Source organism: Lytechinus pictus, chromosome 14, assembly GCF_037042905.1.
Source record: "Lytechinus pictus isolate F3 Inbred chromosome 14, Lp3.0, whole genome shotgun sequence".
Classification (NCBI taxonomy): Eukaryota; Metazoa; Echinodermata; class Echinoidea; order Temnopleuroida; family Toxopneustidae; genus Lytechinus; species Lytechinus pictus.
This window is the reverse complement of record NC_087258.1, coordinates 19,180,663-19,252,751: the sequence shown is the minus strand read 5'-3', so window position 1 is coordinate 19,252,751 and position 72,089 is coordinate 19,180,663. Positions and strand designations below refer to the sequence as shown.

Sequence of the window (72,089 nt, the reverse complement as noted above, 5' to 3'; positions counted from 1 at the left end):
CTGCCTCAGAATAGTTTGACAGATAGATTGTGCATTATAAATGCTGTGTTTATCCATGGTTTATTATTTTTATAAAAAAGACATGGAAAAGCAAGTGGTGGAGGAGGGTTGGTTTGAGGGAGGAGGATGGTCAAAGGGGGAGGGGGCGACCGAAGAAGACATGGAAGAAGCAAGTGGTAGAGGAGAGTGGGAGGGTTGGGTTGAGGGAGGAGGATAGTCAAAGGGGAAGGGGGCAACCAAAGAAGACATGGAAGAATTAAGTGGAGGGTACAAGGGTTGGGCTGAGGAAGGAGGGTGGTCAAAGGGGAAGGGGGTGACCAAAGAAGACATGGAAGAAGCAAGTGGTGGAGGAGAGTAGAAGGGTTGGTTTGAGGGAGGAGGATGCACCGAATAGAGTAAAAGTGGAGGAAAGGGGTGAGAGTGATCTCTGTGAGTGTGAGTTGAATTCCGCCATTCCCGTAATCAGGGACTAAACTGATTTAAAGCCGGGATGACTGACGTTATTACAGTAAAAAAAATTGTTAAATGTCTAAAATCTGCTAAAATACATGTATAAGGCCTGATCGACTGAACATAATAAAAATACAAACATTATAGTGAAATGATAAGATAATTTTGATTGGCGCATATATGGTTTATTGAATGGGAGCACCATTGATAAAAACCAATCAACAACATTAACAACAATATTTTAACCATCCATGGACATGTATACTATAGTAGAAGTCTGATTATAATATTCACAGACATACAAAAAGAAATAGGATAGATAGCGCTTGGCAAATCTAATATTAGCTTATTACAATACAGAGCTGGTCTGTCACTCATACCCACCCATGTAATTGAACGACTTGTGTACGACACAGGCTGTACGTGTTTGCATTGTCTGAAGCTGTAATGACATTACGAATGCATCCACTAATTAAAAATATCGCATAAAAAGCAACCCCCTCCTACATGCACATGTACATGGCACCAACGTGAAACAAAACCCACACACGTACACCACTGACATCTGTCGATGATACAAAAGATGTAAGCTGATCTGTTCAATATTTCACAATTTGATCAAATCAATTTGCGTCACGCGACCATCAGACGTCACTCTTCAACGCCTCCAGACATGGATGTTACAGCACAGGCCAGTCAAAAACAGGTAGGCCCTACTGTAGGTGTGACCATGTGAACCGCAGTGATTGGGAAAAGCCCGTAGGCCTATCTACCAATATCTGCATGTATATGTATTAAACTGGTCGATAGGACATCTCGGGACAACATTTTTATACAGTGATGAGCAAAATGGGAGATGCTCTACATACATTATCTAAACCCATCCAATAGTCATTTGATAAATGCCTTTTTTTCATGTCGGTTTCAAAGCGCTGCGCACACACTACTCCATATTTGTGTACCGTAAAAACAATTTCAACACCCAGATAATCACGAAGAGACAATATCATCCATTGCGTAAAAAATGCCACAGGGATAAGAAATGATTAATGAATTGGCGCAACAAGAGATTTTGTCCAAACATGTACGAACTCACCACTAGGCGGTTTCAAACCGCCTCGATCACAAGAATCGCCGTTAAATTACGAGAACATTTTTAGGCTAAAAAATACCCATTAATTATTCCTGCATTCACACCGCCCCGAAACATACCCTTCGGGATAAATTCCTGAAGTTAGGAGCATGCGCAGTATGGTCTAATAAGCAGGCAAGGCGCGAGATTCAAAACCACTAGCCCAGCAGCCACCCACGGCGCCCGCGCCCAACAACACGCTGGGCTAACATTGCCAAAATACCTGCGACCTTGGAAAAATCCCCGCGAAAGTTCTCGTAATTTCGCCAAGTACCTACTATTTAGCGGGTATTTTCTTTCGGGGAAATTACGCGTAGTTTGCTTTCACATTACCAAAATACCTGGTATTTTCTGATCGGGGTAAATTTCCCGATCAGAGAATACCTGGAACTGACGAACTTCGAGGCGGTCTGAAACCACCTATTGATTTCTTGTTGCCACTTTCATATCCGGAATCCAAGCTTTAGATAGCTTGCTATTGCAAGGAAAGACAATTCTTGCCACAGACATTGCTTCATAATAATTTAGAAAGGTATTCATATACAGCAGACAATCCTATTCTTTTTCTCAGGAATCTTTTTTTCACAATTATTTTTCACTAATCAGCATTACTAATAATTTTGTGATTTGATAATTCATAATTCATAATTTTGGTTTTGGGTTTGGGGTTTTGAGCACTTGTAAGCAGCAACAAGACTTTACAAATGGGAGAAAAATAGAAAATAGACTTGGAATTTTAAAAAATAGCGTTCAGTATGTTTGCTTTAAGATTGAACAAAATAAAATCAACAAACACAAACTCTTTCTTTCCTTCACTCCTCTTATCAAGCATTTTCTGTGATGAGATTCATTCAGGAAAAATAAAGAAAATTAGCTATATATAGCCTACACTGCAAAAACACCAGTGTTGATTTAACACCAGCCTGGTACATGTATCTATATCGGTCCACACCAGAGAAGCGTTGAAACAACACGAGGTAATAATCAAACCGATATTGGTTTAACACTAATTGGTGTTGCTTAAATGCCAATGTTTCAACACCTCTCTAGTGTGGACCGATATAGATACCAAGCTGGTGTTAAATTAACACCGGCGTTTTTGCAGTGTATGATGACTTTAAGTACCTTTTTACAATCTCTGTTTATATTTTTCTTGTCCTCTCTCTTTCCCTTCTCTTTCCATCTCCCTCTTTATCTTTCCTTCTCTCTCTCTCTCTCTCTTTCTCTCTCTCCCTCTATCTTCTTATCTCCCAATCTGTTCTCCTTCCCAATTCCATTTTAAAGATCGTCTATCTCCCCCATCTATCTCCAGCACTCTCAACACCTTCATCTCCATCAAGAGTCCTCGGAGAAAGGGCAAAAGAGAAGAATCTTTGAATTGCGAAGCTTTTCTTCATTTCCGTGGGCTCCCATACTAGACCTCCTTGACTGATCGAATCAATATCAGAAATGTCATGTGATAGCTCTGTGTAGTGTCCACCCCAGCACGGCGCATCCTCAAGCCAGGGCCGGCCCGCGCATTTTGATGAGAAAATTACGACGTGAGGACAGTACAGGAGGAAGCAACGTCGTCATCATCATCGGGAGGGAGTGGTATTCTGAGGTGTTTGTGTTTTCTCCACAAGTCGAACGTGCCGTGCTGCTACAATGCTTCCCATCGTCTCATCCTCTTTCATCTTCCATTGCTCCATCCCTGCTGTACATGTATGTGTTCCATCATAGACCAATACAGACATGTGCATGAATATTTCATCTCGGAATACAAATCGGTTTCAATTAACAACCGCAAAGAGAAAAGTATCGCTATCTGGGTGAGGAATTATTGATGAAGTATCCAACACTCTGTAGGACTCGAAATGCCGGCCATTCTTCACTTGATATTCCATTGAATGTGATTAAAAATACATAGAATAGCCACCTCCATGATGCACTAAAAGCCATGAAATTTATGAGAGGATACAGATACAACTCTGTTTGTTCTTATGGTTCTTTTCGTCAGTTTTACATGAATAACAAGTAAACTGGTGCTCACATAGCGGTTTATTTTCATTTGGTCCATTGCCAATTCGTCCAATTGCCAACTCGTCTACTATCATTTGGTCTACCATCAGTTCGTCCACTCACCAAATGGTCTAATTGCCATTTCATCCGTGACTCACCATTTCGTCTAATAACCAGTTGGTCCAATAGCCTTTTAGTCCGTACCATTTGGTCTAATTAGACTAAGTGTTAATTGGGCAGAATAAATTAAAATGAAACGAGTATTAGACCAACTGGTTATAACACCAAATGGTCAAAGACCAACTGGTGGTTTGACAAAGTGATGATTGGACCAAATGGTTATTGGACCAAATGCTTGTTAGACAAAATGTTGATGAACGGAATGGCATTCATAGACTAAATGAAGGTAGACCATGTGGTGAGTGGACGAGTTGGCAGTGGATGAATTGGCAATTTACCAACACAGCCATAGGGCATAATCAATTAAACTACTTTACAAATAAATCACATACACAGCTCTCCAATTTTCCGTTTCAACGAAAGTAACTGGGCCAAATGCTTCAGTATCAGTACCATTTATTGTTCCACTGAACTACTTTGGCTACACTTGGTGATGGAAGTCAAATGTCAGAAATTGTTGTTAAATTATAATTCCCCAGAAAAGGGGTGATTTTTATTCCTGTGTATGTTTTTACATGTTGTAAAAGATAACATTCTAGTAGCAGTAGCAGTAGTAATAGTACATTTGTCAGTACAAGCAGTAGGAGTAGTAGTAGTAATAGTAGTAGAAGTAGTAGTAGTAGTAGTAGTAGTAGTGGTAGTGGTAGTGGTAGTGGTAGTGGTAGTAGTAGTAGTAGTAGTAGTAGTAGTAGTAGTAGTAGTAGTAGTAGTAGTAGTAGTAGTAGTAGTAGTAGTAGTAGTAGTAGTAGTAGTAGTAGTAGTATAGTAGTGGTAGTGGTAGTGGTAGTGGTAGTGGTAGTGGTAGTAGTAGTAGTAGTAGTAGTAGTAGTAGTAGAACAATGTTCATTATTGTTATTATCATTTCCATCTTTATCATCATCACTGATGCTTGTAGTTTACAAATACATTAAACTCAGGTACAACTACATGTACATAGTACATCAAGATGAAATGTTCATTATCAATATCATTATTATTATTAGGCTATAATGATATTGATAATAATGATGATTTGTTGTCAGTCAATCAATTTCTTCTTCATCATCCTCTGCGATTTTTGTGTCATCTTCCATTCAATATCCTAAAAAAATACATGTATTCATACTCTTCAGGATAATATAGGCCAAGAAAGGCATATTGAAACACCCCAATCTCCATCTTCTTGAACACCCGTCCCCTCCCCCCTGGGGGGGGGGCACTTCCATTGACAAGTGGATACCATGCGTGACCATGGGGTCTCGAAAAGCACCTTAAACAAGTATTTTCCATGTTCTGAAAATGCACCCCTTACAAATATTGGAGTGTGAAATCTTACCCTTTACAAGTATCAAAAACAAAACGGTACCCTAAGTATTCCCTTACTTTGACCCGCTGAAAAAGTAGATCTATACAGCGATAATTTAACAGCCCTAGCATTAGCAGCAATATTTTTTCTAGTATGTGTATGGACATTTGAGTTACAATACCAGAAAAGCATACAGACAAATCGGTTAACGTACATCAGCGTGAAAGTAGTACCACCCCATCTCCCGCAGGACCCTAAACATGTAGTGTTGGTGCAAAAAAGTACATCCTTTATTATTTTAATCTGTTATACCCTTGCAAATTGGACCGTAAAACACATAGCTTTCCTAGCGAAATAGATACTCTTTTTCATTATTTTAGTTTTTTGACACCCTTATTACGTTATGTACGTAACGTGCCCTACATGTATCTTGAAAAAAAGATCCTTTCTTTGTGTTTTTTGGTCGCGCATGGTATCCACTCGTCGATGGAAGTGCCCCCGCGGACCTCCCCCCCCCCCCCCTTCAGTCTTCATAATCCTCCATTGTTAGACCAAAGTAAAACAATAAAAGATTGGATATTCTAATTATTTTATCACCATAGCAACAACAAAAACATGCGCAACACCCTTATGAAATAGAAACCATACAAGAAACTATATTTCAATTTAGGAAACTGACATTTGTCCACTACACTGTACAATACTATGAAGAGCCAAGCGAATGCAATGGATACCAAGTACTGTCAAAGTACGCAATAATTACTGTATTTGAGCCTACAGTAGTATGCACTAATGAGATTTAGCTGCACATATAATTTCTTTTTACAAGTTGAAAGGTGCTTTTAAATACCGAATTTCAATAGAATTTCAACCCCGTAAAATGACTTCAAGCTTCATTTGGGAGTGGTCACCTTTTCAAAAGTTTTATTGCTTGTCATTTTTTTTACAATTAGATATTAGGCTAGAACCCCCTTCAAAAAAAATCTGGATCAGCAGGCAGGTGATGAACATCTATTCAGAGGAATTTTTTTTTTTTTTACTTTTGACAATAATTACTGAAAGGAAAATATGAAACAAAGTAAAAGAGGTTTCTTTCAGTATAAACATCATACAAAGTTCTATTTCATTTTTTCAAGAAAAAAAAATGCCATTCATTGACATTGTTCACAAACTAAATATTGATTGATTGCAATCTATCTATTATTTTGCATAAATTTGTGAATGATAGGGCTACATGAGTCATAAAGGCCTATCTATAGTATAGGACATTTTAAAATAATTTTGCTGTTAAAAAAGTCAAATTTTCGCTAACAAAAAAGTTACACAGCCCTCATACATGAATTAGAGCTCGTACGTAGTACATCGCCTCCGAGCGATAAGCCATCGCCCTGCCACGGGAGACTTACGGCTTGGACACCGGTAAACAACCATCACCACCACACGCGTTCCTACCTTTAACGTCATCTGCTGGGAAATCTGAACGAAACTCGGCCTGTTCCTCCCTTCCTCCGACGCTGAAATATATCACTTTGGTCGTCATTGTGGCCCCTCACGACCGGGGATCTCCTCCGATCTCAAGTTTCTCGTATAAAATCCAATAATTAGTCTCAAAACTGGAATCAGCCGAAACAATCCCTGATTTGTTCCAAACAAGATTTGTTTTCCACCAAATGCACCTGTAGAGTAGGACTGTTTTACCCACGAGCGTTACCCATTTTTGCGCAGCTGAGATCGAGGAGAGATGAAGACGAGCGACACAAAATGCAAAACATATGGGTCAGATTCGTCCATTAATAAAACGGGGGTGTCCGGAGTTAACAGATGATAAACCCGAAGTTTCGAGCTCAGTGATTTGTTTTTTTATTTCCGCAATTTTTCTTTTCTCATTTTTTTTTGCCAATAAAGCACATCAATGCCTCTATTAAAGTAATGAATTTCAATTCTTATAAATTATTTTTATTCACCATCACAATTATCAGGACTATTGTAGAATTATTATATGTTCCAAGGGGTCATTTGGCTTATTGATTGGCCGCTCTCCTACCCCCAACATTCGAACACTTTTACTTCTAAAGATCGGGAAAATCCCAATGAAACAAGTAAATTTGTGGGGGGTCGGGAAGGTATGGGTAGGCTTATAAACGAATGTCCATTGAATCATGTTTTGTAAGCAAATTAATAATAGTTTGATATCAAAACACGATGAAAATAAGAAAATAAATTGCAATTTTAAATTCTTTGTAATGTTATTATTTTTATTAGTCCAATCCTTTATACACCTCATTATGTGGTGGTTAGCAAACTATACATATTCTACGACTGTCACCAAATCCCTTTTAGTAAATTAAATAGCCCTTACTTTGCAAAACATAATTAGTTATCACCTTTTTGGAGTAATTGTATATATTTTAACTTCAGAATTGCTAGCGCTATACTCCTTTGATTCTCCTTTTTTTCAAATCAAAGTAGGCACTATTTGCAAATTGTAATTATTATATAACTTTCAGGTGTAGGCCTTAACTCCCGTTTTCATGCAAACTACCATGAAAAAATAGAAGAAAGAAGAAGATGATGAAGAAGAAGAAGAAAAGAGAAGATGATGATGATGATGATGATGATGAAGAAGAAGAAGAAAAAGAAGAGAAGAAGAAGAAGAAAAAGGAGGAGGAGGAGGAGAGGAAGAAGAAAAATGAGAACAAAGAAGCGAAGGAGGAGACAGATGAGAATGGGGAAGAGGATGAAAGAGAAGAATAAACAGAAAGAGAGGATCAGATGAAGAGTTAAAGGATGACTAGATATATAGGAAAGCATTCAACTTGCTACTAATTTAGGCTATAGTCTTCTGTTCGTTTGTTTGACAACGTACGTAAAAACACCAACACCACCGACCCCCATTGCTCTGCATCCATTGGTGCAAAATTTCACTTCAATAAATATAGCACCGTTATCACCTATAAATAGATGAAAAATTGAACGAGTATATAGCGTCATATTACGAAATAGTGCAAACAAATCTAATATTCTCATTTTTACTCAAGCTTTAGATGTTGTTCGGTATCAGTTGTCAAAAATCTATTCCCCCTATACCGTATCGGATGGCGTGGGTTTTTTCCTTTATCATAAAATTTGAATTGAATTATCATCATTGACATGCTTTCGCGGAGAGCGACACTACCCGTTGTCATGGTTATTAGTAACTAATTGAGTAGGCTTGGGGCAGTCACGTGGGCTTTTATGGCTGGTAGAATTATGACGTCACATATTATATCGTATACACGGGATCATATACCGTTATTTACGCAGTAGTGTTACCTCATCGGCGGTTGATATGACGGTGTGACGATCGAAAAAGAATAACAATTCTCAATTATTCTAGAGTAACGTTTTTGGTTTTTATTTTATTCTTTTTTGTAAAATGTAAAGTTTGAAATGGAAGTTTATAAGATCTAAATTCCAAGGATTTTAGATAAATCCAGATCGGCTGTGAATAGTGACCAGCCAAATATAAGATTTAAACCATTAGGATTTAAACATAAAGCTAAATGATTTGAATTTGAATATTTTGAAATTTAAAAGTTAATCATAAAGATTAAAAATAAATCGAAAATCTTTTTTTCTCTCTCTCTCTTTACCTTTATTTTTTTCATTTTTCTTCCTTTCTCGTATTCTTTCAATTGATTTTTAGTCGGGTCATTATATCCCTTTTGATTGCTTCATCACTTCTCTCTTTTCTCTTTCATTTTTTGTTACCTTTCATTCTTTCACTTACTCTGTGTCTATTTATCCTTCGTTCTTTCATTCGACTGTTCTTTCTTTCCCCTTTTCATGCTTACTTCCTTCCTTCCTCCTTCCTTCAGCGGCGTAACAGGGGTCGGTGGCCAGGGGGGGCAAGAGCCAAACATTTCCCGGTCATATCATGGAACAGGCAATGGCGTCATAAGGCAAAAATTTTGAGGGGGCGATATGGCGTATCGGGCAAATATATATATAAATATAAGCGAGCGAGCGAAGCGAGCGAGCAAAATTTTTTGACATTTTTATTGCAAAAATCAAATTCAGTGTGATAGATTTTGACATAATGTTAAAAAGATGATATCATATTTCACCCTCCTCTCCTTTTTTCTCTCTTTTTAGTACGCCACCGTGAACAGGATTTTTGTTATGATTGTGAGCATCAGGGCGAAGCTCTATATGCTCGAGGGGGCCGAGTATGGCGCTTCTGGCAAGAAGTAGCATAATATAGGTCCCGAGCGAGCGAAGCGAGTGAGATAAAAAATCACCTTTTCATGAGAATCTAACATGACGATAGATTTAAACATGATATGCAGAAAAATATAATACACTTTCCTTTCTTTCCTCATTTTTTTGTTTGGTTGTAGAACTTTTGGGGGCCATGGTCCAAACTCATCCATATAACAGTGCTTTATGGGTGGGGTCCAGGGCAGAGCCCCGGAACCTCTTGATATCAAAGCCATTTTAAACCTTACAGATGGCCACTTATTTTAATCAAATTGCGTGTATATTTATATAGCTTTAACACAACACATAAATTCAATACAGTTGTGTATCGTAATCATCCAAATATTGTGAGGGGCACACCATAGCAAATGTGGGAAAATTTGTAAAAAGTCGCCAGCGAGCGAAGCGAGCCAGAAAAAAAAATGGCCTGTTAAAATGAAATTCTAATTATGTGATAGATTTTTACATCATTATAGCAAATATCATGTCATATATTTTTTGTCATTCATCTCATTTCGCTGCCTCCTTTATTTTCTTTTATTTCCCCTTGGCTGTGGAACCACCCCGCGGTACGCCAGTGCTTCAACGTAAAGCTTAATGCAGGAAGGGTCCATATAGGGGCCCGTTATAGAACCCATTAAAGGTTACAGATGAAGAGCCGCGGTCTTGACTCTTGGACAGAGCCTTTGGAGATTTAGCAAGTTTATGATAGACTTTAATACGACATTATGCTATATACCATCCATTTTTCTTCCCGCTCGTTATCTCAATCCTCGGCAGCCCGGTAGCTAGTGTACGTTATCTTGTCCCTATTCTTTATTTTCCAATTTAGATTTTGGATAATTCCATTCTGCCTTTATTTCCCGCTTTTGTTTGGCTTTTTTTCATCTTTAATTTATTTCCCTGTCTTATTAATCATGCTAATGTATTTGAATATCGGGGCGAATTGTTCTTTCTCACTTGTTCTTTTTTCCTTCCTTTTCCGTTATCTTTCCGTTTTCCCTTTTTTATGTTTTTTCTTAGTTTTCTTTTCCCTTTTCCTTTCCCTTTCCCATTTTTTCTTTCCTTTCCCTTTCCCTTCCCTCCCCCCTTTTTTTTCTTTTTCCCTTTTTTTTTTTATTTTCCCGGTGAGCTCCGCCAGGGGGGGCAGCTTGCCCCCCCTGCCCCCCCGCCTGTTACGCCACTGCCTTCCTTCGATCTTTCCTTCTTTCTCTTTCCTTCCTTCCTCCCTCCCTTCCTTTTTTCCTTCCTTCTTTCAAGTTCCTTCCCTCCCTCCCTCCTTCCTTTCTTTCTTCATTCCTTCCTTCCTTCTTGTTCCTTACTTCTTCCTTCCGCTTCTTTTCCCTTCTCCTTTTCTTCTGACTTTTTTCCCCATCCTTGTTTGTTCTGGAGCGTTGTGGCCCAGTGGATAAGTCTTCAGACTTTGAAACAGAGGGTCATGGGTTCGAATCCCAGCCATGGCGTAATTTCCTTCAGCAAGAAATTTATCCACATTGTGCTGCATTCAACCCAGGTGAGGTGAATGGGTACCCGGCAGGATTAATTCCTTGAATGCATGAGCGCTGAAAATCAGCTCGAGCTAAAGCCGGGGTAATAATAATAATAACAACCTGCCTCGGAATAGAGTATTTCTAGATACATGGCGCTATATAAATGCCTATTATTATTTTTTATTTCCTCATTATTTTTTTCATTTTTTTTTCTTCTTCCCTTCCTGCTCACCATCACCAATCATTATTTTAGCCTATTCCATTTCTAACTTATCTGCTACTATTCCGTATTCTGAACTCGGGTTTCATTCAAACTCTGGTCTGAAGTTTGTGGTTTAACTATGGATAGCCAATTGTGACAAAAATCTCTATGTGCCCTATTCTGAACTCGGGTTTCATTCAAACTCTGGTCTGAAGTTGTGGTTTAACTATGGATAGCCAACTGTGACAAAAATCTCTATGTGCCCTATTCTGAACTCGAGCTTAATTTAAATTCTAGTCTGAAGTTGTGGTTTAACTATGGATAGCCAATTGTGACACAAATCTCTATGCGCCCTATTCTGAACTCGAGCTTAATTTAAACTCTGGTCTGAAGTTGTGGTTATGGATACCCAAATGAACTCTAAGTATTAGTTGAACTTATCCGCTTATTTTCCACTCTAATTATTCACAACTGATGTGTGAGAAGAGTAACTAATTTAATTTCTTTACCACTAATAAGGTATGGGGAATGAATGTAATAAACATAAGAAATATGCAATGTAAACAAAATCATGACATTTTTAGCATCTCATAAATTTAGCACAGACTTAGGGTGTGTTGCAAGAAAATATTTGCGATCAATCGCAAATATTCTGTTGCAATTTTACAACTGATACATCAACGTTAGCTGTAGCAAATCAGATTAAACTTCTTGTTTCAAGGAACAAATTAGCAATCAATCACTAATTTGCAATTAACTGCAAGACATATGATTGATTAAAGGAACAAAAAATTGACTTGCAATTGATCGCAAGTTTCTTGCAACACCCCATTAGACTATGGTCCAAATCAAACCTGACTTCAGAGTTCAGAATACGGGCCAAAGTGGCTCTACAACAGTATTGTAAACAAAAAGATAATGTTGCACCATCGGCCTAATTCTGGTGAGATGGCGCTGTTCAACTGAGACATCCAGTGCTGGATTGTGCAACATTAAAGTGATTAGCGCTGTTGGCATAATACACATCTTTCAATGTATCTTGGTCCAAAAATCTATCATCAGTAGCAATGGTAAGATTTTTAATTTTCATGAATGCGAGAATCTATCCTGAAACGAAGGTTATACTTTGTTTGCTAAACAATGGTATATTGACTGTGTGATGACATAATAATCAGTATCAGTCATCACCTATGACCCAAATGGTGTGGGGGGAAATATGATAATTTTGATCTATATCACCATCATCATCACAATCATCATAGTCAATATCATCATTATCAGCAACACCATTAGCAGAAGCAGCAGCATCATCCCCATCATCACTACTACTGCCACCACCACCACTACTACCCCAATCAGGGGCCGCGGAACTGGGGGGGGGGGGGGCTTCAGCCCCCCCCACTTTTTTCCAAAACCGTGTACAAAAACGTAAAAATTACCATGTTTGTGATTTTTAGCATGGTCAGCCCCCCCACTTTGAAAACCGTTCCGCGGCCCCTGCCAATCACAATCACCAGCATCATCATTCTTATTGTCATCATAATCATCACCACCACCATCATCATCACCATATTAATCAGCATAATCTTCTTTATCATTATCATCTTCACAAGCATCATCACCACCACCACCACTACCTCCACCACCACCATCATCATATTCGTCATGATCATCAACGTTACCACCACCACACCACTACTTCCTATCTCCATCATCTTCATCACCACCATCACCCTCATCATCATCACCATCATCATTATCACCATTATCTTCATCACCACCACCACCAACACCATCATCGTCATCCACATCTTCATCATGATCATCATCATCGCCATTATCTTCATCGCCATGACCATCATGACCATCATGCCATTAATAATAAAACACAAAAAAATAAAGATCGGATAAAAAACAAAGTTTTAAATATTATCGAGAAGATCCCAGTATACCAATATATTTCATAATTAATACGTGATACAGTAATTCATCTAGCATATCTTATATACAATATGAAAACATGATACTTCTATTTGAATGTTACTGTAGCAAATACATTTCAAGCACAACATTAAAGTACTGAGAAAATATAATATAATGTGACATAAGAATGTGATTGACATGAATTTTGTTTTTTTTACAGCAGATGTATTATATATATACACTAAATTCTACATCTAAAATGGGAGACAAATGAAAATAATAAATCATTTCATAACAAAAGATGACACAGGTTTAAATAGTTCATCTATTTCAATCAACCTCATCTTTAATAGATTCTAGTTTCATAATATCTGCTAACTTTATGAAGCTTCACTTCACAAGTAAAACATTTTTTCTGAAGTCAAATTCTAACCTACACGAGGTTATACAACTGAGAAATATAGTTCAACTAATAAATGTGACCTCAGAAACTGCCAGTTTAATCAAATCTCGTATTGATTTTTTTTTGTTTCCAATCAAAAATCAATTCAAAATGATAGGTTGATGTGCAAGGCTAACAATGGAATTAATCATAAATATTGCATAATATTTATCATAAATACACAGCGATAACTAATTCATAAATCATCTTCATACTTGAGATTATTCTAATAATTTCACATATTTATTTATAAAATTAAATTAATATTACAATCAATACTGTATCATCATTATGAAAATTCATCAAGTTAAGATTAATCTTTGATTCAAAGCAGCAAATTTTCAAAAATTTCAGCTAAAGATTTTGGTATTTGATATCAGTACTATCTCTTAAAACTGACATTTTTAGTACTTACGCTTTATTTCCTGACAAATAGAATCCTTAGGCCTGTATTCTGAAGTCGGGTTTAATCTATTTAAAGTTGTGATTTAACTATGGAAAGCCAATTGTGACATGGCAATAAAGGTTCAAAGTATCAGCTGATTTAACTCTTAAATCATTCTCAACTGTATGGAAAAGATTAATAAGATAATTGTCTTCACCTTAAAAGAATTAAGGAAGAGCAAAGTAAACACAAGAAATATGCAATGTAAACACATTCTTGAAATTTTTGGCTTCCCGTAATTTTAGCACAAAGTTAGACCATGGTCTAAGTTAAACCCTGACTTTACAGTACGGACCTTAGTGACAATCATTCCATCATGTCCATCATTTACACTATTCCAATGATTTTCTAACAAATCCAGTTATTTCAAATTTTCTGTCATAGAAATGTGTTCTAACAAGGGAATAACAATATTTTTCACAAATTTGCAGTATTTTGGACAAACAGAACACAGTGAAAATATGTTTACAGAAACAGTTGGCATTATTGTAATCATTCTTAAATCTCAAGAAAGGTTGTGACATTTAATGAACAGAAATGAACTTTCCGAAACCACATAGGAGTGAAAGTTGACACTTAACATCAACTGCACTTATTATAGATAAGGAAGGTAGAAATAATGGTTATAGTATGCTAATCAATTTGCTATGGGAACCAGAGTCCCGTATTAAAAAAAAAAAGATTTGTGATTAATGGAGCCAAACTTAACTATGAAAAGCTCGTAAAACGGTCACTTCATTTCAGTTCTAAGCCTGAACAAGAAATAGTTCATTACATGTAGCATAGATTGAGACCTTGAGAGTCCCGACAATAAATATTACATTATCTAAAACAAAAAAACTATAACAAAAAATTCAAAGGAATTGTCTCATTTTGATGAACATTCACACATGAGTCACTATTTTGAATCAGCATACATATCTTAATCAAATATATCAGGCTTTGAGAAAGTATAGTGGGAATTATTTATCCGAGGTTAGACTGGCAATTACTATTTTTATTCAAAAATAGATATATTGCCAGTGCAACCAATACATCTACAGTAATACATTTAAAATTATGACACTGAAGGCTTTCCATAGTTAATAGTGATTGGACCAATTGCAACTCTGGGCTAGGCAAGTTCCGATGATGATCCCTTTATAAAACATTTCTGGTAGGAAACATTAAGTAGTACACAGATTAATTTCATGACTTTAAAAAATTCACTTAATTCAATCATAATTTACTTATCCTAGCCAATCATCTTACCCTTTTCAGAACACTACATGTAACTTGAATACTGATCTGTTTCTGCTGAAAAAAACACACACACAACGGAATCTATTCTTCTTATAAACTGGCAAACCCTGTTATTAATGCATATTTTTAAGTAGATCAGGCATGAAATATGCCTTGAAATGGAAGTAAAGATGGAAAATGAAATGAAAAGATTACAAATAACATTCATTTAGGCTTGATATGCACTGTACAGTCTAATACACAAAGCAAACTCTATTGAATACTCATAATAGGGCCAACTCTTTGAATATTCATATAAAGCAAATCTATGAATATTCAAATTGTCTTCCAATACATTGGCATGTTAACATAAAGATGTGATTTCCATTATACTACATGTATAATATTTATTCAATGCATAAAGCAAATTATACACAAGCTATTTATTTTGTTTTTTAAATGGTTACACTACTATTCTGCTACTATTTCTTCAAATGCTCCAATGTGATTGTCCTTTTGATTTCATATAGGAATACAATAATCAACCAATATTAAGTTTGATACAATGGTAAAATCAAGTGTGCAAATAGGTTAAATAATCCTTATCAGCTAAATCTAGAATGCAAAACATGCATATTACAATGAATTTGATGTTCAGTAACTGTTTTTCAATACTTGTTCTAATTTAAATTTCATGTTTTTCATATACAAAACGTTTGTGAAACAAACAGTTTTCACTTCTTATTTTATATTATCAAGCCTGGCTCACACCTATGCATTTTATGCAAACAATTGCAGCCAAAGCAACAAAACACAATGAATAAAGCTAATACAAGGTCAACTCAATACGCAGACTGCCTTTACGTTCTACCTCGGTGGTAACATCTGCAACTGAACGCAACCAAAATACGTATGAGCAAAGACAAGTGGCAATGAGCAAATGAGAACAAGGATGCGCGATGACGAGCAAAAGTGAGCAACATTGAGCAGCTTTATGTTGGCCAACACAACATCACTGCTCAATTAAGCTAGATTTACCTTGCTTTAGATTGCACTACCTTGTTTTGCTGTGTGCAACTCTTCACGAGCTTGTGCACAAAGGTATGATTGCAACCGAATATCCTGCTGCAAAGTATTATGTGTTGAAGATAAATACCAGTCGTTGTAACGATCTCAAAATGAGTTTGAACAGAATCCAATAGAATTACCACCCAAGTGTTTGTATGTATAAATAACAAAATATGTGCCAAGTGGCTCTCGAAGAAAATGTGTAATTGCTGAAAAATGAGCAAAATAAGCACAGAATTCCATCAAATACTGGGTATTTTTCCAAGCAATATTAATACACTGTCCCATTTATGTATTTCTGTGTTAGTGATCATCAGAATTATCAGTTTTGAGCTAAGATTTCATGATTTCACAAAGAGAAGTTTACATCAATGTAAAAGATCTAGATATATGATAATATGGTGACAATTAACCTTGATTAAAAAGACTTTCTCATGAAATATTGTTTGCTGTAACTACTTTATATTACTTTAAGCTGTGTATTGCTGTTTTCACCTCACGCAGCAGTACGCAGCCTGAAACAAAAAGGTGTGGTCTTGGCTTAAGAAATCAAAAGAATATGTGACCAGCCAACCCCAAACCAACAAAACGTCACCCAAAATGAATTTTGAGATTTTAATTCAGTTTGAAAAAGCACAGCCATAGCTTTAAAATGATACATAAGTTGTCAAAATTTATCAACAATAGCCTACTGAAATACTTGATTGAATGCAGAAAGAACAAAGCGATAGCTTCAGAAAATAAGGAGAAAACAACGTTCGAAGATTGTGTTCACTCAAGCATGAGATGTGCACACTGTGCAATTTCAATTAAATTTCCAAACAGTCCACAAAAAACTAATGGAAAGCAAACTCTTGTATCTTGTCTACTAATCAACTTTACAATTTTGATTTTTTACAGCATAAAGAAGAAATTCTCCTTCAGATAAGCTATTTTTTAAATTATGGCTTTTTGAAGACCAATTTACTATTTTGGCTCTTACAGAGAAAATTCCCTGGCAACTTATTGGTTGTTTTGGGGCGGTTGGTCACTTTGAATTACAGCAGTCATGGAACTGTTGAATACTGATAATATTCTGCATTTGAGATAAAGATTATGTCAACTGAATACACACTCCCAGTTTGAGTTGTACACATATATATAACTAATAATGAAAATAAGAAATAAATATTTCACTTCCGGGGGGGGGGGGGGGGTACAAATTTATAACCAAGAGTTTCATGTTTAAATATTTACAAAACAGCCTCTTCGATTTTCAAAATAATGGTAAAAAAATAATGATAATGTGAATACAGGTAGCAACATATTTTTCAGCTTTATCAGAAAGAATACATTTACAGAAATCTATATTTAGTGAATGAAGGTAGCATGAAAAGAATATCATCTTTACAAATGCTTCAAAATATTATTTGGTATAGCTTATTAAAGTACTATGCATTTACATTTACATGTAATTTTTTTTAAATGTAAATTATGTTTATAAATTCTATATACATGTACAGTATATAAAACAATATTTTGATATACTTTGTTTTACCTGTGTTATTTTTTTCCTCACATTATATAAATGTTTTGTATTAATTGTAGAATTGTTTTAAACGAAATGTTGGCAGATGCCAATGATGTTCTAATAAATTCAATTCTGTCATGGACATAAAGATTATGTAATAATTATTGAATAATGATGTAAATGATCAAATCAAACAAAAGAAGAAAAGGAAGAAATAATAACAACCAAACAGTATTTATAATATTAATCATATTAACAGTGAGATTTTAGTAACATTTGGCTTTTTCCCCATTTCCAAGAGACATCAATCAAATATTTCAATCTTAAACAATTCAGCATTTTAATAAAGATTTAGAAATTAATTAAAATTTGTGTTGTTTTATACGTTTCCTAGTTGTTTGGACAGAGAGTTCTTGAAATACTTTCAGAATAAAAGGAAGACATGGAATTGGCATAGTCAGGCAAATCTATGTACAGTTTAAAAAGACAAAAATATTCATATTTTTATATTTTAGCATGCCAATAAGTTCAGTGTTTGTCAATTCTTGAAATAGGACAGCCATTATATGCATCTTGGTATCCCCACTGCGCCAACGCTACATCCATGCAGTTCTCGCTGCCTAAAAGAAGAATGCCCATGATGCAGTGGGAACTGCTACACCACATTACGAGGGTAGCAACAAGAACTTTCGTAATTACGGCAAGTACTTAGTACTTAGTCTGTATTTTCTTTTGGGAACATCCTGAGTATTTTGCTTTCACATTGGCAAAATACCTGGTATTTCCTGATCGCGGTAGATCTGGGTATATTGACCCGATCAGAGAATAATTGGTATTCTTGAACTTCGAGGCAGTCTGAATATGCCTAACAATTTTTGAAGCTGTCACATCAATGATACAGACTCCAAAGCATCTGATGTGACAAAGGAAACAAATAAATCAGAGAGTTGTGTGTTCGAATCCCAAGGCGTCGATCCACCCTTTGCCACTCTCCACCCAGGTGTTAAATGGGTAGGATGTGAAAGCAGATGTAGTATGCCTAGCAAATTGGGTCTTGGAACTCCTGTTGGAATGCTCCCCAGGGAGTGGAGAATGTCATACATTGTACGCGGGCATGCCAGGATCCGATGACCGGGTTTTAATACATCTGTAAAGCGCTTAGAGATGTCGTTCTGATGTATGAAGCGCTATATAAAAGCGGATTAATATTTAAATAGATTTGGATTGTCTGGAGTTGGTTTTCGTCCCGGTGTGACTTCAAGATATCCAGGGCAATGCATTATTTGTTTTATATTGTTGGGGGCTACTTTTCGTAATACATTGCCAAAAATGCAAATAAAGCTTTAACATAGCAGTGAATGTAGTCTTTTCAGGGCTCTTTTTTGGGAGCCCCATTGACATTTTTTCACTGAATTTATCATTGTATATCCTACTGAAGAATCCGCTAACAGAGTATAATGCCCAGCTTAAACGACTTTAAATAGTTTAAACAAAGGAAATCATTAATGATATAATGCTTCTTACATCATACTATGTACATCCATATATAAAAGAATTCTGCTATTTAGACTTTACACAATGATTACTCACAAGTTGGAATCACACCATTCTAAGACAAAACCAAGCTTTTTGGTGTTGGTCCTTGGTCACTTCAAAGATCAAAAGATGAAAGATACGAACAAAGATAAGATGATACAAGTGACATATGCAATAGTCAAAAGGAAAGATTGTTGTAAAGTCTTGATAGAGTACATGGAGACGTAAACAATAATGCCTCAAGTATAAATCAGGAATGCCAGTCAGTTTTGTCCATGGTTTTACTGACTTGAACTGAAGAGAAGCCGGAACACATTAAAGCCCTACACATGCTGTATGATAAAAAGCCTGGAAAGGCCTTAATGGGTAGATGTCAGGACCTGAAATCAGGCAAAAGCCTCAAGACTGGCAGCTCTGATACATAGACATACCATGCATTGGACTGTGCAACTGGCTACCTTAAAACATTTCCGACTCTTCAATACATGGGACTATGCACTCGGATCTCTTCAGAATATGTCCATTCGGCGGAGGATTTCAAGATTATCTGAAAAACTGTTGGTGGATAAACTTCAAACTCTTTTGTTGAGTGATTTAAAAATGTTCTTGTGTCGACTAATGGACATGTAAGCTAACCATATCTGTTGAACGGTCAGTAACGTCAATCTTGGAAAGACGCCCCAACATTTTTCTAAACATGTGGGACTGAATAATTAGTTGCGATGAAATAAGGTGCATGCATCCGAGAAAACCACATCATGGGCAAATGTAACACATATTAAAGTCCTTTTTCTTTAATCTTCACAACCATTATATTAACATGGGTCTGGTCAGATAATCGAGACCAATCAGAAAAACCACAAATGGGTCCTGATTTTCAAATGTCTTCATGAGCTCGAGAATATGTCCTTGGCCCTACATTCATAAAAGCTATCCCAGAGAGCACTGGTGAGGGTGGATTTTCTTATTTCTTCTTACTCTTCCTTGAGAAAATGGAACCTTTCTTCTTTTCCTTGCCGGTCGACCTCTTGGTACCTCGGACAGCCTCAAAGTCTGGGGGTGGGGCGCCATTGACATGCTCTGGAATGGGCTCTGTGTGGGGGGGGGGTACAAAAAATAGATAGCATAGCATGGTTTAAAGAGCAAACTGCCAAAAATAATCAATACATCAAAAATACAATTATTAAAAAAATACAAATAATAAAAACAATTGGAAATTATTCTTTAAGAACAAGAAAGGGGCTCAATAAATTTGTACACATTCTAAGAAAACACAGATCAAAATAATATATGATGAATAAATGAATGACTTCTTTTATTAAAAGAAATTGCAGCCTCCTCCATTTCTATTCTGTTTGTATGATAATCTTGACTATACATCGTACATAGAAATTGACTTTATGTTTTATTGCTTACATCAAGATGTACAAAACCATCATATTGTAATCGTTGGAAAAGGAAATAAACAAAATGAAACGAAATGAATCATAAGATATTGCAATTGGAAGACAATACCACATAAACCGATCTTCATGATTTGTTTTTCATTTCTAGCATATTCTGTGTTCCAGATCGACAATTCATAATAAAATATTTCTGCTTTTTATTAATTGATTATTGAATTTGTATTCCTTGCACAGGCTTTTAATTGGTATTTTCTATTGAACTATTTGTGGCAAATACCAATTAATCTATTCACAATTTGCAACTGAAACTATTTATAATTAATTGAATAAGTCTCTCCAATTTATTAAATTCTAATCGCTTTTTTCTATCTGTCTGATCTATCTACATCGACTCAACATTGTTATCAAAATTACTGGCTGTCATCTTTCTAGCAAATTGATCTGTTTATTATTTTCACTTTCCTAGCATGTATTAGGTTATATTTAGAATACATTACCATACATTACCTACATTACTGAATTTGTTGTAATTACCCTCCACTATTCAGTTTACACTTATTACTCATATTAATGATTTTTCTTAACTCTTACCAGCTCCATTACATGTATTATTGTGAATCTGTATTTTCTTTGTTTTATATATGAACCTTTTGTACACACATATTTTCAGCCTTTCTGAAATAAACCATGAATATATATTCTTGAATAAAAATAGCTATCAGCACTAATAACTAGAGGATCTTTCTCAAGATTCAATCCATTTTAATGTCTTACTAGAGACACAAATGCTACAGATAAGGACAGTCTCTGTTTCATCTAAAACTGTCTCAGACCGAGCCTCAAGTTTCCATGACATTTGCTCTGGTGACAATTGCTCTGATGAAAAATCGACATGAAAAGCCAAACATAAAAAGTAGCCTCTCAAACTAAATAAACCCTAATCCTTATCTTTACATTACTCTGAACCCAAACTCTATTACAATCCTAACTGTAACCCTATACCCTCCGAGATATTAAGACTGGAGCAGGAACATATGTCGTGTCTCCCACTAAAATGCCAATATTATTTACCTGGCGAGTGTGTGGTACTGATAGGTATTTTCTTTGTAAGTACTACATTGGTGTGTGCCCCAGGGTTGTATGTTGGGTCTATCAAGGCCAGGATGTTTCCATTGGGAGGGGGAGATACATGTTCAATCTCTAATAAACTATGTTATTATTTACCTGGTGAATTTGTGGTATTGATAGGTGTTTTCTTTGTAAGTACTACATTGGTGTGTGCCCCAGGGTTATATGTTGGGTCTATCGATGCCAGGATGTTTCCATTGGGAGGGGGAGATATATGTTCAATCTCTAATAAACTATATTATTTACCTGGTGAATGTGTTGGTGTTGATAGGTGTTTTCTTTGTAAGTACTACATTGGTATGTGCCCCAGGGTTGTATGTTGGGTCTATCGATGCCAAGATGTTTCCATTGGGAGGGGGGGGGGGGAGAGATATACATATGTTCAATCTCTAATAAACTATGATATTATTTACCTGGTGTATGTGTGGTATTGATAGGTGTTTTCTTTGTAAGTACTACATTGGTATGTGCCCCAGGGTTGTATGTTGGGTCTATCGATGCCAGGATGTTTCCATTGGGAGGGGGAGCGGGAGAGATATACATATGTTCAATCTCTAATAAACTATGACATTATTTACCTGGTGTATGTGTGGTATTGATAGGTGTTTTCTTTGTAAGTACTACATTGGTATGTGCCCCAGGGTTGTATGTTGGGTCTATCGATGCCAGGATGTTTCCATTGGGAGGGGGAGCGGGAGAGATATACATATGTTCAATCTCTAATAAACTATGATATTATTTACCTGGTGTATGTGTGGTATTGATAGGGGTTTTCTTTGTAAGTACTACATTGGTATGTGCCCCAGGGTTGTATGTTGGGTCTATCGATGCCAGGATGTTTCCATTGGGAGGGGGAGCGGGAGAGATATACATATGTTCAATCTCTAATAAACTATGATATTATTTACCTGGTGAGTTAGTGGTATTGATAGGTGTTTTCTTTGTAAGTACTACATTGGTGTGTGCCCCAGGGTTATATGTTGGGTCTATCGATGCCAGGATGTTTCCATTGGGAGGGGGAGATATATGTTCAATCTCTAATAAACTATATTATTTACCTGGTGAATGTGTTGGTGTTGATAGGTGTTTTCTTTGTAAGTACTACATTGGTATGTGCCCCAGGGTTGTATGTTGGGTCTATCGATGCCAAGATGTTTCCATTGGGAGGGGGGGGGGGGGAGAGATATACATATGTTCAATCTCTAATAAACTATGATATTATTTACCTGGTGTATGTGTGGTATTGATAGGTGTTTTCTTTGTAAGTACTACATTGGTATGTGCCCCAGGGTTGTATGTTGGGTCTATCGATGCCAGGATGTTTCCATTGGGAGGGGGAGCGGGAGAGATATACATATGTTCAATCTCTAATAAACTATGACATTATTTACCTGGTGTATGTGTGGTATTGATAGGTGTTTTCTTTGTAAGTACTACATTGGTATGTGCCCCAGGGTTGTATGTTGGGTCTATCGATGCCAGGATGTTTCCATTGGGAGGGGGAGCGGGAGAGATATACATATGTTCAATCTCTAATAAACTATGATATTATTTACCTGGTGTATGTGTGGTATTGATAGGGGTTTTCTTTGTAAGTACTACATTGGTATGTGCCCCAGGGTTGTATGTTGGGTCTATCGATGCCAGGATGTTTCCATTGGGAGGGGGAGCGGGAGAGATATACATATGTTCAATCTCTAATAAACTATGATATTATTTACCTGGTGAGTTAGTGGTATTGATAGGTGTTTTCTTTGTAAGTACTACATTGGTGTGTGCCCCAGGGTTGTATGTTGGGTCTATCAAGGCCAGGATGTTTCCATTGGGAGGGGGAGATATATGTTCAATCTCTAATAAACTATGATATTATTTACCTGGTGAGTGTGTGGTATTGATAGGTGTTTTCTTTGTAAGTACTACATTGGTGTGTGCCCCAGGGTTGTATGTTGGGTCTATCAAGGCCAGGATGTTTCCATTGGGAGGGGGAGATATATGTTCAATCTCTAATAAACTATGATATTATTTACCTGGTGAGTGTGTGGTATTGATAGGTGTTTTCTTTGTAAGTACTACATTGGTATGTGCCCCAGGGTTGTATGTTGGGTCTATCGATACCAGGATGTTCCCATTGGGAAGGGGGAGCGGGGGACACATACATATGTTAAATCTCTAATAAACTATGATACTATTTACCTGGTGAGTGTGTGGTATTGATAGGTGTTTTCTTTGTAAGTACTACATTGGTGTGTGCCCCCGGGTTGTATGTTGGGTCTATCAATGCCAGGATGTTTCCATTGGGAGGGGGGAGGGAGAGATATATGTTCAATCTCTAATAAACTATATTATTTACCTGGTGAATGTGTGGTATTGATAGGTGTTTTCTTTGTAAGTACTACATTGGTGTGTGCCCCAGGGTTATATGTTGGGTCTATCGATGCCAGGATGTTTCCGTTGGGAGGGGGAGCGGGAGAGATATACAGATGTCTAATCTCTAATAAACTATGATATTACATACCTGGTGAATGAGTGGCATTGATGGGTGTTTTCTTTGTAAGTACTACATTGGTTTTTGCCCCAGGGTTGTATGTTGGGTCTATCGATGCAAGGATGTTTCCGTTATGCGGCCTGTTGGTTGGTTGTGAATCCTTCCCACTCGACTGAATAAAAGAGAGAAAAAAAATGGTGCTTGATAGACAAGAGGAAAAATCAGTAGAAACATAAGTTAAGTTTTATTTTGGTATAGAAAACTAATTTTGATAGGTAATGATTGGAAGCAATGCTAAAGTGTTTATCATAATATGCCAGAATTCTCACTTAGAATACAAAATTTAATTTAAAAAATCCAGGCTTGATTTGAATTATATTAATTTTATTACTATGTTCTTTTCCTGATGTAGCTAACACAAGAAACAGCATGTGGGACCACACTATAAACGGATTGGTATTTTTTAGTAGTTTTTCAGATCTTCTTTAGCTCACTACTCTGTAATTATACATTTTCCTGAAAAATTGTTTGGCAGGTATAATTTATAGTTTTTATAATTCTACGAGCATTCTATTTTCTGTTGTAATCGGGCAATTCCTTCATTGATTTGACGAACAATGAAACAGAATTTAAAGCTTTAACATATAATGAAAGAAATTTCAGAGGTTAATAATTTTCTTGTTGTCAACTTAGAAAATAAATCATTTGATTGAAAAAAAAAACTTTTGTTTGATGTAGTTTTATAAAGCAGGGATTCATTCTAAGAATATTCACCACGTTCCTGTTTCATAAAGACTTGTTTTAACAAAAATGCACAATTTTGAAACAAATTTATTATCAGCCAATCAGATTGAAGGATTTCAGAAGCTTTGAAAGTTTTACTGTAAATATTATCATTATAGGAAGTTTTATGAAATGGACCCCTAATCTAACAGTCCAGTAAAATAATACATAAGAAAGAAAAGAAAACCTTGGATATTCCTTACTTTGTCTGAAAGAACATATTTTCAAATAATATTTTTTTTATAGTTGCCCTAAAATGTTCCAAAATTTTAGAAATAATTTTTTTTTTCATGCAAAACAAGCAGGAGATCCTGTATGCACACATGCAAACAAAACAAAATTCAAAAATGTAAGAATGAATATATTTAATCAAAACGAAAATCAAGCCCCTGTCTTACTCTTGGATTAACCTCAGTCAGTGTAACTCCGTGTCCTTCTTTTGCATCCGCTAATACAGGAACTTTACTTTCCTTGTTCACATGCACCATTGGCTGTAAATAGATGGTAAATCATGCATCATCATGCAATATAGCAATGCAGAGCGATGGGTAAAACCATAGTCATGTCAAGTCATGCATCAAGTGATACAGCAATAATTGGAACTTTCTACTCAGCATAGGCTGTAAATGGTAAGCATGCATTATAATAGAATATAGCAATACAAAGCGATTGGTCAAACAATAGTAAATTGTATATCAATCCTATATGACTGATAAAAAATGATAGAGAATCATGCAATGAAGAAACATTTGGAACCTTTATGCTAGATACAAACAAAATAACCTTGATATTTAAAATTCAATCTTTGCATTCAATACATTATATCACAGTACTACCTCAGTCAAATTTCCCCCACGGCAGCGGTACGGCGTTTTAACATTTTTTGTACCAGAGCTACATATTGGTGGTTTGAATAAAAATGAATAAAACGGCTGTTTTCGACTCGCCGTACGGCTGGCGTAGAACAAATGTGACAAAGGTATTAAAAAAGTTACAATCACATAATCAGTCTAAATCAATAGCAACTCATCAAAAGGTCCATACACCTACAGAAATAAATCCATAAAAATATATTAATTATAGCACGAGAATATAGTAGTAATAGATTTGAATAAAACAATGCTGCTGTTTTATGAATCTTTTATCATGCAATTTACTACAATAAGAAGACCAAACACAATGAGCGCCATAAGCAATCATATTGCACACATGGTTCAATTAACATATTTCTGTTTCCATGCCACGTAGACTCCAAAATAAACCATTAATTGCTCTGCTGCAATGTCAGGCACATACAAACAAAACATTATGTAGCTTCTAGCTGAAAATTAATGGCAAATCAAGCTTGCTCACTTTTCTTGGGGCATGTTTCGTTTGATGACGATAATCCTTTGAAAGCATGAATTCACCGGAATGAAATGAAGGAATCAAATATTCACTTTACGTACAGGCAATAAACACTGAATTACCTCGTAACAGAAATGGACGCAATACTAGGGTTTAAAACTTATCTAGAAATAACAGGCTATAGGCTCCTACAAGACAATTATTATACTGTAGTAGTTAGAAGGGTTCATGAAAAAAAATGGAAATTAATTTTTCATGTATACAAATCTATGTTCTCATTCACTGCACCAGGTATTAGTAAAATAATTAATACTCCATTTCATAAAGCTGTTCATAAGTTAAGAGCGACTTTAAGAACGACTGATGATCCTTTCTTGTGGTAAATGATATGTTCATTGGTGATTACTAAGCGTGTGAGAAATGTTCACCAGTCATTCTTTAAAGTCACTCTTAACTTACGAACAGCTTTATGAAACACCCACCAGAACAGATTTTATGCAACTACTGGCTTTTCCCTGGTTGCAGAAATGTAGATGGTAGAAAATTATACTTTGGGCTCAAAAACGGTCTAATTTTGATAGGAAAATGGTTGCAACAATCTTGGCGTGTTTATTATTACATGTACGCCAAAATGCTTACTTAAAACAAAGTTTAATCAAAGTAATTGAGGCTTGCTTAAAATTATATCAATTTCACTACCACATACCTTTTCGGGTGTAGCTGACACAGGGTTTTATATATACATGCCCAATGTAAAATCTTATTTCAGTATGCACATGGAGGTACAGGAATGCTCATCTATATACTTGGCACTCTCCACTCAGGTTTTAAAAAGTTACCGGTGTATAACAATTACTCGAGTGCTCAATGCTGAAATGCTCCTAAGGAAGTGGTGTATGCGCATACATTGGGTGTGGATAAATCAAAGGAGAATCTCATAAATCATACTTACAGCTAGATCTGAAAAATCATCGCTGAATCTCTGCTTGTATTTGTTATATATATATATACATGTAGGTTACATGCTGAAATGCACCAAAGGGAGTGGCAAATGTGCATACAATGGATGTGGATAAATACAAAGCAGATTGTCATAATTATTACTAACAGGTTGATCTGCAATCTCAGAACTAACTGTCTGCTTATAGTATATGTATTTGATACATGCTGAAATGCTCCAAAGGGAGTGGGGAATGAGCACACATTGGGTGCGGATAATACAAAACTGACTATCAATATCATAATGATTATTAGAAGCTAGATCGGCTATCTCATCACTATTACACTCTCTCCACTTACCTCATATATATTATGTTACATGCTGAAATGCTCCAATAAGAGTGGAAAATGTGCATACAGTGTATGTACATGTATACAAATGATCATAATTACTACTCACAGCTGGATCTGCAATCTCATCGCTGACTCTCTGCTTGTATTTGTTGTATGTTTTCTTTTTGGCCAACATCACTTCTTCGTGCTGCATTTTCCTGGCAATTTTCTAGTGGATAAAAAGCAGGGGAATAATCACAGATAAAATCAAAATACCAGTATACATGATTTTTATTTTCAATGTTTTCAAACAATTTTCATGAAAAATGCAATTTCAAAAATCAAGCCCTCAAAAAATACTTAACCTAGTTTCTGCTTTAAAACAATTATAAACATGCTATTTTTTTTTTTTTGGGGGGGGGCTTCAGATCATCTAAAATCTTAATTTGAAATGAAATAGTTTTGATAAATACATGGAAAAATTGAATGGAATGGAAACCTACTAATAAAACAAGCTTATGACTGTGAAGATTGCAGAATTGCAGAATTATTCATTTACTTAGAATGCTTTAATAAATTAAGAAGATTCTTATGTAAGCAGGAAATAAATCATTTTCTTATGAAGAGAGTTGAAGTTGTTTTAAGTATAAATACAAATACATAATATCAGAGGAATCATATTAACTGGTACGAGGAAACAATGAAAATAAGAATGTTTTTCATAATAAATATTAAAAAATTGACTATATTTCATTAACAGAATCATGAATAACCATTTATCACGCACGTACGTGCAGTCGCCGCTGGCTAACGTCAGCTTAATGGACGACGCCATATTGCCAGATTCAGGCAGATTTGGCCCGCGCCCTCACCGGCTAACGCTCGGCTAAAACTCGAACGCCATTCACCCATACACTAATTCCCCTTGATTACCGTTGTTAAAAACCTCTGTCAAATCTTTTCCAGCATTTTTATGAATTAGCGATTGATGTTTTTCCGTTTATCAAATCTCCTTCATTATACACATATTTTTTTCATATTTATAACATTTTTATTTTAATCACAATTTCAGTCCAAACGCGGGTCAGTTTTTGTTAACCCACGTTGTTTGTGCATGCCCACGTATAGCCTTACGCGTATTGAAAGGAATGATGTTGTGTCGAAAACAGAATTGTTATTGTTTGTTCCTTGTTTGTTGGGGATGAAACTATGATGGCGACCAGTCACGTTTGACTGTACCGCCAAATAGTTAAGATTAATTAATTAAGGTCAAGGTGAGATAAGAGAAATGAGCAAGGGGCATTGTGGGGGGGGGGAGAGAGAGGGGGGGGGGGTTACGAGGGCCGAGTGGGGATACAGTTTCATCATGCAGTACAGGGCGTCGATGAACACTTTTATTTTTTTCTCCAAAATATGGAAAGTGACAGAATAATCAGAAAAAGGTTGATTGGTTCTGATTTTGAAAAAAAAAAGAATTTATCAAGATTGCTGTTATTCTTCATGGTTGTAGAATTTAATTTAGTTTCTCTGATAAGTATAATTCTTTCAAACAACTCAAATTTTGATTAATCGTATTTCATTTATTTCACTCTTTTCTTTCGCCTCGTTTTTTTTTTCCAAAAAATCAGGGAGCTGAAAAATATGAGAGCTAGAACCCAAAGATATGGGGTAGCTATGACGTTGGAGGGGGCGCAGCCTCATGCACTTGCAGATCCAAATCAATTTTCATAGGGGACACTTAGAGTACCGGTAGCCCCTATTTCTTTAATATTATTTTTACAAGCAAAAAGAAGTCAATGAAGACATCAGGCCACCGACAGCTGCCTCGTCAAAGGGGGGGGGGGCGGTCGATTATTTTGAGTATTTTATTTCATTTTGTCCTCATGGGGGGGGGGGTCAATTAATTCTATATACACTTCTATTGTCTTTATATATGGGGGGGGGGTCTGCTACTGAGCATGTTTTTAAAAGGGCTTAATAAGGGGCTTAATACAACAGAAATTGTACGATTTAACACAATAAAATGTATCATCGAGGTTAATACTAAATTAATACATAATTAATAATTGTTTTAATTGAAAATGAAAATAATAAAGGCACCCATAGATCTTAATTCTTAACATCTCATAAATACAGGCCTAAACCTGTATTGGAAGTTGAACAGGCATAAAGTATAAATGTTTAGCTATAGCTGATGCTTTGATCCCGCAACCAAATAATGTTATCATAAACTAGTAGATGTTATATCAGTCATGTCAGTGGCGTAACAAGTGAAAATAATTGAGGGTACTACGATATGGCGTATCAGGCAAAATTTATAAAATATATAGTTGCAAGCAAGCGACATAAGCATAATTTTGACTTTTGGTTACAAAAATCCAATTGAACAATTTTGCAAGATTCTCTTACCTTTTCCTTTTTTTTTCTTGTTCGTGAATTGGGGGCATGCAAGACCCACCCCCCCCCCCCCATACACTCTTTGTTGTCACTGTCTAAAATTTGATTTAAACTTTGAGAATTTGAATTTCTTATCTAAGTAATCCAAAGGGATAAGACAAAAATATTTGCAGATTACTTATTTCAAAGTATTTTTATACCTATAAGTCCCCAACTCTGCTCTAGCTGCACTGCACGTTGCCTAACGGCCTTCCACCAAAGGGCCAGGCCGACTCGCCCCGTGAGCAAGTGACCGCGTTCGCGTAAGTTCGACCGAAGCCATGACTAAATTCTGACCATAAACATCACCTAACTAATCACTCTCTGACAATATTTCAAAGTATATTTTATTACAGTCGATCCTTTGGGCCATTAAACGATAATATTTCCAATGTTATCATGACAAACAATTTTAATGAGATAGTGGCATTGTAGAAAAAACAAATTTATAAGCACGAAATGGCACCAGATAAATCATCAAACATACAGCGCAGCGTTCGGGACTGGTGAGTGGTACGGCTCGCTTGGAGTTTTCGCCCCGACGAATTCGGCGAAAACGCTACCATTGCGCCGTGCGAATGTTCAATCTGCGGCTCTCAATCAGAGACTTGAATGTCTCTTTTTGCATTATCGAAAATGTATCATAGACTTTGTTTGATTTGTTTACAAGTAAGTTGCATATCCGTCGTGATAATTAGGAAAATCCATGATGTCTTCTTCTAATTCTGTAAAAATTACCTCTTCAAAGTGCCTGTGTCAGAAAATTGCCGGAAATCGTAAAAAATTGCCTAAAATGTCTCTTTTTGAAAGTTCATCCATGGTCTGGAAAAAAATGTTATAATTTATGTAGACGTATACCGTAAACAAATACATCCTCGATCACTGAAATGAAGTGTTTGCTAAGCTTTTATATCTCAGACCGCGTTACCATGGCAACTTGGGAAAACCTTTATTTTTTAGTAATACAATTCTGGTTTTAAGGGTCATTTTAGAGACATAAAACTAACCATATTTTGAAGTATTGGGTTTAAATTTCACATAAAACTGAATTATCTATGTTTATACTTTCGTATATGAATATTCAGATTTCTTATAGAATCTTAGTTTTTGATTGGTCAATGTTTCAGTCATGGGTAATAACTGAGCGTTAAAAAATCTGAAAATGCGCATTTTATCGGCAACCAACAAACAAGATGGCGGAACACATTAAGTTGGCCCTATGCACGTACGTGCACGAGGCTCCAGAAATATAAGAAATAGAGATTCATTTTCAAAGAAAATAATACTTTAGGAACAGAAAACAGAAAATATATATTTTTTCTATGATTACGATATTTGTAAAAAGAAGGAATTATTGCATTAAAACTATTTTCATACCACCACTCTATAAAAAAAAAAAAAAAGTATGCTTAGTTTTTTGATTAACTATACTTGTATGATAAAAACTTGAATTGTACCTTTAAAGGAAATAGGCACTTGATACATGTTTGGTACGCCCTTCTAGATTTTCATTTGGAATATCAATGCAACACTTGATATTCTTAATATGGTATCTTACAATCACAAACGAGAAATCAAGGCCCTGTCTTACAAAGAGCTACGATTGATCCAATCAATCTCAACTGTATGGAAATCCATCCATACCGAAATGTTTTCTACAGAAAATTTGCAGAAAATCTTCTTTAATAGTAAACAATGAGAATCACTGAATCTTTAAGAGAAAGATAAATGTATGAATATACATCATATCTAGAAAATATTTTGAACATGTCTCCATTTTAGATGTTGACGTTGCTGGCTTTCCATAGTTGCGGTTGATTGGATCAATCGCAACTGTTTGAAAGACGGTACCCAGGGGTCCGTTGCAGAAAGAGTTGCGTTTAAACACAAGTCAAAAAATCAATCGCAAGTCCCAAATCCGCGCTGTTGATTGGTTGAAAATCAAGTTGCGCATAATTTTTAGAGTTGCGATTGATTGCAACTCTTTCTGCAACAGGCCCCAGATCTGGATCAATTCCTGTAATACCATATTTAATCAAGGGCATGCACATAAAGGTTCCAAATTCAAATGATATGCAACCTAATTGTATCGTTAACATGCAATGTATTCATTTTCTGTACATCTGTATACAGATGATGCATGGGTTAGAGTGGGTCAAGATAACTTTGGCATGGGTTTAGACCGTAATGGCAAAGTTACCGCGTGCACACAGTTCCACTGACCCACGAAAGAAACCCATGCATCATCTGTTTTATAGAATGGAGAAATTTTATTGAATAAACCAAAAAATTAATGATTTACCAGATGCATGATAATTTCATGCGTCCGGTAAATTCAATTTACTGGACGCATTATTTTTTTAACCCAGATGCATGAAAAAATTTACTGGACACATGATTTTTTATTACCGAATGCATGAAAATTCTAAATTGTAATGCAGACACTTGATGGCCCTGGACAACATCAATATGTATGCCTAACTTGATAATATGTCAGCATAAAGGCATTACTATATTGAAAATGCCAGATACAGATTTGCATTGCCTAAATGTAGCCTCAGACCTCCTAAGCTGTTTGTGTGTATGCCCGGACCACAAGGACAGTTACCAGTATCATACAAGTTTAGCCTCTAAGACAGTTATTTGTACTTACAGATCATTTTGCATCCTTTATTTGATTCCTTTGGCCTTCTCCAAAATCAAAATTTTGACGTTTCAAACAAGCGTAACAGTGTATATGCGCGATAGCTTGTTTACATTGGATATCGTTTTGATTATCGGTATCGTTCATGCAGCCCAGTAAAATTTCTTGCATAGCTCTCAACCAATCAGATTGCAGGGATTTTCTCATACAACTTATTAAATTATTTATGATGCATATTTCCTTCTTTTTTGTGACGGGGGATGGGTACTCATTTTTCTTTTATTTCATTTTTTTTTATACAAAGGCCTTGTCATCAAACCCCTAACACATCTTGGGGAAATTTTCAAAAGAAAAGGGGCACCCATGCTAAGGAATTTCACCCCCAAAAAATGGACTCATGTTTGTGTAAAACAACATATTTGAGTGGCACATCCTTGTATATATACCGGCTCAGAGCAAAATTTTCATAAGACCCTATCCTGTTCCCACTAACCTCATCATGCAGTAATTGTTTCTGTTGTTCTTCTGAGAGCGTCCTCGGTCTTGATTTCTGAGTCTCCTCACGATGAATCCGCCTTGCAAGTTGCTGGAAAATGGACAACAATCAAAATACACAGGTCTTGTATAGTGCATACCACAATTAGTATGGAAAACTGTCTCTATGCGCTTCCAAATGACGTGGATATTATTACCCCAGCTTTTGCCCGGTAGCCTTTTACAGTGCGCAAGCATTTCAGAGAATAAATCATACCAGGTCCACATTTACCTGGGTTGAGTGGAGCAAAGTTTCAATGACTTTTTTTTTTTTGGGGGGGGGACAAAATGCACCTCCTCGTAGAAAATTCTGGATCTGCGGCTTGTTATGTCTTCTCTATTCACTGATTACTGTTTGTGTTAAACAAAGTCTTTTAGTATTAAGTGGTGCAGTGAAAAGGTGATTTCAGTGAGATCTGTACTCACTTTAATACATACCTCATCATGCGTGATCTTTGCAAGGGCGTCAGACTCCTCATCGCTGTCGGCATCTCTGGTATCCATTTCAACGACAAGAGGTTGGTCTCCCCCCGCCGATGCGGAGGACGATGATCGGGAATGGGCGTGGGAATGTGAACGGGATTGTGAGCGGGAATGAGGGTGGGTGTTGGCGTGGTTGGTGTGATGCGAGTCGTCTAGCTTCATCGCTCCCATCGAATCTTCCACCTCTGCGTAATCTAAGCCATCAAGTCAGATATAGAAAACAACAGTGATAAATGATAACTGCAACAGGGGGCCATTCTATACTAGCTGCTCATAAAGTTATGTGGACGGTCATGAAAGACTGAACAATGATTTGGCAAAATATAATCTGATTTCAGGAAATGTTTTTCCTGACTTTATAAGACAATGCATATAGTTTGATTAACACATTGGGAAAAAAGCAAACTTTACTTGAAAACTGAAAGCTACATGTAACAACTGTTGATCAGTATTTGGCTATTCCACCTTTAAAATGATAGAAAACTTTTTGTTTTCAAACATTATTTACGCCCGGAGACCAACCATCTTAGGATTTGAACCTAGTAAAGATGAAGACGCTTGGTGCCACTTCTGAATCCGTGTGTAACTTCCAATTGCACATGGATTACACGTGCATCTCACAGGACCAGGCATGTCATAGTAGACAAACATACCGGGTGGGTGTTTCATAAAGCTGTTCGTAAGTTAAAAGCGACTTTAAGAACGACTGGTGAACCTTTCTTACGCGCGTAACCATCGCCAATGAATATACCATTTACCACAATAAAGGATCACCAGTCGTTCTTAAAGTCGCTCTTAACTTACGAACAGCTTTATGAAACAGCCCCCAGGCTTTAAGTGATTATAGCGGGAATCATTCGTCTAAGGTGAGACTGGCATTACTACATGTATTTTTCCCTGATGGGAGAAGCCTCGAGGGAAAAATAGTAATTTTGCCAGTACAACCGAGGATGAGTAATCCCCTCCATACATGTACTTTTGAAATAAAGGCCTGGAAGCCGTTTCATAAAGCTGTTCGTAAGTTAAGAGCGACTTTAAGAACGACTGGTGATCCTTTATTATGCGCTAAACCATCGCCAATGAATATACTGTTTACCACAAGAAAGGATCACCAGTCGTTCTTAAAGTCAATCTTAACTTACGAACAGCTTTATGAAACGGCCCCCTGGTATATCGGTTTTATATCCTACATTTAATGAAATTGATGAAAAGATCTTGATGATATAGTTCTTGTCCTTGTAGTTCATCCTTTTTTAATCTGAATCAAAATATAGATAACACGCTGGGCTGACTGACCGCTACACTATGCTCCACCTACCCGAACTTCGAGACCATGAACTCGATTGGATATTCCGAGTGACAAAAGGTGGGATTTTATGGGGAGAAAATACAAAATTCATGCAACATCACGATCTTTAAAAACAAGTACAACTAATATTCTTACTTTACACAAAGTTTCACTTCTTTTCCATGCTTCTATCAGTCTCAAGATTGATGATTTAGAGCCAACATGAAGTTTCTCACACGTATAAATAATAATACGCTACCGACTTCAAAACATCGCATGCGGGAGGTACCGGGTCTGGTCCGAGCTCGGACCCTCGCGCGCATGCGATGTTCTGAAATCGGCAGCGAATTATTACGTGTGAGGAACTTCATGTTGGCTCTAAATCATCAATTTTGAGACTGATAGAAGCATGGAAAAGAAGTGAAACTTTGTGTAAAGTAAGAATATTAGTTGTACTTGTTTTTAAAGATCGTGATGTTGCATGAATTTTGTATTTTCTCCCCATAAAATCCCACCTTTTGTCACTCGGAATATCCAATCGAGTTCATGGTCTCGAAGTTCGGGTAGGTGGAGCATAGTGTAGTGGTAGTGAAGTGGAGTGGAGCCTGCACGAACTTCGCTCGAGGTAGGTCACATGATGCTATTTAAACCAATCAGAATACAGGATTTAATTCATTTAGGATAAAATACCAGTTGTGGCATGCAAGAATAAGTAAAATATTTCAAATTTACCCGTTTTTGTTCTGTGCTTTCCGGAATGCGGTGGTCGATGAAGCCCATTTTCCTGTTGTGATAACCGTCGAGCAAGCTGAGCGTCTCTTGTCAATTGGTCCGCCTCCATCCTCTTCTTCCTGGCAGCTTCCATTCTCCTTTTCTCCTCCATCTGCATTCTCTTGGCAAGCATCTATGCAAATGAGGATATTAGGTGTTACATGTCATGAATATTCACAAACTCTTTATGACTACCCATACACATATATTAACTTAATTGTTTCAAATAATGTGCATTCATTCATTCATAAACTGTAAAAAGCCTGTATTGAATGTGTCTAGAGAACTGTTCCACAAATTCATTAGAATTATCAGGGACTCAATTCATAAAAACTTGTTATATAACAAATTTCCAATAACAGTTAAAAGCTACTGAAATCCTTCAATTTGATTGGATGATTAATAAATTTGTTACAGAAATTGTGCATTTGTTATCATAACAAGTCTTTATGAAACAAGTCCCTGGTAATCTTTGTGTTGACTTGATCATTTAGATGACATATGACGTGCCAAAAGCTCCATATTCTTCATGTCTCTATCATTGAAAAAATGCAAAATAAAATGGAATCTGAAATAGAAATACTCTGAAAATTCTTTTTGCCCAATTGACCGTGGGCCTGGCAGCCACTGTACAGCGCCAAATCGACATAGCTCTATCCCTTGTTGAACGGCAAACAGGGTAGCAACAACTCCCATCTTTTAATGTCTTTTGGTCTGATGCGGCCGGGCTTGAACTCCTGACCTCCCGGTTGTGAGATGGACGCTCTACCAACTTAGCCAACACATCAGTTAATAATCTTAATCTACAAGTAAAACTGATGGTAAGTATTAGATCAAAAGGCACAGGGAATAATTTTTCTAGTATCGCATCGCAATTTGCTCCGCATTGTTTTAAAGTCTGATACGCATAAAGTTTTTCATATCACAGAGTTTACACGTACATCGTGCTGTACATGTACAAACTAGATGAGAGCTTTTCTCTTATGACCAAAAATGCTAATCAAATTTGATGAAGCAAAATTATCCCCTGAAGTATACCTTGAAAATTTAAAAGTGACCACTTACTCACATGTAGATGTATATATACCAATCAACATAAAAAGATAATTTAAGAACACTCCAGAATAAAAATCTAGCAAATGGAAAAAAAGTTATGTACAAGTATTATAAAACCATAGTAGTGAATATACCTTACATTTTGAGTCAAGTGCTTTGAAGTACTACACTGCCTCTATAGATTCAATAACATTCCAAAGGAAACAAAAGTTGAATATTGACGGGAAACCAACCTCATCTGACTCTTGTGCCTGCAAAGCTTTTTCTTGCTCTTCTTTTATCATCTGTATCTGGAGTAGTCTGGCCCTCTCTCTATCCTCCTCCTCCCTGTTAATAATAATAATAATTATAATAATTATAATAATAATAATAATAATAATAGTAACAATAACAATAAAAATAGTAATAATAATAATAATAATAATTATAATTATAACAATAATAATAACAACAACAATAATGATAATAATAATAACAAAAATAATAATAATGATAATTAAAAAAAAACATATAATTTCATTAATGAAATAAGTAAACTACTCTCAAAACAGGAAGGTGAAATATGATATGAAAAATTTTGAATGGGTTTTTTACGGACAGAGAAGAGTCAAATACAGGTTAAGAACTCAGACACCGTTCTCATTACAATCCTAAGTTCACTAGTTTACTGGAAACCAGTTCAGGAAACCAGTTTGGAAGATCGCTTTGCTAGCATCCCATTTGATCACCCGAAAGTAGTTTTCAAAACCACTCCACTTTCACCAAACAAACATTAATAAAAATCTTACTTAATGCTGGGTCTACATGTTATCTTCATGATGTAACAAATAAAATCTAGTAAAATTCTTGAATTTGAAGTTAAAGCTTTCATGTTTAGTATGTAAAGTAAAAAAAATAATTTTTACAACACACCTTACTACTGGTACACATGAATTTCAATCAAAGAAATCATAAACAGAGCAAAGCAGAAAACTCTTTTTTTTTTAAATCTCATACAGCTCCAAATTTGAAATGTTTCCCTCATCCTGAATTGCAAATTCTTGTTAAGGGGTATAATACATGTACAAAGGCTGCCATTGGCAACCACAAAATAGCCGCATGCATGTAATCTGCAAATACATGTATGTACATGTAAAGCTCGGTACATGTAGATTGTCTTGATAAAAAGAATTCAATAACATGCGTGAGAAAAACATCTAAATGACAAATCACCCAATTTCACATACATGTAGAGCACAGACACGAATTTTAACAGCAACACCCTTTCAAAGTGTGTTTTATAGGTACATGTAGTCATGTATAGTCATACATGTACATACATGTATCCCACTAATGTTTCTCAAGTGTTGTAAATGAATCATGTATGGGCATTAAAACAATGTTTAGAAATATATATATAGGTGGTTTCATACCTCCTTGAAGTTTGTCAGTTCCAGGTATTTTCTGATCGGGAAATTTACCCCGATCAGAAAATACCAGGTACATGTAATATTGGCAATGTGAAAGCAAATTACGCGTAATCTCCCCAAAAGAAAATACCCACTAAATAGTAGGTACTTAATTGTCAAAATTACGAGAACTTTCGCAGGGATTTTTCCAAGGTTGCAGGTATTTTGGCAATGTGAAAGCATTTTACGGGAACTTTAAGCCCAGCGTATAGTTGGACGCGGGCGCCATGGGTGGCTGCTGAGCTAGTGATTTTGAATCTTGCGCCTTGCCTGCTTATCAGACCATACTGCGCATGCTCGTAACTTCAGGAACTTATCCCGAAGGGTATGTTTCGGGGCGGTGTGAATGCAGGATTAATGGGTATTTTTTAGCCTAAAAAGTTCTTGTAATTTAACGGGGATTCTTATGATCGAGGTGGTTTGAAACCACCTATGTAATATATATGAACTGTTCCAATTACTTTTTTTTAATTTATACCTGAAAAACAAAAAAATACTCAGTTGTTTCTCCCAGGTATCCACAATAGTCATTAGTCAACCCTAAATGTACATGAGAACATGTACATGTAATAAACACCAATAATTGAATAACACTTTCAACAAACATCACGCGCCCTATATCAGCTCTTATCCATAGATCTATGCAGACCATACATGCCACATACTCGTATTGTAATATAAGAAAAAAATTAGAGAGAGAGAGAGAGAGAGAGAACAGTCAAGCAAAAACCACATCTGTTGTGAAATAACATGGAACTAAAGTACACACCCAGTATTATACATATACTCTCTGACCTGAAAACAGGTATATTGCAATTCTGTTCATGGATGACAAATTTTGATTGAAGTTGTTCATTTTGCTCACAATAAATCCCCAATGCATTCACAAAGCCCCAAATACTGGGAAACTTTTTGTTCCAACATGTGAAGGCAATAAATCAAATATAGACAAATTGTTTATACAGGGTTAATTTGGCCATTTTGTCATGCAAAGTGTATTCAGAGCTACATGTATCTGTAAGAGAAAAATTTGCAAAACCACAATAATTTTTTTGTTGAATAATGATTTTTCAGAAAAAAATATAAATTTCCTGACTCTCCATAACAATAACACTTTTGGTAATTTTTTCAAGATTCCCGGACTCTTACAATTTCCGATTCCTCTCCGCGATCTCATGCTCCTCTCTGAACGCTTCGAGCGCTGTTTCCTTGGCAACATCTTTGGCGACCTCTCGATCTCCTCGCACCGTTCTTCTCCTGGAGATATTCCCAGTGTAGTGGTTCACGTCTGAAATGGAATATGAAAATGAAATAGAGGGGTTCACACTGATTGAAATAAAAAGGGCATACGAACCCACAGCCTTAAAAGCCCCGATGATCGAACCCCCTAAATTTTCTAAATCAAGAATAGGGAAGGAAAACAGTTTCTCTGAGAATAAGTTTTTTTTTTTTTGCCTGTCAAAATTTTCAGCCAAGGAAGAGCAGGAATCGACCCCCCTGAAAACAGAGGGCTGATCAGGGGGGCGTTTCATGAAAGGACTTGTCGGACGTTTTATCCGACAAGTCCCATTTTTTCCGACAGTTACCATAAGAACAGTGCCTCTCAGCCAATCAAAATCATGGAAAGATGTCAAATCTGACAACTTGTCGGATGAAAATATTGATGAAACGTTCCCCAGGGGGGCGTTTCATGAAAGGACTTGTCGGACGTTTTATCCGACAAGTCCCATTTTATCCGACAGTTACCATAGGAACAGTGCCTCTCAGCCAATCAAAATCATGGAAAGATGTCAGATCTGACAACTTGTCGGATGAAAATATTGATGAAACGCTCCCCGGGTCCCAGAATAAATGCCATACGTATGTGCAGTTGTATACTTGAATACTTAAGAGCCAATTTCAAAGCCCCATCGCATCGTTTACCGAGCAAGAAAAGGGAAGGGTGGGGATCTCAAATATGCACAATAGCAATGCACGTAGCTGGAAGAGGAATCGGGAAGCAGTCGCTAGCAGACGATGCAGCGGGCGGTAAGAGAGGAGTAGGCCTATACAACAACACAACTACCTCCACTGTAGGCCTAGTATGGTGTTTTCCTAGTCAATTATCCATCATGGAGGGAGAAGAAATCGTAACACCAATGGACGGTCAGCAAGGATTTGTTGCCGTAGATATTGTGTTGTTAGGGGTTTACATGTACTTTGTGCTTGTTCTCGCTGTTGGTTTGGGAGAAGTATCTTTAAAATTATACTCTTGCACAGTGATGAACTGAGGCTGCTGAACACTAGCACAGGAGCCAGAACTTAGGAGGGGGGCAATCACATTCCTACTACGTGGCCTTGCGGTTTATTTCCAATTCGTCTAATGCCAATTCGTCCAATTGCCAACTCGGCTACTTTCATTTGGTCTACTACCAGTTCGTCGACTATCCGCATGACCTAATCGCCAACTCGTCCACTCACCATTTCGTCTAATGACCAGTTGGTCCAATAGCCATTTAGTCTAATTGGACTAAGTGTTCATTGTGCAAAATGAATGTTAATAAAATGGATATTAGACCAACTCGTTATGAGACGAAATGGTTATTGGACCAAATAGCTCTACACCGTAATGTTGATGGACGGAATGGCATTAGACGAAATGAAAGTAGACCATGTGGTTAGTGGATGAGTTGGCAGTAGACGAATCGGCAATTTACCCTTACATGTATGTGAACACTGCCCCGGCGCGTTTTCCATATGGGAAATGAAAAATGGACGTGCAGCTTTATAATCACACAAACACTGTACTATAGACCTTCATGTATATCTACCCGGTACACATAATATTTTTGTAGGTAAACAGAATATTTACTACAAAAATGAAATACTTTTCTATGAGAAAACATTACTGCCTTGAAGTATGGCTAAAAATAAATGGATCTGCAGCTTCATAAATCATACAAACATTGTATACTTTTAGTCTGTGCACATAATATTTTTGTAGGCAAACAGAATATTTGACACAAAAGACTTTATCTATGAGTAAACGTTACTGCCAGTATTAAAACCAGGCAAGTGTTTGATTCATGTAAACATGTACACGTAGATGTAAATGTACATGTAAACAAATCACAGTTACACACACATACTATGCACCCAGTAAACAAAACAATCCTGATTATGACCCACAAACCAATGATCAATCCAAGTAAATCAATAATACAGTACAAACAAATGTATATATGTAATACACTACTCATATACAGTAGAGAGTAAACACCATGGGTAATATGGTATGCTGTTTACAGGCCAAGTTCACACAAATAGACTTAAAGGGGAACCCAGCCTTGGTCATAAATGTTGTGTTGGAAAGGAGAAAAATAAAGAAAACAGAATGGTGAAAATCTGAAAGAAATCGGAAAAGCCATAAGAAGGTTATGGCTGCTTTAAAACTGAGATCCCTATTAGACTATGTAGATTTCAAATTGACAACTGGGTAAGTAAATAATGACAAGGGACAAGGACAACTTTCCCATAGGCCACTTACTTTATTATGGGGATTTGTGGTTTTCTCTAAGTACCCATTCCCCTGGGGCAGTAATCTAAATATAACCCAGGTAGTATATTATTTTATGTCCTCATGAAAGAAAAATATAATTTGAAGTATAACTTTTGAAGAAAAAAAATGAAATTTTAGCCATTTTATATATCGGAATACATGGAAGAGTAGCCCTTGCCTTACATCACTATGACCACACATATGTGGCCAATTTGAAGTCTCCATGGGTATAGTGATTACCAATTTTTACAACTTTTAAAATTTCTAACTTTCTTTTTGTTTGTCCGCTATTGTTCAAACTTTCACCTATCAACTTGTCTGATTTTTCTTTTTCCTCTAAAAACAAGTTTATTGGGGGGTTGGATTCCCCTTGAACTGAATTTAAATAGAGTAGAATCAAACAAGCAAATTGTAAAAATTTGTATTGAATTTCATAGATCTATGAAAAACATTTTGATGTATTGTGGAAAGGCATCAAGCACGCCACAGGTTGTAAGGCAAAAGCACCAAAATCATGCATTTCAAGTATTTTATCATGGAATGTCAAATAATAACATTTGCATCAATTTAATTTATTATTAAAGAGAAATAAAGCCTGAAAATGGTCTGGAAGCTTCTTATTTTGGAAAAGAAAAACCACCCTGATATACATGCACATCTAAATTTACAGGGGCCAGTTTCACAAACCATACCTTGTTACACATTTGCAAAAACATTTAAAAGCTACTAAAATCCTTCAATCTGATTGGATAGTAGATTTGTTTTTAAAAATTGTGCATTTGTTATTATAGCAAAACTTTATGAAACGGGATCATTTACATAAAAGGAACATGCATAGACTTGAAATATTACACATACACTGCACAGCACAACTTTGAATGAAATTTGCAATGGAAAATTGTATTTAGCCATACTCCGGAAAATAAGCACAAAAGAACTTGTTATAGCCTAATGTACAATATCAAGGTCAGACAACAGAGGAATACAAATATGTGATGGGAGGAGTTGTTCAGACATAATTTATTGATCAAATTGAATTGAGTTCAAATTACTGGGAACCAAAAGTTTTATTTCTGACTCCATTATGGTTGATGAGAAAATGAGCTACCAACACATTCACGTAAAATTTGTCATGATTGAAGTTATTTATTGCACTTCATACAATTTATGTTTTCTGGAAATAGTGAGTGAGAATGACAGGAGAAATACCAATGAGTCAGAAAAAGGGGACTTTGTTGTGGGGGAGGGGGGTTTATAAGAGCACTTTGGAACTGGAAACCATATTCAAACTTTGAAATTACGATACCATGCAGACCGGATAAGTTTTTTTTTTACTTTAACGGTGCCAATGTCAGCAGGGGAACCCATTATAATCCGTAAAATGTGGACTGCAAATTTTTAATTTAGGCCTACCTTACCACAAATGGAATGCATTTTTAAAACTTTCCTTCACCAAATATACATGAAGAGTGCATTTTAGAACTTTTCTCCATCAAACATGGACTGCTCTCTAACCCCCCCCCCCCCCCCAAAAAAAAAAGAACAAAAAATGGACAGTATTTTTCAACTTAAGTAATTTCAACAAAAAGGTGTACATGTATGTGAAAATATTTCAAAGTTTAAAGATTCCCAGCTTTCCAATCTTGCAACTGTTGGATTGTTGTTGTTTTTTTTTTTTTTTATTATATAAAACTGCTGATGTCATAAGAATCATGTAAACATTGCAGACCACTTCAGTATAAAAGCAATCAAATAGGAATAAAAAGATAATGGTAAATAGGAGAGTTTAGGTTGGGTATTAATGCAAAATTATGCACACAAATATAAATTAGAGGTATTTGGATTTTAAGTATCATAAAAAAGGAGTGATAAAGTATTCCTATAATTCTGATTGCCTGTTTTAATGGGGAGTTGGTGATTTCATGTCCTATTCATGTCTAACGTTTGTTCTATTTATATTCTGTTCTTGTTAATTGTATGCTTATGTAGTAATAAAGGGAGTCGGCTTTGACAGGTCAATGGCCTTTCCGACTCCCTACATCCGCTACATATTCTTTTAATTTCTCTAACAGTTCTACAAGTTTCTCATTGTTGATATAAAGTTCTTTGACTTTTTTATTTTTTGTATCGTTTTATCCTTTTTTGAAGGATAAATGAATTGAAAAATAAATTTGTTCAAGTTTTGAAGAGGAAAATGTGTTTGAAACGTAGGATTTTTTTTCATCAACAGAAAAACTGAAACAAGGGAGAAAAATCCCTTGGCATTATAAGAGTTAAAAGATCTTACCCTACTGTGCAATCCAATAACTCACTCATACTATGGACATGTATTTAATATTTGCAGACATACATGTTCAATAGCACCTCAAGTGCCACAGAGAAGACAGCAATTTGCCCATATATGACTTGTGTACACGGTAGTTTCTATTCCTCTTGTTATTGCTACTTGAAACACTCGGGTTTGTGGTTGGTAAACAATGATGAACCTTGAAACTTGAAGTAACAATGAATGAATCACAAGAAGTAGCCTTTGTACTTCTTAAGAATTTTCAGGATCGTCAGTGTCAACTCCGTTCTTCTGTGCCATAACGTTGATTTCATGTTGTATTATACCTGAACGGCCTATTAATTATAATATTTCTATGCTGTATACTATTACCCCGGCTTTAAAATCCACCCCCCAAAAAAGTTGATTTGAACAAAAGAGACAAATCCAACAAGCATAACACTGAAAATTTCATCAAAATCGGATGTAACTTAAGAAAGTTATGACATTTTAAAGTCTCATTAAATTTCACAAAACAGTTATATGCACATCCTGGTTTTCATGCAAATGAAGAGACTGATGACGTCATCCACTCACTACTTTATTTTATCTTACGAAATATAAAATATTCTAATTTTCTCCTCATTGTCAAGTGAAACATCGATTAATTCCTCCCTGAACATGTGGAATTATCATGGTTCAGTCAAGTTGGTCCTTGTCGTCAAAAAACAAATAAGCCACATGTGTACTGTTTGAAGAATAAAAATGTATGTCTCATTCCTGTTGAAGATATCATAAATTCCCAAATTTCATCCACCCATGACTAAGAAAATATCCTAATTCATTAAAAGTTGAGCAAATAAACCTGAGCATAAAATGTCCCAAGGTCATGCAGTGCATGTACACCCACATTAATTAAGTTACATTTTGGTCCTTCCCTTCAATGGGGTATCCTACATGGACTATACAAAGTTGTTTTGAAAGAAAATTCAGAGCAGATAGGTAAAATTTTAACAATGTCAGAAAAACCTGTATATTTTTTTTTCAAGTTGTAATGACTGAACCTACATTACACATGTTGGCCTGACATTAAAGGACAAATCCACTCCAAAAAAGTTGTTTTTAATAAAAAGAGAAAAAATCCAACAAGCATGACACTGAAAATTTCATCAAAATCGGATGTAAAATAAGAAAGTTATGACATTTCAAAGTTAAGCTTGATTTTACAAAACATGTATATGCAGATCCTGGTCAGTATGCAAATGAGGGGACTGATGATGTCACCCACTCACTATTTCTTTTGTATGTTATTATATGAAATATGAATACTCTAACTTTCTCCTCATTGTCCTGTGAAACAAAGTTTTCTCCTCACTGAACATGTGGAATGACCAATAACATTTTATGGTTCAGTAAAGTTGGTCCTTATTGTCAAATCTGTAAAAAATGAAATATTGTACAATTCAAACAATAAAAAACAAAAGATATAGGGAGTGAGGGACATCATAGATTCTCTCATTTGCATATCACCGAGTTGTGCATATAATTGTTTTGTGAAAAATAAGCGAAATTTTAAAATGTCATAACTTTATTTTACATCTGATTTTGATGAAATTTTCAGCTTTATGCTTGTTTGATTTTTCTCTACTGATTCGAATCAACATTTTTCTAGGGTGGACTTGACCTTTAAATGATATACATGTATCAAACATTATCAAATTTCTCGAGAGCTACAGCATATTCTAGAAGAAAAAAAATCAATATAATTGTTTTCTTCTAATCAGACCAAGTACTCTGCCAGTCTGTACTACATTTATAACACACAGACATAATAAAAACAGGTTTCTAGTTCTACAATCATAATAATGTAATCATTGTTTTTTATGAATTAGGTTTAGAGAGAGACTCTTCTCATACAATCACTTACTTTCTTCCTCCTGCAATTGATATGCTAGCGCTCCATCTTCATAGACAGACCAATTCTTGACAACTGGAACAAAAAAGAAATGAAATATATTAAGAGTTTTACATTTTAGACCGGAAGTCCAAATGATACACATGTCATTTCCTTGTTCCTAACAATGAATGTTGGAATCAAATCTGAATCATGCATTTGATCCTCATTTTCCACCAAAATAATGTAAAACTTACAATTCAATAATAACCTCAGAATTATCCAATGTTGATCAATATTGATCGTTTTGATGTAAAGTATATTTTATAGGTGACACATTTGCTCTGGCTTTATTTCATCTAAGATTATAAGGTTAGGGTTGGGGTTGCAATAGAGTTTTTATGTTAGGTTTAGGGTTAGGATCCAGGGTTTAAGTTGGTCATTCCATTAGTGGAATTTACCATGGATCAATTGTCGCCAGAGAAAAAACTATCATGAAACCTGATGACACTGCTTAATAATCAATTTGCCTGATTTTCTGCCTGGAGTATTCCTTTAACATGTCAATCAAAAGAAAATATCAAACGAATAAAAAAAAATCTGAATCGGAAAGCTTAAATTATACATTTTCTTCAAAGAGAGACCTCAGGCATTATCAATGCAGTGTCTCTTGAAATATAATCTTCAGCATACCACACTAATCCTCCAAGGTAATATGAGTCATGTTATTGAATCTTCAACAAGTATGTGCTAAAAGAATGATAGCACATCACAAGTCCTCAGATTGAGGCCTTATGGGTAGTGTTTTATTTTATTTTATCACTCAGGGTAGTCTACGTATTGTAGGGGAAGGGGTTGCAAGAAAATTATAATTGCTTACAAGTCCATTTTATGTTGTAAATCAATCACAAATTTTACAATTAATTCTAAATTGGTAACTCGATCTCTCCTTGACAAATTTACATTTTATTTTCATGATTAATTTAATAAAGAAGAGATTCTTGCAATATGCTCTAGCCTATGGGGGGAGACATACTCCGATTGTAAGGAATTTCATTTGCATTCATCAAAATTCCATCAATGAAATAAATGAATTCATAACTTTCAAATGTGGTTTCATTCAAGGGCATACAAATAATTGAGAATGGGATATTCTCATTAGAATAGAAATGCATAAATCTAGCTCCTTTACTTGAAACTTTGGCAAGAAACAGATGTAGGCCTGTAGCATTTTTTACTTTAATACTACCTATAAAAGCTACAGATGTGTCAATTAATGCAGGTTTGAGTCTCGCCAAACACTTAAAGAATTCTGACTATAATCTGAGTACCACCCCCCCCCCCCCCCACGGGTCAATATAAGTATGTCATTATACATAACTACAAAAACTCAAGAATCTATTAAAGATCTGCAATCGTCAATTTATAATCTTTTAAGATTAAAAAGTTTAATTAATACAAAAAATCTTGGGGGAACAGGCTTAAGATCATACATAGGGGCACACACTGAGAAAATTCACTTCCAGAGTTTGAAAACCAAGATATATCAGAGTGAGTTTGGAGAGACCATTTGCTCATTCATTGTTAAGGTTTTGAACCTGTATTTTTTTTAATTTATTCATTTATTTCTTGATGTTGTTAATGATCATTAATTTGTTATAAAGTGCCTTGACCATCTACATGTATGTAAATGTACATGTGTAATTAAGACGGAAAGTGCACCACATGTGGGGGGGGGGCAGGGGCTCTTTTTTATAAATTTCACTATATTTTCATTCTGTAAATTAGTTGTTTTCATAGGCCCGTATTCTTAGGTCAGGTTTAATTTAAACTCTGGTTTAAAGTGGATAGCCAAATAGTGGCATGAATCTCTAACAGTATAATTTCAATGTATCAGCTCATTTTTCTCTCAAATAATTTTTAACTGTTCCTGACGGATAAATAAGATAGCTTTCTTCACCATTCACGATTTAGGAAAGAGCACAGTAGACATACATGTAAGAAACATACTAAAGTAAGGAAAATTTTGACATTTTTGGCTTTCCATAATTTTAGCACAGAATTAGACCGTGGTCTAAAGTTAAACCTGACTTCAGAATACGGGCCTTAATCTTCACACATCTCTCTGGAGATGTGTGAAGACCCCAACCGTCCAAGTTGCAGCTCAGGGCTATGCCTGTTGTTCCGAAACTGATATTTTTTCTACTTTTTTTTTCCTAGTTCATTTTTGGTCAATGTTGTTTATATCTCTAAATGAAGAGTTTACGTATGCAAAAGGGACTAAATCCACTTTTGTTCATTCTTCATAAATCAACATTTTTTATTTCACCCAAATCTATTTTTCCTTTTCTTACACTATGTTTAAGACTAAGAGTCATCAATATTGGTAACAAAAATGACGATGAAAAAAAATCCTGCCGATGTATTTTCATTTATATATGATTCTTTAATATTTATAATTTGTATGGATTTAGTCCCTTTTGCATGAAAACTAATATCAAGTTGTTGCTATGCCAGGTTCTACCTGTAACTAGTAAACAGACCAGTAAATCATTTTAACATCTAGACTGACAAAAAGATGGGTAAATAAAGATAGAAGTACTAAAGTCCCTTATGCATGAAAACGTAAATTTCATGTCAATTTTTCATGAAATTTCTTTAAACTTTTGGGAGTTGGATTATAGTCAGTTTGATGCACATGGTAAATATCTCTGCAAAAATTGCCAAATGATTTAAAAAAATTAACTCTGTCCCTTTTGCATGTTCAAAAAAGGAAATAGCAGATCTGAGCTGAACTCAACACAATGACTCGACAATGTTTACCTGAATAGACCTTATCGCAAATAGCGTTCGTCGCGTGAGGGCGTATGTCATCGCAAAGGATCACGGGAATGAAAAGGGAGCAAACGCGGATTCGGCTTTCGGGAAGCCATACAACGCCAAATGTTTTGTGTATTGTCACTCAAAATCCATGCTTTTTTTAAAGTCTGATTTCTTCGTATTGAAATTATTTTGGATACTTGAATGTGGATTAACAGAACAATCTTTGTATCATGATTGCACAATGAAAGTATGAACTCAATGCTCACAATATTTGTATAGTTTTCTGGGGCTAAATTTGGGAAGAATTTGTAGGAAGAGTAAGCATGAAGATCGCGGGTTAATGCCAATCGACTTTAGAAAAGAGCACGTCGGCGATCCGAAGAGACCCTGAGGTTATTTTTCCATTAAAAATTATTGACGAGAATCATAATGTAGACCATAATATATTTTATTTCCATAACTAGTAAATTAAGCTAGTTTTTGTTATTTTGGGGGAAATATAGTCCTATGCAAATCGGGCTTTTGAGATTGATCATTACAAGATCTATAATAGAGAGAGCCTGGGGGTGAGACTCGAGGATCGAGTGGCCGGAGAGACCAAAATATGAAGTATATTAAAAATAAGCTGGTGTGTACATGTATAATTCATACCTGCCAACCTTTGATAATAAAAAATCAGTATCAAAGTTCCGAGGGCGCCGAGCGGGTGTCCGGTCCGGTCCGCTCCAACGGTATAGCCTATAGGGACTCTTTGCATTTTCAGCATGTAAAAGTAGCATTTCCCTACACTTTTAAAAGCAAATTTACCCTCATTACCACACCAGAGGATGACCTACATGTAGAGTCTACCTTTATTTATCAATTAAAAATTTAAAAAAGGTCTTTAAAATATCACTTTTGTGACATAAACCACCCAGTTTCATTCAGGTGTGATATATCTATATAGACTTAAGGATGATTTTATTTGTTCATCAGAGCTCTCTAAAAACTTTGATTTTGAGCATATTTTTGTGAGGCCCTCTATTGGTGGAAAGTGAGATTGATGCAGATCTTCATCTCCACACATTCTATTTTCAATTAGACAAAAAAATAATTTCAAGATTTTATGATGAATTTAGATTAAAAGTTATCCCTACTGTATTAAAAACTGACAAGCCAAAAAAATCAAACATTTATTATCCAGCCTATCAATCATGCATCAAGAGAAAATAAGCCAAACATTGCCATTGTCTTATTCATGTTATTTCACCACACAGGGGTTACTGACTGAGGACAAGGTTATATCATAACCTACATTTAATAAGTGCTTGTTGGTAGAAGAAAGCAGATTTTCAACCATGACAAAAACGGAGCCGAAGCTAACGGCTGCATGCGCCCGACCCGCACCCACCACTGCACTTGCGGTGCACCGGTAAAAGACGGGGATGCTGAGGTGCACCCACTGGGCGGGCGGGCGCCGGGAGTTCAGGCATGGCTTAGGCAAGAGAAGCAAGTAAAGTAGATTTGGCGTTCGGCTCCGAAGGCTCAACCCGAGATCGAAAGTTGATCATCTTTCTTCCTCAAAAAATTGACAATTATTCGAAAAATAAAGTACAGATCAATGTTAAATTGCGTAGGGAAAGATCTAACTTAATTGCGTCGGTACGCGGCCGGGCGGGGGCCGGTGTTCAACGACCTGCCGTTCATATCATCAGCAGACTCAGCGATATACCACTGTAATCACCAACACACTCTAGATATGTACGATACATCACTAACTCACTCCCACACTACAAAATCATCCGGCGACATGGGCAAAAACCTCAAATAAAAAGGGAAATTTTCTTACCTAAATCACCTTGTTTCGCGTCAAATATATCACCATCGGTGATTCTTAACATCGTAGTTAGGAAACAAGGGGTCTAAAAAGGTTACTCTTTCACGGTTTTTCCGATGTTCGTGGATTATGAAAACATGTTCTCACTAAAAACTGGCTCTTTCGCTAGTCAATGTCAGCCGCCATTTTTTTCCGGAAGTCAACGCTAACGACAACACCTCAAAATGTAGCGCCCTAAGTGCTGCCGTTGCGTGTATGCTCGTTAATTTTCACATGCATTTGCAATGGAACTGCGCACTTAGCAGTGTTCGCGCGCCGTTTAAAGTCGCTCTCTGTGTATATCGTGTAGCTAGCGCATTTGCGTAGCCGTGCGCTCCAGTCGTTTATGCGTTAGTCGCATCTTACAGCCGTGCATGCGTTAGTCGCATTATACAGCCGTTTCAATAATTTCAACACTATATTGATTAACCCAAAAATCGGAATTTTGGTTTTAAAATTCGGAATTCGGAATGGAGGTCGAAAAATCGGTATAATTCCGCCAAAATCGGAATGGTTGGCAGGTATATACTATATATATATATATATATATATAGGCCATATGACCAGCACAGGATAAAGATTAAATAAATCCCTGAATTTAAAACATTTTATGATGCCGTATAGGTCTTAGTATTCTTCATGGTCTCCCTCTAACCTCTCTGTAATTTTATTTTGTCAAATAAATGATATATATTACTTTTTTTAATAAAACATATATCATTTCAAAAGTTGCATCTTCAATTAATTTCGTCGCATTCAGTCACTTATTACTTCTCTCACAGATCATCTTCCTCATCATTTCATTTTTTTTATTACTTATTTTTCTCTCATCACACTTTCATCTTTTCTCACATTTTTTTTTCTATTTAATTCATTATTTTTTCTTTGCAGTATTATAAAATCTCTGGACCAGGCCAGTAATAACACTTCAGAATGTCCGGCCATGATCCTGAATTACATGCAATAATTAGCCTATGTATCTGCGGACAGAAAAAGAAAACACATGCAGCATGCAGCTAGATTATCTGAATAAAATCATGATTGAGATAATTACTTAGGAAACATATATACTCTTGACAATCGATTGATATATTATTAAAATATATAACTAGAATAAAGTAATAAAATCTACTGTTTTATAAATCATCATATGTTATTTTCCTTGGAATTCCAGGACTTTACTCCACCCCGCCGACGCACACTTGGGCCGAGAGTGCCCGCAGTCCGTGCATACAAGCACACTTTGCACAGTCACAGCTGCACATATCTCAGAAAGAATACGCACAGACAGTGCGCGAAAATGAAACAAAATTGCACTAGTCCTCATAAAATCTGTGGTAATTCTTGCAGCTATAGCCAGCACATCTATCTCTGCCACCTATAATTAAGAAGAAAAGTGATATTAGCCTCTAGAACAAATATGACGAGGTATTTACTGGAAGTTAGCAAAATGTTTGCTGCAGGTGTCGATCGTATTTTGATACACTATGGAAATCGTACACTATATTGTCGGCTGTTTGCGTTCGCATGGTCGCATCCGGACAATAGCGGCGCTATTGCTCCCTTTTCAATCCCATGATCCTTTGCGTGAATATATTTGCGATAAGGTCTATTCCCAGAAATATAGACCTTGTCCAAGACAAAGACAAGGAACACCAGGGAATTTCAGGACATTTAGTTTTTAGATTCTGTTTCAAGATTTTTGTTTATTTGAGATGCGGAAATGAGTTTAACAAACCTCAGCCTCAGTCAAAAACCACCCATGGGTGCATTACTGCCGCCGTGTACAGGAAAATTGAAGGCATGGCGCATGCAAAAGTGCAACAAACTCCAGCGAATTTTACAAGAAATTTTGTAAAACCAAGTACTTCTACGAAACTTACCGAATGATGTGAAGTCAATTCCCCCTAATATGATGAATATCCCTCAAATAGCGTCATTTAAGCGTTGATTTTTCTTCTCGTTGACAAAATACGGAGCATGCTTGCTATTTCCCAAATTTTTCGTCTAATTAGCTATTAAAAGAGGGCACGCAATTTATCTTCATATCAAAGACACTACAAGGGAAAGACTAGGCACAAAAACTATTTTACACATAAATCGATGCAAAGCGTTACGCGAAGACGGCAAAGTGTCCAATCTTTTTACTGTAAAGACTTTGGTGGAACGTGTATTGACAAACGAACGGTAGCACTGCGGGCTTCGTTCAAGGTACGTATAATTTTCTATTTTTTTGTTTAATTTGTCATCGCTTTGAATGTTTTCGCCAGCAAAAATAATTTAAAAGGTACGTTTTTTAAAGGACAAGTTCACCCCAACAAAAAGTTGATTTAAATAAAAAGAGAAAAATCCAACAAGCATAACACTGAAAATTTCATCAAAATCGGATGTAAAATAAGAAAGTTATGACATCTTAAAGTTTCGCTTAATTTCACAAAACAGTTATATGCACATCCTGAATGAGGAGACTATGACGTCATCCACTCACTATTTCTTTTGTTTTTTGTTATGTGAAATATGAAATATTCTAATTTTCTCCTCATTGTCAAGTGATACAAGGATTAATTCCTCCCTGAACATGTGGAATTAGCATTGATTAATACTATATGGTTCAGTCAAGGTGGTCCTTATTGTCAAATCTATAAAAAATGAAATATTGTATAATTCAAACAATAAAAAACAAAAGAAATAGTGAGTGATGGACATCGACTGACCCACCTAGTTGCGCATATCACTGTTTTGTGAAAAATAAGCAACACTTTAAATTGTCATAACTTTCTTATTTTACATCCGATTTTGATAAAATTTTCAGCACTATGCTTATTTGATTTTTCTCTATTTATTCAAGTCAGCATTTTGCTGGGGTGGACTTGACCTTTAAGTTACTGCATTTATTGGTGTCTATATATTATCAAACAATCATGGAAATTGCGCATACAATGAATCAAGAATCTAGTTTTTAAAAATACCGACAAGCTGAATTAAGGTTGTGAATTGTACTATTAGCGCCACCAACGACCTTCCTTTTATTTCCGTGGAAGAGACATGCGAAGCAACTTTCCAGGCCGAGGTAAGTGATTTTGCTCTTTTTTACATGCTTTTTACATAAAAAATATTTGTAAAATTGAAAATGGAACACTTTTCACCAGAAAAAGCCCTGGTGAGTAGCGGAATGAGTTTCGGCTAACATTATTTGCGTTATGAAGCGATGTTAACCAACAACTCCTAAAATCTGTTGCATAACAGGGTTCGTAGTGCGAGGTTAGTATAGCATACTTACCTCGCAATACGTGTGAGTGGTAAAAAACTGCCAATCAACATTGCTCCGATTTGTTCGAAACTAACAATAACATGACTAACATTAAGTTCTCTGGTTCTACTCAACGGATATGTGCGGCACAAATTCCACAAAATATACAATAACAATCCTTCAATAACACAGGAACATCACCTTAAAATTGAAAATCGGCAACTCTTTCAAGGCGCTAGTGTAGTTTCGCACCTCCCCGTTTAATGGTTTTCAAACATGTACAATCTCACCCTAAATAATTCACAACCTAAAATACTTGCATCTGAGCCTCCAAAGTCCAGTAGAAGTTGAATATTTGCCGTTTTGACACTTTTTTACAAAGTTTTAACGTTGCGTTACACCTATTTCGGAATCAAGCTCAGCGCTGCACATAAGCAGTCGGTACGCGTACAGTACGTACCACCTAGTGAAGTGCAAGAAGAGCGAGTTTTTCTATGGTATCTTCAAAAAGATTTTTTCCCCTCTTTCAGCTTGCACCAAGTATTACGGTAGTGGTTGTGCAGAGTGGTTGATGTTTGTTGTGTGAAGGTATGTGTGTGGGGTGTGCGTGTGTGTGATTTTTTTAATGAAATAAGAAATGTGAAAAATGTGAATACAGTTGAAAGTTCTCTGACCTAGAGTTCAAAACAAGGCTTTACATTATTATTTCTTATTTCATCGCTAAATCTACGTGTATTCACATTTTTCACATTTCTTATTTCATTCAAACAAGCACACACACGCACACCCCACACACACCTTCACACAACAAACATCAACCACTACCGTAATACTTGGTGCAAGCTGAAAGAGGGGAAAAAAATCTTTTGGAAGATACCATAGAAAAACTCGCTCTTCTTGCACTTCACTAGGTGGTACGTACTGTACGCGTACTGACTGCCTATGTGCAGCGCTGAGCTTGATTCCGAAATAGGTGTAAAACTTTGTAAAAAAGTGTCAAAACGGCAAATATTCAACTTCTAGTTCTACTGGACTTTGGCATGTTTGGAGGCTGAGATGCAAGTATTTTAGGTTGTGAATTATTTAGGGTGAGATTGTACATGTTTGAAAACCATTAAACGGGGAGGTGCGAAACTACACTAGCGCCACTCTTTCAATTGCCACAGGCACAGCGATAGGCCAATTTCATTGCCAATCATGGCATCGCATACGTTACGTACTCAACTTCAGACAGCTTCGACATTCCTCAATCATCCACGCCCGAAACGCCCCGTCCGGGAAACTTGGCGTTCCGTTATCATATTCATAACAACAATAAATTTCGCACAACCTAAATTCTCATTCACTACATTAAAATTCAATCGTTATCGTATGAATGATGATTAAAATAACACACGTACCTTCCTTGACACCAGGGTTGTTAGCTTCTACGATGGCACTTTCTCCGCTTTCAGCCATTTTGGCACAAAAGTAAGGAGATTGATCCTGTCGAAAATCCAAACTTCGCTTGCCAGCCAGTACAGTTGTGCTGCCATTCGACAGAAGATGGCGCTAGACTTTAATTGAAAATGAAACGACTTAACGCAAAATTCATTTGGCATGACGTGTCTCGGTGTCCCCACACCAATTGTCTAAATACAAATGAACAGTAGATGGGGAATGTCTGATGAATCAACACCATTAGAATTTACTCAAATGTATATTTTACCCAAATGTCTATTTTAGTTTAGTGGAGTCGGAGACGCGTTGCCGAAATACCGAAGAAGGAAAACCGCCAAAATTTCCGTCTAAATTGATGGTCACTATATAGGGCAGCAATTAAAATGCATTTGTTCTTTTCGGGATCTCAACCTGCCCCCTTACACCATTTTTGTCTCAATCTGACATATCATCCACGCCATAATAATTTGAGGACATAATTATTGGAGGGATAATACAAAAAAGCGGGGTTCACATTTAGGGTTAGAGACAAAAGTTGTGAAGGCACGAAGAGATATCAATATGCTTTTTTTTTTTTCACTATAGAAAAGTCAAAAGTGTAACAGTCTTTCACCCAACTAAAAATAAGACTTTCTGGTAAAGGACAATTACATAACATATACAAGATTGTAGGTAATTTCGTTAATGGCAACAACAAGACCTTTTATTGGTCCAAATTCCATCAAGATGTATTATCTAGATATAGGCCTATTATTATATTGAAATAGATTTTGACCGAACTTTGCTCACATTGGTACGAATCAGGGGTGGCGATCCTTCGGGGAGGGGAGCACAGTGGTGCTTTTTTTAGCACTGAAAATGTGCCTTTTTTACCCAAGAAAAATGCCTCCTCACGAACGTGTACTGTGCCCCTTTCACCTGAGGAGGACCCATTTTCGGTGTTACCAAGTGCCCTTTCTCGTATCAGTGCCAATTTTTACCAAAGATGCCCCCTCACGAATGTCGGCTGTGCCCCTTTCTCCTGAGAAGCAGGGGCCGCCGAACAATAAGTGGGGGGCTGAGCCAAAAGTGGGGGGGGGCTGACCATGCAAAAAATCACAATCATAATGGTCATTTTTACGTTTTTGTGCACGGTTTTGGAAAAAAGTGGGGGGGGGGGGGCTGAAGCCCCTCCCCTCCGCTTCTGCGGCCCTCAAGGACCCGTTTTATGTGTTAGCAAGTGCCCCTTTGCCTTCTCATAGGTGTCTGTTCTATTATCAGATAACTTGTCCTTAAAAACCACTCTTTTTTGCCCGATAAGCTCGGTTTCTCTATTTAGCGTTCTTCTTCCTACTGCAAGTGCATTCTTTAATCGCATAATCGCTTTCGAAATATGATCTGCCCCTTTCGCTACCTCTTTTTATTTTGATAATGATATTCATCAATTTTAACCTCTAATTGAATGCCATATTTTGATATGCCTTTATTCACTTTTGATCAATGCTCCATTCCTCTTTTCTTTTCTAGTTTGTTTTCAGTCTGTTAATGTTGTTATTGCGTCCTATTTCCTTTAGAAGAAGTGTTCCTATTATTATGATTCTGGAAAAACACATTTTAAATTGATGAATTTGGCACAGCCATTGCAAAAAAAATTGTCGAAAGGAACAGCCAATAATTTGGCAAATTCCCATAAAGAAACAGCATCATTGGTAAGAAACAAGAAAATAATATTCTCATTTTACTACTTATGCAGGAAAAAACTTGTAAGAATAATACGTGTCTTAAGTTTCATGGATTATGTGAGTGGGGTACTAAAGTCATTTTTTTAAGATAGTGCCCTTTCGAAAGAAAAGATGCCCTTTTTCCTTGTGCCCCCCCCTCACTTTTAACTCCGTGTTTAGTACCAATGAAGTTATTTGTGTAACAAAAAAGGAAAAAAATTATGGATAACAATCATGATTGACGACGCATTGATTCATAATCGTTTCCTCCTCCAGGAGCAAATTCAGGATTTCATGGGGGGGGGGGGTAAGTGTGCCATAAAACGTGTTTTTTATTTTTTATTATTTTTTTTTAAGTTTCTTGTTAGCAAGAAAAACACCTCATTTTGGGGAAATCGACAACATCAACAAAGTTGATCACTCCGAAAAAATGTCATTTATACCTTTCAAAAACATTTAACAAGCAAAAAAAAAAAAAAAAACAAGGTCATCATGCATTATCAAAAAATTATCAGATTTTATGACCGTTTGAGTTTCGGCCGATAATTTGACCAGGTCCGTAATTATGGAGAAAATTTATACATGTTTTCGACACAAATTGTCAGACTTCCGACAGTCACTATAATGTTCTAATCAAAAGAGGGCGACAGATTATCTTCCACGATCCACATACATGTATATAGGAAATAATATTTAGGAGACCACACTCGCGGGAGCTAGGCATAAATTATTATTTCCCAAACCTTCTTAAAAAAAAAACCAAAACAATAATAATAAAATAAAAGCAAGGAAAATAAGTAAAGGGCAAACTTGTGGGGGAAAAATATTTACTCTTAGATTTTTTTTTTTAGCTTTTATTGTTTTTAAAAGTTTTCTTATACAAGTTCAATTTCAAACAGCAACATTGTTTTGGTCGCCTCCTCTTGTGCACCGTCTATTATTTTCATATTTATATTCATATTTTCCTTGAACCTTAACCTGTTAACAGAGTTGTGATATAAAAAATATATTTAATATTTGATTCGGGATTTCATTCTTCAATATCAGGAAGATAGTCTTGAAAGTCTGACTAGCAAATCTCCCTTTATGCTCAAAACATAAACGTGTTATTAAAAAAAGAAAAATAAAGCTCGTATAGAATATATAGGTATATACATATTCATCTCTACCTACAGTATATACCTGCTGGATTAGTCTATTTTCCGTTTGGTCGCAGTCCCACATGGTTTTATCCTATTTCATCTCTACAACCAATTCCTGTATTTACCCGCCCAAGCCGTCAAGCCTTCTGTACAGGACAAAATAAATAAAAAAAACGAACAAATAACACCCCCCCAAAAAAACAAAAACGCTCAAGCGCCCCTAATGATAGAATATATATAGTTTGTGTGCATAATTGAATCCTGTGAACCGCTGCTGGACCCCCTTTTTTGTCCAAAAGGAAAACAAATCGTCAGGAAAGTCTAATATGGTGGGTTTTTTTTACCTGAATTTTTGTAATTTTTTGCTAGCTTATCAGAATCTTTAAAAAAAAAATCAAAATCAAAAGCCCCCTCTAGGGCACCTCTTCTGGTCAATCCAGAATAAAAACAAGTCTCAATCAAATAATGCGGCATGACAGTACCTACGACGGAATAAATTGCCAATTCGTCTATTGCCAACTCGTCCACTCACCACATGGTCTACTTTCGTTTAGTCTAATGCCATTCCGTCCATTGACATTTCGTCTAACATTCATTTGGTCCGATAACCATTTAGTCCAATCATCACTTGAACTAATCACCATTTCGTCTATGACCATTTCATCTCATAACCAGTTGGTCTAATATCCGTTTTATTTTCATTCATTTTGCAAATTAAAAAAAAAGTCTAATTAGACCAAATGGAATATATGGACTAATGGCCATTGGACCAACTGGTTAGACGAAATGGGGAGTGGACGAAATGGCATGTGGACCATGTGGATATTGGACGAACTGATGGTAGACCGAATGATTGTAGACGAGTTGGCAATTGGACGAATTGGCATTAGACCAAATGAAAATAAACCCCTTCATCCTATTTAGGGTAAAAAAAACTATACTGATCAATATTAATTTCATGAATAAAAATGCAATAGAGTAATATTTTGTAAGTCTGTCAACAAATTTTCGGCATATTTCACAATCGCAACAAAACATGACTAAATAAAAAGATTATTGAACCTTTTTCAATAAACAACAACATCTAGCCCAAGGCAAACTAATTTTTTTTTCATCCAAACACGGCGCCTCAAACGCATTTTTTTCTTCTAAAATAGGCCCTATTTTGCAATTTGTAAATTGATGCTCTTTGACACGAAACAGAAAGAAAGCAATCATGAATATTCATAACCAATCAATTATCGATTTGTTTCGATGTTCTCATTGGTTCGTCTCCTGAAGCCAACATCTGTTCCACTCATTTGCATAAGATTTGCACCAATGGGCGAGCGAAAACAAAGAAACATAAAAATGTGCTCTACATCGCGCGACCCTTGACCTGCTAACTAGCTAGCTATGAATCACCGGTGCTCTTGGCCCCCAGCAGCTAGCAGAAGGTAGATTTCGCATCAAACTTTAACCAATTTTGATTAAAATTCAGGAATAATTTGGCTCTTAAGTGTCTCCACATCGAAATTTGTTCTCTTATACATCGATTTTGTGCATTTTCATGAGCTAAAATCTCTGCATTTTGATAGGCGAGGTAAGTTATTCAGTAGTTTCTTTGTTTCTGATCAGACTGTCTTGATATCCCTGACCCAGGCAGGCCAAGGCCCCGGCTGGGCGGCTGGAGCCGTGTGCAACGTATGCACCCTATCAGCTGTTTCGACGTGTAATTTTGTATTATCTGAGGCTGAGCTGAGCTGTGCGGACCAACCCAAGGCCCAACACAAGGCCCAACACAATAGATAGGATGGAGCGAGCTCAGAATCTGCAATCTTTGTCAGTTGAACTGAAAATGAACAATAAAAAGTTTTGATTAACCAAATGCATATTAATTTTCAAGGTGTGAATTCACTAATTATACTTTATAGACCTTTTTTAGACTAGATCTAGCCTGGTCTAGAATCTACATTACATTTAACTAGATCTACCGTACTTGTGAGTAGACCAAAACTAAAGCTTAAATCTCTGTACATAGGTTGTTCCTCTGAACTATGTTGGCTCCACTCACCTGTCATGCCTGTGAATTGACAGAAATTGTAAAATAAATCCAAAGAAACGCCGGTCATTCCTGTCTAACTTGTGATTAAAATCTGATGTTTTGTGGGAAATTCACATTGATTGGTCCCTGACATTTTTTATATTATTTTTTTTTCTTTACAAACAATTATCTACATGATCTTCTCTTCTGATAAAGTACAGTCCACGGACTGGTGTATTGTCGTACTATATTTGGCAGGTCTGGTATGGAGTATGTGGCCTACAGTACAGTGCCATATTAAAATATTCTAAAAAGTTACTAAGTGCACAGGTAAACAAAAAATCTAGCCAGAATAGGACAAAATATCAGTATGCAATTTCTGTGTTCAGTGTTCAAATACCTTTTCCCTCTAATTATAAGAAAAGTACCGGTAACTGAAGTTTGCTCATGTATGGATATAATATCTTAATACCAATGGAAAAAAAAATTCTTTGTATTTATGTTGCGAAGACAAAATAAACTATCATGTGTATCTTGTACAACTATCCTTTTTAGGCCTGTATTTAGCTTTAGACAAGATGCTGTAAATTCATATCATTCATCCAGTCGCATTCAATATGGAAACTTTAAATTAAAAAACTGGAAAAGGAAATAACAACCTACTGTTTTAAATTCTTCGTGAAGCGAATAACATACCCATTGAAATGAAAACCCATTTAGACAAATGCAAAAAAAGGGGTTTTCTGGTGGTTGTCGCAAAAGGAACTCTTTCCCAAAACGTTTCTAAAAGATGGCCCCAAGCACTCATCCTACGAACGAGGTTATAAGTGTGATTCTGATATTGTTAAATCAATTTTTTTATTTTTATAAAGAATCATCTTTGGCTATGCTAATAAAAAAATATGTGATCTGATGCCCACTACATTAAGTACAATTGGAATGGTAGAATAGAGGTTCAATGGTTTTGCTGCAAAAGTGAATAATTTTGTCATGTTCAGTTGTTCAGTTCTATGTTGTAATGCCGTTTCAGTTGATGGGAGTACAATGCCTGGCATCGCTATCGTGCATCCATATATGGCAACAAACAACAAAGGATCCAAATCTGTGTAAAAATTACAATAAAATACAGCATATAAGTCTATGACCATGCTACTCTAGATCTTAGGGCTTTTCATATGTTGGCTCTATTTTAAGGAAGTATTTCCTTTGAAATTGAAATAATATAGAATGAGGCAAAATTGTCTCAAATTTTTATTTTTTAAACAAATTATTTTTCTTCCCATCCTATCCAAACAAATGATAGATTGTTGAAATATCCACCCATTGATCTTTTCAGAACAGCAATATGGATTTTACTGTTATTTTGCCCAATTCACTCTGCAAACTGAAGTGCTGTTATGCGCATAGTTGGTAGACGGTCGTCTGCAAACAATAGATTTCCAGAGATGTTTTTCTTCCTCTTGTATAGTTTCCTCTGTTCGCTCGTAGTGCTGGAGAGATAACAAAAAATAAAATAAAACTAAAGGAGGGGAGGGCAAGCCTGTTGTTCCAGCTGGGATGTGATTGTCCGGATAAACTTTCGCTTTAGTTCATACTCCTCTCAGGCAAAAGGGCATTATTGCTTTCATTTTCTTCTCGGAGAGTTGAGAGTGTGATCTGGTTCTACCTGTTAATAATGCAATATGGACTTTTTACGATTCGCTGAAAACAAGAACATATATGTTGAATAAGGATGGACAACTAACATTTTTTGTTAGTGAGAACAAGTTTTATAGGTTTTTTTTAAGTGTTATTAGTTCTGTATTATGAATCACTCTTACACTACTGTACTCTTACATAAGATTTTTCAGACCATTTTCAGAGTAAAGTGGGCAGAATTCTTAGAACTATTAGGGGAGGCAGGGACTTCCTTACTACCCAGTGCTCTTTGACAATCATCCAGTCTTACATGTAATAATGAAGGTTCTATCTTTTAATTTGATTTATTTATTGATACTGTAAGATTGCGACAAACTGAATGTATATCTTTTTGGTTATAAAGACATAGTAGTGAACATGCAGGAATAGGAAATTGTTCTTCCAGTTTTTTTTCAGGAAATGACCCAGGGTTGACAAGCCTTTGTATATGAGCATCTCGTACGAGAATGCTTGTTGGTAATTTTTTGGGTGTATATTCATGGCTGATATACTGCCTAGGGAGTGGAGGATGTGCATACATTGTGTGTGCGAGAATGACTGATTGAGTTCCATGACCACTGTAAATAGTAATAAAGCGCCAGATTATATTACTAGCATGAACATATTAACCAAGTCTTAAAGGTCAAGTGCACCCCAGAAAAATGTTGATTTGAATAAGGAGAGAAAATAAAACTGGCATCATGCTGAAAATTTCATCAAAATCAGATGTAAAATACAAGGGTTATGACAGTTTAAAGTTTCACTTATTTTTCACAAAACAGTGATATGCACAATTCAGTGACATGGAAATGAGTCAGTCGATGATGTCCCTCACTCACTATTTCTTTTGTTTTTTATTGTTTGAATTATACAATATTTAATTTTGTACAGATTTGACAAAAAGGACCAACTTGACTGTACCATAAAGTATTAAACAGTGCTTATTCTACATGTTCAGGGAGGAATTAATAGTTGTTTCACTTGACAATGAGGAGAAAATTAGAATATGTCATATTTCATACAATGAAATACAAAAGAAATAGTGAGTGGATGACGTCATCAGTCTCCTCATTTGGATACCGACCAGGATACATGTGCATATAAAAACTGTTTTGTGAAATTAAGCAAAAAATTGAAATGTCGTAACTTTCTTATTTTACATCTGATTTTGATGAAAGTTTTAGTGTTATTCTTGTTGGATTTTTCACTTTTTGTTCAAATCAACTTTCCGTTGAGGTGGACTTGTCCTTTAAACAAACCTGAATCATGAATTAAAATGACATTCTATAGATTTTGACTTTATTTACTTATTTCCCTTTCTTTTTTATTCAAGCCTTCAAGAGAATTCAGGAACTTCAAAGATAAATGCCAGATGTAGTAACAAGTTTTAAATGAATTCGTACAGAATCCAATAAAATATCCACCCAAAATATGATCTGATAACTAGGCTTTACGTAAAGTATACATTTAAGAAGATATATAATTTTGTATGTAGTGTTTGATAGGAATTGATTGCAGTGGCTACCAAAATGCCTAGATAATGGAGAGAGCGTGGTATGAGAAGAAGTGAGGGAGACAATAGAGATAGAGAGTGTGAAGAGGAGGGAGAAAAAGAAGAATTTAGAACCCCCCCCCCATTAGGAAATTCTGACAAGTACCCCCCCATGTCTTTCTTTTTTAAAATGCTCCATACTTCAGTCCAAGGTACACCTACATGTAGATAGCAGATGAGGAAGAGATGAAATGGGAGACACTGGAAGAAAAAAGGGGGGAAGAAGGGGAGAAGGGGGGGGGGAGAAGGGGGCCAAGAATGACCCATACTGAGAAAAAAAAATGTAATGTTATGTTCTTTTCAATAATTATTGTCTTGAAGTTGATATCAGGTCATTCTTTGCAAGCAAAACAAAATAAAAACAGGAAAACAGTAGGAAGTTTTTAATCAGTCTATTTAAACAGATACAGTCATGTACGTAGGGCATTTGTCATCACGCCCATTAGTAATTCTTTCAAAGAAACAAAGAAATTGAGGACAAAACTCCTGGAACACCTGGTAATCAATAGCACAGCTTATGGCAGCCATTGCAATCAATTCTTATTCAACACGATGAAATGATTTTTAAAAACTGATACATTATGTAAAAGCAAAATGAAACTATCACATCAGATCATATTGCCTAACAATCTGAAGTAGTCTGAATCATGATCACTCACAGTATCTCCATTTTAACGATGGCATACAAAGCAGGCTTGACCTTTTTAGAAATACTCGCCTCACGCATTCCCATTTTTTACTCATGACAACCGATGACATCATGCAATTTCTCCTGTTTTAATTAAAAAGGGAGCGATTACCGATGTATTGTTGTTACTCATGAATTCCGACCTTCAGTCATGATGGAATTGTTTCCAATCGACTGCCTATTAGTAAGAAAATGGATCAAAACAGAATAGAATGATTTTCATCTGTGTAGAACATGTGACAAGCTTTTTTTTATACTGTATATTTGAAACGATCATGCAAGCATGCCAAAGCTACACAGTAAAAAAGCTGGTTACTTTGAAATTTTTATCCAATGCTGTTTAGAATAAGCACATTGCACTAGTTGTTGAATAGTTCTTTAAACAAGTGTTGAAACTCTTACACAACAAAGTTTATTTTTCAATATCTAATTCTCAATGAATTAAGCATGGTTGTTTACACACTGTTAAACAACTTCTGTATAGTTCATGTAGTAAACAGCATTTTGAATCAAATTTTACAGTGTACAAAGTTATGATCTTTCTTTCGGGGGGGGGGGGGGGAGGGATAGGGAAAGTAACAATTTATTATGATTGACCCCCCTCCGGATATCCAGTCATTGCCCTATCAATTGCACAGTAGGGTAGATCAATTAAATATATTTATTCAACTTAAAATTTGGTAAATTGTAAGTTAACATTACCTTTCCTGCAATAGGCGTTTTCAGACTGCCTTGAAGTTCGTCAGTTCCAGGTATTCTCTGATCGGGAAATTTGTCCTGATCTACCCCGACTAGAAAATACCAAGTATTTTTGCTAATTAAAGCAAATTACTTATAATATCCCTGAAAGAAAATACCCGCTAAATGGTAGGTACTTGCCGAAAATACGACAACTTTCGCAGGGATTTTTCCATGGTCGTGGGGATTTTGCTAGTGTCAAATGCAAATTACAAGAACTTCCTCAACCATGGGAGCAGACGGGCGTGAACGCTGTGGCCACGCTGCTAATCAGACCACACTGCACATGCTCGTAACTTTTGAGAACTTACCCCAAAAGGGTCTGCTTCGGGACGGTGAGAATGCAAAAAAAAAAAATTATTATCAGGTATTTCGAGACCTGAACAAGTTTTTGTAATTTAACAGGTATTCTGGAGATCGAAGCGGTCTGAATACACCTAAAGGTTCAGATTTGTTTCTTTCAAACATTTCACTTGTTATGAGTGGTGCCCAAGGGCACTATCTCTTTCTTGCTACTGTTTCTCTCAATTTTGTCTTCATCTTCACCCCCCCCCCCCCCCCCCCTCTTCCTATCCTTGGATTTTGGTCCAGCGACTTTTGGACACCAAGCAGTCTGGTAATAGTTAAATGTCTCCCTCTTTAGTTTAATATGTGCGAGCAAAATCAACAGTGGAAATATCAATTTGATAATCAACATGTATGTAGGATGCATTCAAATATCATTGCAATGACTTTAGTGTATGGACAAATAAAAATTGAATGCATTATACAATAAGCTACTTTTTATGTTTCATACATTACTTGCGCACAGTACATTTCCCAATCCAACTTAAAATGAAATTGAAAAAAAAAGAGAAATACACTGATTAAACAAGCTGGAGTGGACTTGTTAACACATATGGCCAATACTAATAGCGTTCGCCACTCTTGCATGGTGCTGAAAAATATAACATTTAGTCAAATTTTAAAGACAAAAGTGTATAATATCTAGACACAAATCATGTTTTGCAAAATTTCCCTAGAAATTCACTTTTAATACTGTGCATACATACGCCATCTTCAGAAAAACTTTAATGAGATCTCAGAGGAATGTATTCAGTGATCTGTATCCATGATGATACTTACAAATATGATATGTTGGCCCTTGGAATTCTCAAGACGAAAGTGTATTTATACAGACACACATTGTACTTTGCCAGATTTCTATAGAATTTCACTTTAAATGTTGTGCATACGCAGTTTTCAGAAAAAATGTAATGAGATGTAAAAGAAATTTAGAGTTCAGTATCAATGATGATACTGACAAATATGATAATGTAGGTATTTTATTAAAAAAGGTGTCTTATATAGACACACATGCTTTGGCAGAATTCTCTAGAAATTCACTTTTAATGCTGTGCATTCGCGATATTCAGAATTTTTTAATGAGATGTCAGAGGCGTGTATAGAGTTCTGTATCCATGATGATACTAACAAATATGATATGTAGGTATTTTATTATAAAGACAAAAGTGTCTTTTTATCGTGCTCTGCCAGAAATTCACTTTTAATACTATATGCGATTTTTAGAAAACCTTAATGAGATGTCTGAGAAATGTATTTAGAGCTCTGTATTCATTTGTGTCGGATTGATTTCATCTCTCAGCAATTATTCATCTGCCACTATTCATTGGCGAGCATCTTAAGCTTCATTAGCATCAAATGGATGCAGTTGCCATGGCGATGTGTCGTTTTGGAATGGAGTGAGTCATCATTCAATGTTTGGAAGACAAAAGCTAGACCCTGAAGCAGAGAGAGAAAGAGAGAGAGAGAGAGGAAAGGGGGGGGGGCTGAGTGTGTGTGTATGAGTGCAAGAGAGAGAGAGGGAGAGAGAAAGAGAGTGGAGGGAGAGAGAATTGAAGAAGACGATGATTGATATATGTGAGAGACACAAATAAAATACAATAATTATAAACAGTGTATTAAAAACGGGAAGGGGATTGTATATATGACCAAGAAAAATACATGTACATATGAAAAGGGAGAGGGAAACAGGGGATATATAAATATATATCTGACTGTGTTCCGTTATGCCTAAAAATATCACTGTGACTGTTCAACCACTGCTGGGTAAAGGGGACTATAAGCTCGAGCTGCGAGCAGGGAAAATTGAATTATTGGTCATCAGCAACATACTCCTATACTGTACATATAGTAATAGGCAGGTGGGAAAAGTAATTGTTATCAAGAATTCAGCAGCGCAGTATACTCTTTCGCTTGAAACAAAAAGCTGAACTATATATATTCAAGGTATTATAAACAAGGTACTTATTTGTTCTCATGGCATTTGCTTTATTCAATTGCATTCCAGTTCTTTACATGTCTCTCCATGTATCCACATGATTTGTAAATATTTGTTAATTTTGTGGTCGTTAAGATGCTCAAACCTTTGATTTATTGCTTTTCATTAATGAAAGTTCCGTCATCCTTGGAAAATATCTTATTTTCGTGTATTAATTATTAACTCTCCAGTTTTTTTTTAATGAACTTATTTATATTTCCTCCCTTTTAATCAAATACGGTATGCAGGCTTGTTGATAAAACTATACAAGTAATTCATTTGGAAATTTAAGGAAATGACAAAAAAGTCCCTTATACTCTACTTGCTTCTGCTTAAAAAATAGTGTGGTTTATCGCTTTCTTAAAATTATTTTTCTACATCTCTGCTTGGACACTACAATTTTTTTTTTTACATATATCCTCATAATGACATAAACATATATATATGTCAATGAAACAATGGGTTTAAACAATTGCCAAGATCTTCAATGCAAAAGTAAAGTTTTCTGTGATTCATGCAAAAATCCCATTTGTGTGATATATTGAGGTAATTTAATCCCCTTTTCACCAATTGCATGTATGATAAAAATAAAATTCATTATTTGCAATCATTTTTCATGTAAATTTATTAATTGATTCATAAGTTACTTTTTTATCTGTTTTATTTCAATTATTAATGTATTCATCAATTGATGAATAATTGGTTCATTTCAAATTAATACCAAAAGTTTAAGCTTCGATTTATCCACACATCCATATATTTGTTGATAATTTATTATTAAGATAAATTTGATTTTCATATTTTCAGTATTTTGTTTTAATTCATGGTCTATTTGACTTGAATATTTCTATTGTTTTTATTTTCTCTATCATTCCATGTTGTAATTGATAAATCAATCAATTAATAAATTAATTTACTTATTTGTATATGTTGTTATAATCATGTCTTTATTGATCAATATCAACATAAAGATATATACACCAGGGCCCCGTTGTACAAAGAGTTACGATTGATCCGATCAATCGTAACTATGGCAAGCCAGCAAAGTCAACATACGAAATGCATGTTTGTTCAAAAAAAATTCTAGATATGAATGCATATCCATAAATTCATTGATTTCTTGACAATTTGGGGTGTTCTCCTTTGATTACAAAGGACATTTTGCAAATTTCCTGTAGAAAAAATTATGACACTGATGGATTTCCATAGAGTTACGATTGTTCGGATCAATCGTAACTCTTTGTGCAACGGGGCCCAGGTCCATGCTTTTATTCTGAATGCATGGCAGGCAGATCAATAACATATATTGGTTATAACTCCTTGGTTATATCGTTGAGTTGATTTATTAATTATTATCACCCGTATCCGACATCTGAGCTGGTCATTTCCAAAACCGTATTGTCCTACATTTTCTGTATACCGGCAAGGTATAGGTATATTGTTTGTATTTTCCTCGGTCTCAATGCGCGTATTGACTTTGCATGCAGAGACGACACAAAATATACCTTTGTATTTTCCCTGGTCTCACATCCGGGCCTTTGAGGATCCGAATGAAATGATACGCTTCATAATGTTCCGCACACCAACGATCTACGTCATAATAAAGACAACGCTGGATCTGGGCGCTTGCAAGTACGTCATAATGGTAAAGTGCAGAGCCTAGACACTGATATTATCATGACACAACATAACTCTATTCTTAAAAGATATCACTGCTATCATGATTTTTGCTCTAGATATCTGATTTGGATGATAATAAAAATATTGACTGCCCTTCTTTCGGGGAACATCAAATATATTGCCCTTAAAAGACACATATTGCCCTCGTCTAAAGACTCGGGCCAATATGATTCTTTTGCTGGCAATATATTTGATGTTCCCCTCAAGACCAGTCAATATTATATAATTATTTGAGTAGTCAGTGATGTTGAAATTTATGAGAAGAGCATACTACTGAAAAACAATTCACGTTGATTTCAAAGACTTTTTCTTGCAATCATTAATCACCGGTAGGGTTTCCGAGGCGAAGACAAAGCGGTTATAAACCATTACATCAACCAGCTATCTATTTGTTCAACAGCTCAATAGTTCTACAGGTATAATATCTCCTGTGTTTGTCGGGAAGCCGTCAGTTATGGCAGGCTTGTTTAGTAGTGTTGTTCAGACCTTCGCTGCAAATTATGCCCCAAATAGTGCACTTCCTTGGCTTTCTGAACTTGAACGATTAACCCCCAGTTGACCCCGTCTTCATAATCACTGTGGTGAGACCAACATACTCGGGAGTGCCTGCCTCGCCCGTTTGTCCGTACACACCACCGACCTCCCCATAGGAAGACCCAATTTACAGCAACTTGTTAATCAACACTAACACCACAAATAATAAACAAAATTTACACTCAATTTCCGGTCATGTCTGATCATTTGTCCCTGCCCATGCAATGGCTGGACTCAACGTGACAACATTCCAATGCCACTGCAAGGTCCTTGCTCTTTTCAATTGTTCAGCTACCAGTATGCAAAGGATATGCAAATTTGTAAGGTGTTTGGGGGGTGATTCCGTTACAGACAAAGTACAGATCACCTTGGTAGGTAATACAATCCTATCCCAAATCTAAGATATCGTCTAAAGTTTGGTTGGCAATCGGGTCCTTCAAACAACGCAGTCTGGCAGTTTTTCTTATCAAATGGTCATTTATCAAAAGGTCTGTTTTGAAGAGTCTTAGGGATGAAAGCCAACTGGTTTACAAGGTAAATTTACTCTTGAGTTTTAGCGTCTGATTAATGATGCATTAGGTAAACAGTTGTAATGTAAACAAATGGAGTGTTCAAGAACAAAAAGCACCTGATATCTTTAAGTAAGATCAGTGTCATTTTGAGCTCTGTATTTTGGTGAAAATGTATCAAGGAGGTGTGAAATTTATGAGCAATCATATAAGCTATTGATGATAAATGTGAGCTACTTTTTATACAAATTTGAATATTAAAAATATGTGTGCTACATCAAGTTTTACTATAAAGCATTGGTGGATTCTCAGTTACAAAGTTTAACAAGCAAGGCCCTTATATCTATATCTTATGCCATCACTGGCGTGCAGATGGGGGAGGGGCTAGAAGGCTCGTGCTCCCCCCCCCCCAATTTTTCATGACCAAGACAAAAAGAGAAAAGGAAAGGGAAGGAAAGGGAGAAGGATGATGTTATTTTTCTTGAAATTACATGTATGTCAAAATCTTTCACAAAATTGGATTTTTGGAATAAAATGTCGAAATTTTTGCTCGCTCGCAACTTTTTGTAAATTTTATGTGATAAACCATATCCAGCCCCCTCATATTTTTTGGCTTATTACGCCACTGATGCCCGTTGGGGGGGGGGGGGCCTGGGGATACCCACTCATTTTGATAATTTACCAGTCTATAGTATAAATTTGTTATGGTAGTATCCAAAATTTTCAAGAACAATCAGATATTATTAGCTGAGGCGACATGAACGTAGTTTGTCCATCATGTATTAATATTAAAATTTGATTAAATAATTTGGAAGAGGTGGATGGTATTATTAATTAACATTCAGGTGTTTCACTCAGGATGTTTTTCATTTGGATTGTATTTTGAGAATGGCTATAAAATCTAATTAATGCTTATTTTTACTCTCTTGTCCTTCGGGCCTACCTGTACAAGTGCATTTATGAGTAAATGAATTTTCTTTCCAAAGTACATGTAAACCATGGAACAAATCATACAATGGGTATTGTTACAAATTCATTATATCCGCGTGTGATATTTCATTCTAACTAACTATTGTCATGAACAGTCTGTTTGTGACTTTCATTTTGGATAATGGTTATTTCTTAAAAGAATATGCACCACCCGGTCAGAGACCTGGAAAGGACAAAGAACTGTTTATGATACTCTCTTCTTCCACTTGAAAGGAATAGCACTTCCCCTTTTCTTCCAGGAGGAAGTACGTAGGTATCCTTCAAAGTGGGAAAAGGCATATTGCATATCTAGAAACCAAGCTTAAGCATTAGAGGTCATGTTCAATTCATCTATTAAGGGCCATTCACACATAGAACAAAGTTTATAATAATTCTTGGGTTATTTTGTCATACTTTTCATTACTTTACTCGTTTTCATTCCAACTTCCTTGTTTTTTTTTTTCAATTTATGGATGTCCTCTTACCAGTGAAGATTCTGATGACTTTGTATTCTTTTTTAAATTGTAGCTAAAAATCAGGTATGGAGCATTGTGGTGTAGTTATATTCACTCTAGCTATGTAGTCAGAGGTTTGTGTATGTGAATCCCAACGCAGCATTGTGTCCTTTGGCAAGGCATCAATCCGTTGATTGCCACTCTCTACCCAGCTGTGTGTGTTTTTTTTTGGGGGGGGGATTTCAGAGTTCTGTCTTGAATACCCACGGAAATGCCCTGTGTCATGATCAAATATAGCCTTTGTTTTCTTTTGTCTGAGCTTTCTTTACATTCCAGACATGGTAAGTGGTGATGATGACACTAGGTAGTTTTCACAACAGTTCCGCAGACGCTTTCTGGAACGTAGAGAATCTATTGTCAAATGCCCCTCATGACAATGTAGTCTTTGTCGAGGGTCTGCGTATCAAAACGGCAGTTTCGTCTGTGACTCTGGACAAATGACATATATTTGCGTTTTTTGTTAGCTCTGAAACGTCAGATGAAACTGCCATTCCGATTCACTGACCCTCGACAAAGACTTCATTGTGATTTGCGACTTGCATTTCAAATGCATTTGCTGCATTTCAGGATTCATTTCATGCCGTGTCGCTGAGCGAAAATTTGCTAGTTTCTCCTGCAACACAACAATGGCTTTATATAGACCAGGGTTTGTTTAGATTATGGATCTGAAAGGAGGTACACACAGTGTTTTTTTTTTCATAGTGTGAATGCTTCATTAATGTAACATACAGATTTTAAGACTAAAGGTGAATAGCACCGTCGACTTTCACT

General features: G+C 36.0%; 1 protein-coding gene across 1 annotated transcript; it reads right to left on the bottom strand.

Moving 5' to 3' along the window:
- Window positions 1–18,311: 18,311 nt before the first annotated feature.
- LOC129275745 (coiled-coil domain-containing protein 50-like) lies at window positions 18,312–55,474 on the bottom strand. Its single transcript, XM_064109221.1, has 11 exons — window positions 55,232–55,474; window positions 45,937–45,999; window positions 39,355–39,493; window positions 36,991–37,084; window positions 35,663–35,834; window positions 33,598–33,836; window positions 33,119–33,211; window positions 27,673–27,774; window positions 25,325–25,417; window positions 24,174–24,315; window positions 18,312–20,216 (listed from the first exon to the last, which is right to left on the bottom strand). Exons 1-11 carry the CDS (start codon window positions 55,287–55,289, stop codon window positions 20,089–20,091), a joined length of 1,323 nt encoding a protein of 440 aa, XP_063965291.1. The 5' UTR covers window positions 55,290–55,474; the 3' UTR covers window positions 18,312–20,088.
- Between the last annotated feature and the right edge of the window lie 16,615 nt (window positions 55,475–72,089).

What these genes read in the sequence shown, in the direction of transcription:
- LOC129275745 (XM_064109221.1), bottom strand. Translation starts at nt 55,289, where the DNA reads ATGGCTGAAAGCGGAGAAAGTGCCATCGTAGAAGCTAACAACCCTGGT. An exon ending in TCAATTGCAGGAGGAAGAAA is followed by an intron (nt 39,494 to 45,936) that starts GTAAGTGATTGT and finishes ATTCCATTTCAG; the next exon opens with ACGTGAACCACTACACTGGG. An exon ending in CAATGCCACTCATTCACCAG is followed by an intron (nt 20,217 to 24,173) that starts GTATGTAATATC and finishes CCCCCCACACAG; the next exon opens with AGCCCATTCCAGAGCATGTC.